The sequence below is a fragment of the Gobius niger genome (assembly GCF_951799975.1).
Source record: "Gobius niger genome assembly, chromosome: 12".
Lineage (NCBI taxonomy): Eukaryota > Metazoa > Chordata > Actinopteri > Gobiiformes > Gobiidae > Gobius > Gobius niger.
The window spans coordinates 7980564-8047067 of NC_136863.1; the positions used below are offsets into that span (position 1 = coordinate 7980564).

Below are 66504 nucleotides of genomic sequence, written 5' to 3' on the forward strand. Positions count from 1 at the left end.
CAGCACCCATTCAGTGCGCACCACTCTTTTTTTTTATTTTATTTTTTTTATTATTTGTTATTGTTCACATTAAAACACCACAGATGTATTTACCAGCAGTAACTCAGCAGCTACCGGAGTTGTTTCTCTCCACTTTTTATACTGTTTTTAAGCTCATGTCAGTCTATGGAAATGTATGCTAACAGCTGCAAAGATGGCGGATCTCCATGGTAACTGTGGAATTTCCCGAACTCTATACCACCTTGTAAAATATTTGACCTTTTGAGTAACGCCACGCTCTAGTAGTAACCTAATATGTTACAAAATGCATTTCAAGGCAAGTGTTCAGTATTCTGCAAATAAATAAAATACTCCTAAATCTAGAACCAATGATCTCAAGTCGTAGTTCTCAACGAGTATGACTCAAATACGGAATAGACCCCCCAAAAGGCTGAAATTATGATTAAAACATCCCGGTAACCTTCATTTTAAAGGGGGGGTATTATGCAAAATCGACTTTTTCAAGCTTTACAGCATGTTATTATGTCATTCCCTCATTAAAAACATGCCTGAAGTGTTGCCTTGGCACATTCACGTATTTTTGAGTAATCTGTAAAAACTCTGATGGCAGCCATTTTAGGGATAGGTTTGCCTGAGTCCTCCTAGGAACGCCCCCACCTCCTGGAGACGCCTCCGAGCTTTCGTCACCAGCCGGAAAGAGTCAGAGGTTCTTAAAGAGACAGAGGCCTATTTCAAGACATTCGCTACAGCCATTTTGAGAGAGCAATTTTATACAAGGCAGTTATTCTAATTTACTGCATTTACAGACCAACAGAAGGTTTCGTCATCATTGTAGTGTGATATAGACTGGTGCTATGTGATTGAAAAAAGCATAATACCCCCTCTTTAACAGATTCAAGAAGTGATTCTGAAGTGCTTTTTCTGTACATAATTGTTAAAAAAAAAGAACATTGTGGGCTCGCAACGCACTAAAAATGGTTCCACGCCCCATTTAATCTCTTGTTGATCAACAAACTGAACTGAAGTCAGATAATAATTTGACTGATAATCAAAAGTTTATTTTAGTGCATAATGATAAAGTTTATGTTTACATTTTGGTTCTCAAGCTGATATTCCAACCAGAGAATGTAATGGGCGAGATGTGATTTTATAGTGGAGGCAATTTGAGCACTGAAATGACACTTAAGTGAAAGAAAAAACTCATCATACTTAACCTCTTAACCAACCAAGCACATTTTTTCCAGTTCAGCTTTACTCAAATCTAAAATCTTCTTTACTGGAGAGTTCACAGCCAATAGGCCAGTGTAACGCCTCATTTGAAAGCTAACAAAATTGATCGAAACAAATCTTTTTTCTCACATTGTTGTCGTGTTGCCGTCACTTTTTTGACTTTTTTTAATCATCACCTTCTTGTCACTTTTCTGTTGTGTTTTCATCACATTTTTGTCATGGTTTTGTAGCTTTTTTGTCACTCTTTTGTTACGCTTTTGTCACTGTATTGCTGCTTTTTTGCCACTTTTTCTTGTCACTTCATGTTGAGTTTTTGTGGCTTTTTTGTCTCGTTTGTGTTGCTGTTATGGAGCTTTTTTTAAGATAGGAAAATGTGGTTTAACAGGTTAAGACTAGATAAAGGCTTGAAGGTTGTTGTAGATCTCTCTTTTTAATTTAAGTGTGGAAAAACTCGCCCCATGGAAAGATTATCTCGAAATTAGTTACTGAAATCATGGACACATTTACACAGAGAAGCACCACCTCCAGCTTTGACTGATGTGGCCTTGGGCAAGACACTTCACACTTCACCGTGGAGAGCTTTGAGCCGAATTCCCTTCGCTTCGCACAAACAGCCTTGTTTATTTCAACAACAGCCCTTGAATTGGATCAGAGCTCCCCGACTCTGCGCTGTCAGACGCTTCAAAGGCCGGATTAACAACGCGATTAACCCTAAATTAATCTCTCGCATGTTTGTTTGTCGTGCCAATGTGGGAAAAACCTTAACAGTACTTTGTTGTAACGATCAAATAATGTGATTGTGTTTACTAATCACGGCTCGCTCGTTCCTTGGGGAGCGTGAAAGAAGGCCACGGAGGCTTCCAATCATGAACAACATCTAGAGAGGAATCTGTCAGGAGATAATTGAACCCAAATTAGTCGCGCTTCAAATTGCATACATTAACCCCCGGTGCCGTGCCGGAGTCCGTGTATTGCAATCCGTATAGCACTGCATTGTTTTCTCTTTGCTTTTTCATCCCTGTAAGAGACCACGGGATCTGGTGAGCGCATGCAAATCGAGCTGTTTTATCCTGTTTACTCAAAGAAAGTAAATGAAGGAAATGGCGATGTTCCCTGGGGAGCTGGGTCCGCTGGATTGCTTGGTTTGCCCACCCCCCGGTGCACATAACGTATGCTAATGCCTCCTGTGCTAGATGAAAACAGAGCATTATTATATGTTGCTTCTGTATTGATTTGACGCCGAACTTCATAGAGATAACAACATGGACACAGCGGTAAACAAGAAGTGGCCCTCGTACTTTGATAAAACTGGAACAAAGTGCAGATTCAAAGTCCTGCGGATACAAAACTTCACACAGACTTATCTGGTCCAAACAAATCCTTACTTTTTATATATTACACTCTAAACAACTGTAAGACTAAGACAATACGTTTTAGATATCCTAGGGTGTGCCGTACTTAAGCCTCGAAGGTACTAGGGTAGAGTCCATATGTAAGGGCAAGATCACAATTGAGACATTTTAAGACTTTTCATTGGCCACTTTTGGACCAAAAAACACGACCGGGACGATGTATTGTTGCCAACCAGCAACACAATAAAGGTGATTGCAATACTATTCTTGTATCAGGGTAAAGTAATAAAGCAGTTCCTTGAAATATCTATTCACAATAGTCTGATTAGATGTAAAGGTCAGGAGATAAGAACTTCATCATTATCACTGATTCACAAAACATACGGGTATTGCATCGCGATACAAATCATTGATTGTGAAATTGTAAAACAAGTGTATTTTCTCTCAGCCTAAGTACAAAACAATTCTTTCTGTTGAAGGATATTGTTTATTAGCTTTTAACTCCCTTTGTGCCTGTGTTTGTTCAGAAATGGTTGAATTATCTGTTTTCCCTACATTGACATTCATTTGCTTCCCAGGCTCTGAAACCACCTGCACTCTAGGGCTGGGTACCGTTATTTTTTTTACTCCTTTAAAAGGACTATACACAGTTTAAAATGCTAAAACTAAGTATTTTCCTCCCCATGTTCCAACCATGTCCTAATGTGTAGAATGAGCTCAGACCTGTTCACCACAACTGCCTCTAAAATCCTGCAGTGTCACTCAAAAAGTAGAGACTTCGGGTCCGAAGTGCCATCATGCACAAGCTTAATATAGAGACTGCAGTTACATGTAAGACCTGAGGTGGCAATAGTGAGTATAAAAATGTCCAACTTGCATCTAGTCCCTTTGACAATACTTTGTTTACATTACCGACACCTGAACGATACTTTATTCAATACCTATACTAAAATATTTGTCATCTAGAACCATAAAACAAAGCAAAATTATTCCTTTATTCCATAAAATACCAATTTCTTTTAATTTGTGTAATTTATTTGAGCTGAAACAAACAAGCACCTTCTTTTAATGCTGCCCCTGGACCAACAGGCATCACAACTTGGTCTCTAAAGATTTGTGTTTTTCAATACCTGCTTTCGATACTTTTTTCATCAGTAGTGCAGTTTTTTGACACTATACTGGAATTGTTAAACGGCTGAGCTTACCTCCAGGTGCAGCAGCAGCAGCAGCAGGTTGGTTTAACGTGGCCACACTGCCTCCTTTGCTCTTGCTCCTCCTGCTGTTTACACTGTGCACAGACAGACTGGAGCCCTGTGGTCCCCTCAGGTCCCGGGACGCTGGGCTCTTAAGACCACACTGAGGACATTTAGGGCTCGTTTGGGGCTCAGGCTGTGACTTCTGTGGTTCCTCCTCTGCAGCCGGGACAGGTACAGGCATAGGTTGGGCTAAAGAGAAGAGGCAGAGCGTTAAGATGAATGAAAATAGAGTATGTTGACCAATACAAAAATACTGTTTTATTTGCATTTTGGTTATTTTTAGGTAGAATTCTAAAGTTACATGAACAGTGTTTACCACAGATTCCCACCGAGAATATGAGGGCACTTGCAGTCCAAACTGTTATTTTTATCTGTATAGCATATTGTTATATGTTTAAGACTATATAAAGCAAAAAGTATAAATATTTCATATAATTTAAACTACAGCTCCATGGGGGAGAAAGAAAATTACACCATATTCTCCTCTTTATGAGAATCACTGACTAAACAAAACATAAATTATATTATTGTTTGCTTTGTGTACATATCTATATACAATAACATTTTGTTCATCATTTATTCATTATATGAGAGGTGGGTAGCACTCCGTTACATTTACTTAACTTACATGTACTTAAGTAACTTTTTAAAGTAACTACTTTTACTAGTACTTTTTTCATATATACAGTACTTTTTACTTCTACTTAAGTAATAGCTTATTAGAATTAAGTGTCAGTACTCTTACTTGAGTAAAAAAAAAAATACAATAGATGTATTTTGTGTTTCGTTTTCTTAATTCTTCATGATAATTTCTTTTTATATATTTTGTTGTTTGTTTGGTATTTCCTTTGAAAATTTTACAATTTTCACATCGCTTCCTATAATTTATGTCACTCAGTTACTCAGTACTCACAGAAATCAAGCAAAAGGTCTACTACATTTTACTTCTACTTGAGCAAAATTATTTTTAAGTAACGCTACTCTCACTTGAGTAAATATTTTGTGTACTCTACCCACCTCTGATGTTTCTTTTATTTATTCAGATTTTTTTTCCATCTTTCTATCCCTCAACTCTGTCACGTGATCCTCGCATCTCGCGCAGCAGCTGCTAAACGGCTAATGGTAAGTAGCCTGCTACATTACACTGTGCAAAGTTAGTTTATTGGAGTTGTTGAATGTTAGTGGCACGTACTGCATATATAGATTAGATGAGGTTAGATAATCTATGCCACAAACATTTAATCAAGAAAACCCTCGATTATCTTACCTTTGAGCCCTGAAATCCACGCCAGCTAACAAGCTTGCTAGGCTAGCTAATTAAACATGGTTATACATGATCATAAATCTATTACATTGGTCAATACTACTTGGAAAAACAATACATATGCGCATTTGTAAAGTGCATTTGTAAATCTCAGTCCATTAACAATCTGGATTATTTGCCTAACAATATGATTAGCATGATAGCCTTTAGCATATGTAACATAATGGAAGGACAATATCGCTAAGGATTATGGGATTAGCAGCAATAATAAACTAATGGGGATGTTAAAAGTTAAAATACTGCAGTTATTGTACACATTAAAACACTTGGACACCACAGTAAGTTAAATGTATTTACCAGCATTAACTCAGCAGCTAACAGACTTGTTCCACTTTTAATGCTGTTTTTAGCTAATGTTTAGTAAATGGAAATGTATGCTAACAGCTACTGAAATGGCGGATCGCTATGGTAACTGTGGAATTTCCGAACTCTATTCATTTATCACTGATCACAACCATGCACACAGTGACGATATCTGACGACGTTTTGTTAAGACTAAAGCAATATTCTTTACTGTAACTGTAGTGAGCATTAAGCACCCTTCTCTATCTGCCTTTGTTATCGTGTTGAACTCACAGCTGATGAGGTCAAGGGCGATGGCATTTCCTCCACAAATGGGGACAGTCTCAGGAAGTGGTCCCCGTGGTGGCTTTAAACACACACCGCCTTCAAACACATCAAAAGAAATGTGTGTTGCACAAGTCATTTATATTATAAGTTGTTTTACAATGCAAGTTTACACATCAACAGAAATTCTTTACACTTTTCGTATCTTCCTATCTGTAGAATTGACTATAAATTCACCTCCAGGTTGATTTCAAGTGCACTTTTATCTCAATATAGACTGTTTGCATAAAGTATATAGGATATGCCTGTATTACTGCAGTGATTTTTATAGAAAGGATAACTTTATACTAATACTAAAACTGTTAAAGGGAGCTTGGGTGTCCTCCTTAAGAGACATTTTGAAGTAATTGACAATATTTTTGTAATTTATTCCATAAAATCATCTTGAGGGTGAGATAATATTTGCTTGAGGATGTGAGTTTGCCCTGTGCCTGGCGTTACTTAGCTCTAGTCTACTGTAAATACGTTTTTTGCTCTGTCATTGACTTCAAAACAATATTTCTTCAACATTGTACTGTGTAAAATAGTAAACTCAAACAATGAACTTCTCTCGTAATATGTACACAATTTGACTTGCCTTCAGTTGCGGTGACCTCTGGCTTTGTCCCGTTCAGCGCTAAATGTCGCCCCGGTACCATGTTTAATTCTCAAATTCGCCTTTACTCTCTGTGCACCAGGTCATGGAAATCCTCATCTCTTCCATTGTCCCGGGGCAGTCCACAGTAACGAGACTAGGAAACCTCCTCCACGTCCTCCGCCTGAATCGCCGGCCTGCCTGAGTCACAACACTGCTGACCGTGAGCTGGGCATTTGTGAGTTGTTTTGGTTTGATGACTAAAACACTCCCCTCCCTCTTCATCAGTGTGTCCCGCTGTGAAAATGCTGATAAGGCCCAGCGCTGGAGTGGAGCGTCCTGTTTTTCGTCCCCTAACACGCCACAGACACATGCCCCATCAGAGTGTGAGATGATGCTATATGTGCGCGGCCGCTCACTTTGAACAGAGAGCTAATTAATTTTACAGGAAGTTCAGACGACAAGACAACGTAGCTTTCATTTGGCCTGTAATTGAGAGATTGGTTTAATAGTCCCTGTTACAATCAGTCTCACTTCTGTTTCTTCATTGGCGATTTCTATCAAAATACCGACAAGAACAAGAAAACAACGATGAAAACACACACACAAAACATATCGAAAAGTGACAAGAAAAGCCACAAAAATGTGACAGAAAACAACAACAAAAAACTAACAACAATGTGACGACAAAAGCAAAAAAAAAGTGCAATTAAAATGTGATTTAAAAAAAAGTGATGAAGGTGTAACAAAAACAGTGGCAAAAATTAGATGGGAAAAAAAAGGGAAAAAAGTGACGACAAAATAGCAACAACACAAGGAAAAAGAACAATTTAGATCAGTTTTCAAATGAGGCGTTAATTCTGGCCTATTGGCTTTAAGCTCTCCAGTACAGAAGCTTTTAGATTTGGGTAAAGCCGAACTAGAGAAAATGCACTTGGTTAACACGGGTGGTATGAGGTAAGGTTAATAATTAACCACCTATGCTATATAATATTGTTTGCACTATACATTTTAATTTGGTTTAATATGGGCAATATGGACCAAAACTCATATCCCGATATATTGAGGTTGAATGTTGATATACGATATATATCGCAATATTTTTTCCGCAAAGTGAGAGCTAACATAAACACTGTATAACAAAGCTCCGTAAGGTGCACATTTATATAAAATAATATCTTAAATAGAAATAGCATATAAAATAAAATAGGTCAATCTTTTTCTGAGGGCAGCATTTATCTAGCCTGGCTAACACCAGACTAAAATCACAAGTGATATTTAGTCTGGGGACCACCAATTCATTTTCTCGTAGGAGAGGTGTGGTTTACGAGCGTCCATAGTCGTTTATTGGGCGATACGAAAAAAAAAAAAAAAAGGCTCATGCGTCTGCACGTAGCCCCAGCCAATCATATCATCGTATGAGATGACATATGACGTACCCGCTGTAAACTTTTGAGCTAAATTATTTAGAACAAGGTCTAAAGCTTGATCAAAAAATACCATTGTGTCTGCTGCTGTCATGTTGGATCCGTAAATAAACTTTTTTTTTTATTATCCGTAAATAAACTACAAGCTTCCATATATCGAATAGCGCGTCATCGTCTTGCCGTCCCTCCTCGCTCTGTGATTGGTTCCCAAATCCACCGGAGATTTGGCCATGGTCCCCAGGCTGTTGTGCAGTTCGAAATAATTCGAGCGCACACAGCAGCATGGTGTTAGCCAGGTTAGCATTTATCTATAAAGAGATACCAAAATAAAGTGCTCAGTTTAAGATAAACCTGTTTAAAAATCAGCTTGAGATTGCCTGTTTCTTTTTGTTAACTTAATAGCTTATCTGAATTTGAAATATCCCGATATACGCGACATGATCTAATTCTATATCTCATTTAAAAATATATTGATATATCTTAAATATTGACATATCGCCCAGCCTTTCCTCTGATGAAATGTTTGCAAATCCTAAGAAATTTGCTGTTTTTTTCTTTTCTTTATCTAAGAACGTTTTCTCTAAAATATAGTATTTGAGGATTAAAAAGGCATTGAAAAGCATTACATGTGACTTGCTTCTGCCTGTATAAACCCTCTCCTGCCTTCTTCCTTAGCCCGTGCTCTTCACAACCATTACATTTGCAATTTTGATGTGATTGTGATTTGATTGTGATTTATTGTGCATAATAACCTAAATGTAAAGCTTTTTTTCATGATATACCAAGAACTGTCTTTTACCAGGAGTCTCATCATCAAGGTATCACCTGCAACACACTCTTTATTTATCTGGACCTGGGACTGGCACAAGGGAGATGTTCTTGAGGAGTCTCACCAAGCGCCCGAAACAAAATGCAAACTGTGCTTAATTTTGTAATCTTCTCTTTTTATTTCCCACGTTTAGAGGCAGGAGGCGCCGCGTCGTTACCCCCCCCCCCCCCCCGCGGTGACGAGCAGCAGGACCAGGCTTCTTTAAAACACACTGTTGACTGTCAAAATATCTGCGTGGAAAAAAACAACATGTCTCCTCACCGTGAGTACACTTCACTTCAAAGACGCACATAAGTGACGCCGTTGAAGTCCTCGCGCTCCGTGCTAACTCCCAGTCAATAAACAAGACAATCAGAAGGAAGCGTCATCTAATGGTCTGACGACGAATCAAAGCACGCCACCCGAGGCAAAGCTGCAGTCGTTATCAGCCGAGACAATTACTGACATTAGTCAAAACAAGCCACGAGGAAACAGCGCCTTTGTTCTGCGTTTGAGAGAGAGGCCCACTAACCTGGCTAACACCATGCTGCTGTGTGCGCTCGAATTATTTCGAACTGCACAACAGCCTGGGGACCATGGCCGAAATCTCCGGTGGATTTGGGAACCAATCACAGAGCGAGGAGGGCCGGCAAGACGATGACGCGCTATTCGATATATGGAAGCTTGTAGTTTATTTACGGATAATAAAAAAAAAGTTTATTTACGGATCCAACGTGACAGCAGCAGACACGATGGTATTTTTTGATCAAGCTTTAGACCTTGTTCTAAATAATTTAGCTCAAAAGTTTACAGCGGGTACGTCATACGTCATCTCATACGATGATACGATTGGCCATGGCTACGTGCAGACGCATGAGACTTTTTTTTTTTTTTTCCGTATCGCCCAATAAACGAGTATGGACGATCGTAAACCACACCTCTCCTACGAGAAAATGAATTGGTGGTCCCCAGACTAAATATCACTTGTGATTTTAGTCTGGTGTTAGCCAGGCTACAACAGCCTGGGGACCATGGCCAAATCTCCGGTGGATTTGGGAACCAATCACAGAGCGAGGAGGGACGGCAAGACGATGACGCGCTATTCGATATATGGAAGCTTGTAGTTTATTTACGGATAATTAAAAAAAAAGTTTATTTACGGATCCAACGTGACAGCAGCAGACACGATGGTATTTTTTGATCAAGCTTTAGACCTTGTTCTAAATAATTTAGCTCAAAAGTTTACAGCGGGTACGTCATACGTCATCTCATACGATGATATGATTGGCTGGGGCTACGTGCAGACGCATGAGACTTTTTTTTTTTTTTTTCGTATCGCCCAATAAACGACTATGGACGCTCGTAAACCACACCTCTCCTACGAGAAAATGAATTGGTGGTCCCCAGACTAAATATCACTTGTGATTTTAGTCTGGTGTTAGCCAGGCTAGAGGCCCACAGTAACAACTCCACTTTGGGCTGTCTGTCAGAGCGCGCTGAGGATGAGGGCTTTATTTCATCATTAAAGTATAGTGTATGTACATATGGAGGCTTTATATTCACATACGCTAGATGATGATTAGGGTTTGAATATTTTTTCCCTTCATTGGTTCAATTTATACAGCATTTCCACACATTTGGTGCCCAAATCATTGGTTAATATGATTTGACCATTGACATATGGGAGAATATCTCTTTTTTTTTAATTGTCTGTAGCTATACAGGGCGATTTATTTGTTTATTTGGGACAGTGCATGTTATTGAACACAGATGGGACACGTGCCTGTAAACACATCACGCCGGATTTTACACTGCAATTTGAGCAACTGGAGCATGATTATCCAAATTTGAGTTGTTTTGACTATAGTTAAGATGTAGGCATTCGTCCTAGATTATTTCACTTGTTTCTGACTTGTTTCTGATACATTTCGTCTTTATTTCAGGTAATTTTCTACGCCAATGGGGTAAGCAAATCCCATTGGCAGTTTTACTTTCTTATTTTCTTTCATTTTCATTCAATCTTTATTAAGGACACAAGTGAGAACACATGATCCATATTACTTATCTCTGAAATGTCATCAAACCAGCAAAGTAATCTTGGTCTGATCAGGAAAACAGTCAAAATGAGTGAAAAATGCTCAAAACAAGATTCCATTTAAGCCAATGCTTGATATTTACTTTTTGTAGCGTAGCCATGGCCTAATTTGCCTCGGTTGTCCCACACTCTCACTCTCAAACATACTCTTGTTTATCCTATCCCATTGTGCGTGCTTTTAGTGGTAGGAAACCAGAGTACCTGGAGCAAACCTACGCAGACACGGGGAGAACATGCAAACACCACACAGAAAGGTCCTGGCCGCGGGGAATCAAACCCGGGACCTTCTAGCTGTGAAGTACGAGCGCTAACGGCTGGGCCACTGTGCCGCCCAATAAGGGAAGTGTTAAACAGAATCCACGTTTCAAAACTTTTTACCCTGTTACAATGTTGTTCTCTCAGGAGGACCTGAAGCTGACCTTTAGACCCACTTGCGCATCCTTGAGTAGTCTTTGGCTCTTCCCCAGACTTAATAGTCCTACGTTGCCTTAGCTTCACTGCAGCCACACAGGCTTTCCCCCCCACTTTCCCATTGTTTTTGTTTCTCTGTTGAATCAGCTGCTGGGGTCTTACAGTGAGATCGCTTGAAAATCAGGAATCGAAAGTGCTGGGTCGTTTGTTTCAGCTTTTTAAGATTAATAATGTATTTTCTCACCAACACAAGTGTAAGATAAGATATACAGATGTGTTTTGAGCTTATTACCAAATACCTGCAAAGAGTATAATATCTCCTTTTTAATAAATATCTTCTAACCACTGCAATATCAAAACAGGAGTATCTCTAGTTTCAATGTCTTGCTGAGCTTGCTATTGTTTGAGCAAAGGACAACATTTGCATAAAACACTAATTTCTGTTTAATTTATTTCAGCACTTTTTGGGCATTTTGGACTCACAAGGTAGTTAATAGTTCATTATGCAGGCCTGCCTAAAAAAATATAAAAAAATCAAGCAGTGTAATTCATATTTTCCAGTGGTCTCATCTATTAAAACAATGTCCTTCCTTTTCCATTAGCTGAAATAATAATAATAGCCGGAGTTGAGGAGTTCAGCTCATTGGTTTATTTTAGTCCCACATGGAAACAGGAATGACGCATCCAAGTTACAAACACATTTAAAATAGACCAAACTTGCAGCTGTATAGTCAGTGAGTACATTTTGGATACAGATGTTGAAAATGTTATTCAAACTATGTCAAACTATAAATCACAATTGAGTGGGTGCAATCTTTTAGGCAGTACAATATCCTTTGAAAAGTACAAATGTTACCTGTGCCCACGAGGTCTTATGAAAACTGGGAATAGTTTAATGTTTCCTTCATTTCACCCTCATATTTTCCCCATTTCTTCCTCATATTTCCCCCTTTCAGCTTCATTTTTTCCTCCTTTCACCCTTATATTTCCCCCCTTTCACCCTCATATTTTCTCCCATTTTCACCCTTATGTTTCCCCACTTTCACCCTCATATTATCCCCCTTTCACCCTCATTTTCTCCCATTTTCACCCTTATATTTCCCAATTTCTCCCTCATATTTTCTCCCCTTTTCACCCTTATGTTTCCCCACTTTCACCCTCATATTATCCCCTTTTCACCCATATATTTCACCCCTTTCACCCTCATTTTCTCCCATTTTCACCCTTATATTTCCCCATTTCTCCCTCATATTTTCTCCCCTTTTCACCCTTGTTTTTTCCCATTTCTCCCTCATATTTTCTCCCCTTTTCACCCTTGTTTTTTCCCATTTCTCCCTCATATTTTCTCCCATTTTCACCCTTATAATTCCCCTCTTTCACCCTCATATTATCCCCCTTTTCCCATCACATTTTCCCCTTTCACTCTCATATTTTATCCATTTCTCCCTCATATTTTCCCCCTTTCTCCCAATTCATACAGTTTTTCATAGAGACGCACACAGAATTTCTTTAGTTGTATTTTATTGTGACAGTTCACACAATGCAAGTAAACACTAAGCAACAACATTAGCACTTCACTGACACACCTTTAGTCGTGTAGTGTCTCTCATAACTCAAAAAAAAAAGTGCTCCGTGTCGAAAGCCGTAAGGTTTGATAAAATAACGACTTGGGACATTTTTAAAACTCTTACGATTAAAGACAACAAAGACATGACACCATTTACTTAATACAAGTCGGCAATTGTACATCACAGTGAACAGAGAAGATATGGCTTTTCTATATATTACAGAATTCTAACAAATTCCCATTTTAAGTTATTGAGATCTTTCCTCTAAGCCTTGCCTGTCTATATCCAGGCTCGCATTACTGCATTTACTATAATGAGTTACATAAAACACATTCATCACAAAAAGTATTGTGACTTAAAAATTACACCTCAACATCCTGGGACTTTAGTAATTTATTCAATGTCAAAGAAGTGGTCACTGTTTTCTGTCAGCTGCATTTCAGTCATGGCCGTGTCTCGGTTTGATGATTTGAAGGACCTGGAAATAATAAATTGAACACTATCAATTGCCATTCACAAAGAAATCACGGGGTGTGACAATATATCGATTTTGTGATATATCGCGATATTTTGCAGGATGATGTGATACTCTTTATTGCGATATCGATACTTTAGATGACATCATGCATATTAATGAGGTAGCCGTGCTCTAATAGAGGCCAATAATGATCAAGAATTCAGTCAGAACAGTAGAGGGCAGCACTACAATTTAAGCACTTGGGCCAAACACTGCCACACAAATATATTACTTTTTATGATAGTTTTTATAATTATAAAGAGGATTACTTTGAGGTTGATTTATTTCTTGGACTGTGGTTTCTTGTTCATTAAAATGTAAATGAAGTGATGTCACTGACAGATCTTATTTATTATCTTATTTATTTAACGTCTTAATCCCCACCTGAGTTGAGCACATTTTCTCCAGTTTGGCATTACCCAAATCTAAAAGCAAGTCAAAACAGCGACAAAAACGAGGATGAACCAAAAAAGTGACGATAAAGCAAGCAACTGGCCACAAAAAAGTGACAAAATGCAACAAAAAAGTGACAAAAGGCAACAAAAACACAATAAAGAACTGATGTGTGAAAAAGCGATGAATAGAGTAACCAAAAAATGACCAAAATAAAACCTACGAAAACCAGACATAAAATAGACAAAAACATGACAACAATGTGACAAAAACACTGGCAACACAGCAAAAAGGTCAGTTTTGTAGATCTTAGCTTTCAAATGAGCCGTTACTCTGGCCTAAGTTCCAGTCGAAGAGCTTTTAGATTTGGGTAAAGCCGAATTGGAGAAAATGTGCTCGGTTAGAGGGGCGTCAGTGGTGCAGATGGAGCGGGTCGTCTCATCATGCAGACTGTCGTTGTGTCCTTGGGCAAGACATTTCACCCAGTGCCTATGTGTGAGTGGTTGGTGGTGGTCGGAGGGACCGTTGGCGTAGATGTGTGCAGCCTCGCTTCTGTCAGTCTGCCCCAGGGGAAACTGTGGCTACAAATGTGGGTTACCACTATCAGCATGGAGTGAATGAACCCCCCTCGCTTGGGTGTGACTTGTTTCATATGAAAAGCACTATACAAATAAGAATCCCTTCCCTTAAGGCGGGGGGTAAGAGGTTAAGTGAAGGGCGTACTAAGCACACAAAAACAAATTAATACTATCTAATATGTAAAAAAAAACTGTTTAAAAATCATGTTCCTTTAAAATTAGTGATAGTTATTTTTGTTCAAGATCAGTATCAGTGTGTCGTAAGGTTATCGTTATCGTGAACCATATCGAATTGTGAGGTACCCAGAGGTTCCCACTCCTAACACATAATGACATAATGCTTACCAGAAAGTATAAACACAATTTAACATAAGTATTGAACTCACTGCTGGACTGGTGCATTTGGGCCTCGATGGCTGTTTCTTTTCTCCAATGTGTTTCCTAGTTTTCTACTCAGGAATCCACTCTTCAGTCTTGAAACTTCTGCCAGTGTGGTCTAATAAAAATAACAAAGACATTTCAGTCACAACACATTTGATATAAAAAAAACATGCTGTTTTAAACATGAGAAAGTCAACCTCACCTGTAAACTGGTGGTCATTGGAGTCCCAAATCCACTTTTTGTTACAGACGAACTCCTGCACAATTAATAAGATAGTAGTTAAGTATTGATAATAGTGATACAAACATGCACCAGAAATATAGCAGGTTTTTAACAAGATGTGGAAAAATACAATTACAATTTTGTTTGCTTACCCCGTGATCTTCTGGGACCTCCTCCTCTGGTACTCCGCCTCGTCCACTGTCCACACGGCGCCTTTCACATTCTCCACTCGCACAAAACACTTGTGCAGACTCAGGTTGTGCCGCACTGCGTTCTGAGGCGAAAGAGAAGTCAAAAATGAAGTAACAGCTAAATAAATCATGGTGTCTAAAGTCACTCTGTGTGACGTACCTTCCACGTGGCTGCGTTGCGTCTGAAATAAGCGAACGTTCGAGTGAACCAGTTGTAGATTTCATTGAGGGTTAGCTGCATGTCTGTGGCCTCCAGGATGGCCTTTAGACCGAAGGTGAAATCAATTAGAAGTTTAGAAAATTAGCAAGTTCGTAGTACTTGCTGTTGACAATACAGTACCTGTCTGATGAGTGTCGCGTAGGTGAAAGGAGGTCTAATGTCCGCGTTCTTGTAGAGCTCATATTCTTTTTCTAGAAGCAAACAACAAAACAAAGTTAATTTTTGACCAAATTAGCAATTTCATTCAGTTTTCACACAATACATTTTAGATTTAGTCAGTGATTCTCAACCTGTTTTGTCTTGCGGCCCTTTCAGCGGTAGTCTGTGTACCCCCTACCTCAAGCGTGTTGCAGTTTATTTAGAAAGCAATCACTTAAAGGAACAGGCCACCGTTTTTCCATACTGATTCCATTCTGGTCTTTGTGCGTGCCCGTGGAAGAGCGTGGTAGCTTCCACACCCGTTTGGAGCTATACTAATACATTGGGAGAGGCCAAATGCTAACAACATCTTTAGTCATTTTGCGTGACCAGAGCATGCAAAATGACCAGACAGGTATGTATCAACTTGTCTAAGCTCAGGTAAGAACAAATCTCAGTATGGAAAAATAGTGGCCTGTTCCTTTAACTACTTTTTATAAGTAAAAAGACAATGTTCAAAATAAACCTAACCTTCTCCCCAAACCACTGCAAAATATAACTTTTCCTCTAAAGTTCGTATAACTTTTCCCTTTCTCTGTTTTTCCCAATCTGAAATATATAGTCCCAAGTTCCTGCTAAGTCCTCTAATACCCAAGAGGTCCCCGTACCTCAGGTTAGGAAACGCTGTTGTATAAGTATATCCTGACACTAGTTCATTTTTTGTTTTACAAGATAATCATGGCATGAAAACTATTGAAAACTATGTAAAACTTAGCAGGCTGTCAATTAATTTTGGACTTTAAAGGGACAATACGAAGTTTAAAAATGTTAAAACGTATTAAAAACTAAAAAAGAATTTTCCTCCCCCTGCATGTTCCAGTCATGTCCTAATGTGTAGAATGAGCCCAGACCTGTTCACCACAACTGCCTCTAAAATCCTGCACTGTCACTCAAAAAGTTGTTACTTCAGGTCCGAAGTGCCGTCATGCACAAGCTTAATATAGAAGCTGCAGTTACGCGTAAGACCTGAGGTGGCAGTAGCGAGTATAAAATGACCAACTTTCATCTAGCCCCTTTAACAGTGCTATTTATAAGCAAAAAGACGATGTTCAAAATAAACTTTTCTCCCCAAACCACTGCGAAATATAACTTATCCTATAAAGTTCCTGTAACTTTTCCTTTTGTCTGTTCTTCCCAATGTGAAATATATAATCTCAAGTTCCCCCTGCTAGATCCACGGGTACCCAAGAGGTTCCCGTACCCCAGGTTGGGAAACGCTGTTGTTATAGTATATCCTGACACTAGAAAGTCATGGCATAAAAACTATATAAAACTTAGCAGGTTGTCAATTCATTTATGACTTTAAAGATACGTTATGCAACTTTTCATGTGGAAAAAAAGTTGTGTGTATTTGGCTTTTCAGTGACCCATCGTGGTCAGCATGGCGCCTTTACTTAGTGCTCTCTAGAAGGTTTTCACTGCTGACAGACCCTCTCACAAAAAAAACTACAAAACAATTGATCCTGGATTATTGTAGAGGCAAACGTGATCAAAAGAAAAGGCACCATGCTGACCACTCATACAGCTTCTGAGTCACTACAAGGTCAAGTACTACGCCCAAACATCAACTTTATTTTTCGCCTAAAAAGTTGCATAATGCACCTTTAAACACAAATAAGTGTAATGTTTCCAGTGAGACCTCTTTTGCATTTTTATTTCACCTGATGACAGTGAGTAAACCAGTGGGTGTTGCTGTCTCATGGCTCCGCTGCAGGGCGTCTCGGTAGCCTCTTCATCCTCCTCCTCTTCACAGCTCTCTGACGGGACAGTCCCATGAACCAGGGCCTCAGTCTGTGCCGAGTCCACACTGACAGAGGTGAAGTTATGAGTGACCAGCACCGAACTGACCTGGGAAAAAAAATATTTATATTATTAACTATAATGCCCTCTGCAAGCAATGAAATATCTCCTCCTAAGTATTCCTCTTTTCTTCCTGCTGCTCCAAAAATGCTGCAAATCTAAGTACAATTAGTCTAAGTACAAAGTAAAGCTAAACAAACTCAAGTGAAGTGTAAGACTGACAGAACACGCCAGACTCATTCAACAGACTGTAACAAAACGATCGGACTCGCCTCCTCAAATGCGATCCCTCCGAAATCACCAGAGGAGGAAGACAATTACCGCTAATTAAAGGGTGAAATTGTTTGGAGAGTGTTGTGATAATGGGGCAGTATTTGTGAGATTAGGCGCTGATTAGTTTGTGTGTTACAGAGCGTGTCTCCGTCTGGAAACGTAATGGACTCATCTGCCGCAGCTGCACTCACACCTGGACTCTGCGTGTGAGAAGTTTCTGTGACAGAGTTCTGTGCGACGCAAAAATAAAAAAAACACATGAATGAGCGACAATGGCTTATAGGGATTTAGGTTTAGGCTGTGTCCTTGAGCAAGACACTTCACCCACCTCACCTGATTGAAAGAAGTGAGAGAGTGAATGATTGGGCTTGTAAAGCACAAGTGTAAGCCATTACTATAGAGTTTAGAATAATGTGAATAATAATGGATCAGTATTGCACCTTTGCAAACGCCCAAAGTTGTTCTCCAAAGCCTAAAATATTGTTGTTGTTTTTTGTGGTCGATTGTTTTTTTTTTATTATTCATGCATTACCATAGTTGCATTTAAATTTTCTATTTTCTTTTGTATGGATCACACATTTTTTTATTTAAATTGTTTTTTTATCCTTTTTTTTGTCCCCACTTTCCTGTTTCCCAGAAACAGGAAACTCTCCCTTACAACAGCCATTCCGAAACATCACAGCCCCCTTATGAATCCGAAGATCCCTCAGAGCCCCCAATAATAATAATTTACTCAATTTAAATAAAAGTGCCATTTTGCAGCTTAAATTACACATAAAATAACAATTAGCAATGACTCTGAGCTATCCTTCAACTTTGCACCCGTTCAAGACCCTAATGTCAATGTAATATTTTTTTCTGCTTCTTTTTACAAAAATGTTCAGTGGCATTTGGGTCATTTTGATAAGCCAAACAACAAGGGAGTTGTAGATTTACCAAAAACATAAATTTCTTTTCAAAATCTATTATGTTTTATGTATTTGTTTTGACCCCACTTTGGAAACCAAAGGCTTACAAAATGAGAAAAATAAATACACATAGAAAAAGGGGGGGGGGGGAAAGTTAAATATTGATTTACTCTCCACTTTTAATTGGGTGAAGCTACTATTTGATGCCATAGCTGTCTGTTGACATGGCTGCCATGTCTCAGAAGATCAATGCTCATTTGACCACCAATACTATTTTTTCTCCTCTTCAAATCTAATTTTCATCATATCAATATGTATTTGAGTAGTTTCAGAAGAGATTTACAGATTTGTTTGTTTGTTTATTTATTTCTATCCTTTATCCTTACAGAGAGAGAGAGAGAGAGAGACCTCTTAAATTGGACCAGGACTTTCCGTTCTAAATCTTTTCACACCATTTACCATCGTTTGGCTCTTTGAATACCAACATCTACATCTATAACGGCTCATATACTCTATGTGTCCAGTTGAAATAAAACGCCTCTCAGGCCAAAGTGTCCACTCAACGGCAATGATAGTTTTTTCCCTCAAAGTAAAACTGAATTCCGCGCTGCGATGATTTCGCGGCTCATTTGCCTTTCTCGTGTCTATGTGTCAGTCGTTACCTGCGCCGAGTGAGGGTCAGTGGCGCCGTCGGAGTTTGGGGGAGGAGCTTCCAAAGACGGCAGCTGCAGGTGGGACATCATGGCCTGCAGGCGCTTCTTCTCCTTACAGAGCTGAAATCATCACAATATAATGTTAACAGTGCAAGAGTAATCATTTGACTATAGGACAATAAGCAAATGCAGGAAAATCAAATCAGATTTTTATAAACATAAACTTATTAGACGTTGTGAACACTTCCAAATGTAGAATCAAAGGCTCACTGAATAGACTTTGTTACCTGAACATGGAGTTGTTGCACCACCTGCCTCTGGACTCTGCACTGAGCTGTAGTTTTATCGTCCAGAGAGTGTTCGGTCTCCATATGTCTGAACAAACAGATAAAATAAGATAATGCCTTACTGATCTCACAACGGAGAAATTCACTTGTTACATTCGGCATTCAATAAGATCACTCAGGGTGTGCAAAATAAACAGGAAATGTGCAAACAGTTAAATAGTAAAAAAAAAAAAATAGGTGTCTTATGTACAATAAGTAAAAGTAAAAATCTTAAGGAGCGGAATTATAAAGATAAGGGAATAAGAATAAATCCAAATTAGAACAGACTATAAAAAGTAAAATATCGAGGTGCAAAGTCCAGATGGTAAGATGGTAGTTATTATTAAAATATTGAAGTCAAAGCTAGGCCTGTCATGATAACAGAATTTGAAGTTTGACATATATCGAGGCTGAAAAAAATCCTGATAAACAATATTATTGAAGACCTTTTAATGCCAAAGAAACTAAACTGGAAAGGTTAAAGGAGCAATACCTGATTTTGTTCTAGTTATGGATTTAAATTAGTTTTGTCTTCCTTTAGTATATTGTAAACTCAGACATTTGTGGGGAATACACTGTAGATCTAATAATAAAGCATTTGTATCAATTTCATGAACTTGCAGAATCACTTTCTAACATTTTTGTGTAAGTGACCCAGAAAAGTGACCCTGCATTTGTGTAAAATGCCTATAAACCTGTCCCTGTGAAGAACTGGGATGCTATAAATATGTTAGGGAGATTGGGGATGAGTTTAGTGGTTCCCTGTTTCATTGTTTGAAATTAAAAAATCAGGTATAGTTCTTTTAAAGATGACTGTAAAGCATTGTTTGAAAAGCACATCTTAAAATATCCCACAATAAACATGACCTGGGACTACAGATGAGATGAAAATTAGCCATTGTGGCTGAGTCTGGCATATTTACATGTGGACTTCGAGGACTTAAATAGAATATTAAAAGAAATACAATATAACACAACTTACTTTGGGTAAAAATATAATATTTTACATAAGAAAAATGGTGGAAAATGCAAACAAATGTACAGATGATGAATATTGAGCCAAAAAATGTATTGTTTTTTTGTCATTTATTGAACAGTAAGTCAATAAAGTAATTATCCTAATAGGCCCCGTCAAAGCTATTTAATAAAAACAATAACAGGGTAGTTGCATAAAAATACACATGCACGTTAACGCTGAAAACTGGCACGGCAATTGATGTCTGGCATAGTATTCGCTCAAACTAAATGGTTGTTGGTTTGATTCGAGCTTCAACCCCTGCAAACAGTCACTGATGGGAGAAGGTGGAGGCAAAATGAAGGGAATCTTATTCATACAGCGCCTGTTTACACGACACAAGTCACCCAAAGCGCTTATGTGTGCATGCGTTGATCCCGTGTATGACAGAGGGGGAAAAAATGGTAACAAAATATGAATGACAACATAATTCCATAGTTCTAAACATGTCCCCTTTTCACATTTCGGCCCTTAATGAGACTTGAGCCGAGACTTACTTGATGAATTGGTTGAAGCTGTCGCAGACTGACTCGCAGCCGGGCCACAGACACACTCCGCGACTGTAGAGAGCACTGCACGCAACAAAAGAAAGCTCAGTTACCAAACGGCGCTAATAAAACATGACAACGGATTTTGGGAAACTAATTACTTGTGATTTCGGGACTCGTAGTTTTAGAGTTTAAAGGGGTGAAGCAAACAAAAGACGCAGCTCCCAGTGGGATTTGAAAAGTGTTAGCTCAACAAAGAACCTCAGGGGGCTTTTGAAGTTTCCCAAAAGTAAAGGAGAGTTTTTGGTTCACATTTTGGGCTGCGAGATTTTGGAATAAACAACACGATTATCAGGTTTAATATGTGACAAATTATTGTGAAGGCATGTTTTTTTTTTTCCAGAGGGTGCAGCCCTGGTTCCATTTAAGGCTGTACCTTTTCGTGTCCGGTGGTGGCGATGGCGGGTCACTGCTCTGTTTCTCTTTGGATGTAACTGGAGGTGTTTTACTGTCCTTCACTGTGGCTCTTTCTTCTTCTATCCCATTCAGAAGCTCTTTCCAAATTTGCTGAATTTCTGCAACAATAAAACACCCTGAAAAGCTGATTCATGTTGTTCACAGTGATGATATGAAACTGTCTTTTAAATTAAATTTTCATTCATATTTAAATGTTTTGAGTAGGTTCTCTTAAAGGAACAGGCCACCATTTTTACATAGATACAGACGGTAACTCTGGAATCGCCCATATATGGTCATATTTGATAACAGAGGAAAACAATTTTGAGAAAAATCTAAACTTTCTTGAATTATTCAAAAGCTACTTAAACAAGCACTGAATTATGCATATAGTTTCTACTAAATAAAGATACAAAGACATGGAGAGGAGCAAAGTGGTTCAACTGCCCATAAATACAGAAAAAAAAAACAGAGAATGCTAACATGATGCTACATGTTAGCATGACTGCCGCTTTTTCACTTCTATAGAACAATCTGTTGTGAGAAAGTATCCATATGGACCCGATTTACACTTAAATTTATTTGTATGTGATAAATAAGTTCATATTCTACCAGAAAATGGCTAAAAAGAGTGAAAAATTGTCTTTCCCAAAGAATTCTATTCTCCTCCTCGGCGAGGCCACGCCCCCTCTATGACAAGATGCCGTCTGTATACTGTGATATGTTCTTACCTGAGCTTAGACAAGTTGATGTGTACCTGTCTGGTCTTTGTGCGTGTGCTCAGTCACGTCAGTTAGCATTTGGCCTCTCCCAGCATATTCCTATAGCTCCAAACGAGGGTGAAGTTTGAAGCTGTCATGCTCTTCCACGGGCATGCACAACGACCAGACAGGTACGCATCAACTCGTCTAAGCTCAGGTAAGAACATATCTCAGTATGAAAAAACGCTGGCCTGTTACTTTAATCATATTTATTGCCATTTAGCCGTATTATTTGTTATGTTTTGTCTGACAGAGCACTTAAAGCTTCATGCATCGTAAATGTTGTCACTTCTATCTTGAACAGGAGACAGTATTCAGACCTGGAGGGAGGACGGAGGAGGACACAGGTCTCTGGGCCGTGAGGAGCTGCTGCTGCTGGAGCTGAAGGAGCTGCTGGAAAACCCACTGTTGGGAACTGGGGCCCTGAGAGAAGAAAACGAGACACAAAGGAAGGGCAGAGAGGTAAATAAATGCATGTGATAACAGAGAGTGTAGATCTTTGGAGAATCAAACTAAAACAAAAACCTCCTCACGTCTTTGAATTTCTTCCCGTGGTGCTGCTTGAGGAGCTGGAGATGGATCTGCTGCTGTTGTTTCTTGTAAAACTCTTTCAGATGTTGCTGGTGGAAGAGAGAGTTTGTAAATGCAGGGATCATTTGTGTGTGTTTTTTTTTTCTCTCCTCTGATTTTGAGCTTTATTTAATCGGACAGAGTTAATTGGAAATAATGAAGGGAAAGATTTGAGGTCACAATGCCAAGACTGGTTTCTATTTCCGTATTTGTGCTGCTCTCTATAATTGCTCCACAAGGCAACACATTGGAAAGAAAGTTTTGGATTTGTGTTATAATTAAAATACCAGTGGTTAGCTTAGCGCCTTTACTTTCCATCCTGGTGGCCCCAATGATGCTTTAGAATCCATTAAATTTCAGTTTTTTACCAGGCAGGTTCTGGTAGGTTTTTTGATGGAATGTATATGTAACTATGGAGACGGTTCAATCAGCAATGAAAACCTACCAGAAACCTAAAAGAAAAATTGATCCTGATCCTGGTAAGTAAAGGCGCTATGCAAACCACCCAAGCAGCCACTGGCTCACTGAAAGGTCAAATACGCACTAATATCAAGGGTTTTTTACATAAAAGTTGCATAGTGCACCTTTAACCTTTAACTAGGAAGCTCTGGTGACATGACGGTGATTAAGTTACATGATCAGTAACCAAGTCAGTAAACATTATTGTGTGTAGCACTTATCACAGACAGGATGTAGGGATTTCAAGATTAACCTGGTATACGATTACCGTGGTTATAAAAGTTCTCAATAGATTAATCGAGAACCCATGGTATTTGGTCTCATGACCCGTAGCACATCCATATTTGTGTCTCATTGGTAAAGGTTGAAGAAACATCGTCCAAAACACACATAAAGTCAACAGCAGGTTCAATAACTCGATAAAACATTCACATCATTTTGCTTCCTTTAGATATGGCCAGCTATTACCTATTTATTATTTTAAAATCTTTTAGTAACGCTTTATATTAAGGTGTGCTTGTTAAGTATTAATAAGGTATTAATAAGCACGAAGAATTAATAGGCCATGAATAATATGTGTGTATAGATATTAATAAGTTGCTTATTATACTATTGTGCAGTATATTAACATACTAATTGGCCATGAATAAGCATATTATTCATGGCCTACCCTAATCCTAACCGTAACCCTAATCTTACTAATTATTAATACCTTATTCATACTTAATAAGCACACCTTGATATGATATGCAATACATCTTTAAAATTTTAGTTTCTTTTTTCTACATAAAAGTAAAAACGTAAAAGTAAAAAAGACATTTTGGGTATCACTTTATTTTACAGTACCTTGATACATTATACCTAACCAAATTTAGTACAATGTAATGTGCTCTGTAACAATGTGTAATAACTTGTACCTATGGGTGAGATACACAATGGAATAACTTGTATTGTACTTTGTAGGTACACAATGTAATAGGACACAAAACCCTTAAGGTTAAGGCTACGGTTAATGTTATGTCTTATTACATTATGTACCTACAAATTAGAAATACATATTATTCCATTGTGTATCTAACCCATAGGTACAAGTTATTACACATTGTTATAGAGCACATTACATTGTACTAACTTTAATTAGGTACAATGTATTGTAATGTACAATGTACTGTAAAATAAAGTGCTACCGTGTTTCTCAGAATAACCGTGACGCAAAAATGTACAATCGTGACATCTCTAGACTGGAGTCACAAAGGGAATAAATACGAAGAAAATACTTTGCAGTAAAATAAATTTGATTTTCATAAATACAACGGGTTATCGCCTTTCAAAAGCAAGTTTAAAAAAAAGCAAGCCTGTAGCTGTTGTTTAAAGGCCTGTGCCGGACTGTTGCACATGACATAGTCCTGTTTCTTCAGCGTTACCTGTTGTAAGAGCAGGGCCTGTTGTTTGTGCTGGAGCAGGGCCTGCAGCTGGTTCGGCGTCAGGAGCTGCTGCTGCTGCTGCTGCTGCGTTCCCATCATGGCCATCACCAGCTTCATACACGCGCACAACAATAACAATAATCATATCAGTGAACACAAATAAGACACAGGAGAACAATGCCACTGTACAGGACAAAAGCCAAGTGTCAGTGATAAACAGTAATCGGCCTCGGAAGGAAATCGTCCTCAGTCCAATTACGGGAGTGTCCAACCTTTAGTGAACATCATTACTGCGGCTCGTGTCATTGACCCCGGCGCGATCGGGAGCGGAGGGTCGACCGCGTAATTAGAGACACCATTACACGCTTGTTGTGACGCCTAATAGAAGTGTACGGCTGTTAATAAAGCCAAACACTCACTGAATAATAACTACGCACATATGACACAGGGATTATCGGCCGCCTTTGTGCTGAAGCGACATGAGCCGGTATCAAAACGGTTCAGGCGTATTTACTGCTACTAATCTAATAGTATTTGAAGTGATTTTAAACACTGCATCAAAAGATAGACTGAGAAATTAACTACACTAGTGCAGCAGTAAAGTAAGGAATTAGCAGGTTTTGTACATAATAAGGCTTCATGGAGATAGGATTTAGGTAATACTTTATAATAACTACACTTTATTTAACCTTAATATATGATGAGTTAACTCTTAATTCAAATATTTAATAATGAATAAGTGATGTATGTGAAAAACTATTCATTATTCATCTAACGTCTTACCCACCACTAACCAAGCGCATTTTCTCCAGTTCGGCTTTACTCAATTCAAAAGCTTCTCGATGTCTGTAGGCCTGTAGTGTAACGCCTCATTTGTAAGCTAAGAACGACAAAAGTGACTTTTTTTGTCTGTTCATCTGTTTTTCATCGCATTTTAGTCCCTTTTCTTGCTGCTTTTTTGTTGCGTTTTCATCACTCTTTAGTCGCGTTTTTGTCACTTTTCTTCCATTGTGTTATCGTTGCTTTTTCTGCACTTTTTTGTCGCTCTTTTGCTGCTTTTTATTTTTCAAATTGTTTTTCAAGAAGCTTTTAGATTTGGGTAAAGCCAAACTGGACAGGCTCAGGCTGTGTTAGTCACGCTTAACCCTCTGGGGCCAGGACTCCCCTGAAAAAGAGATTCTTAATCTCAGTTGGACTTTCCTGGTTAAATAAAGGCCAATATAAATAAATAAATAAATTGTACCTGACAAAATTTAGTGCAATGTAATGTGCTCTGTGGCAATGTGTAATAACTTGTACATATAAGTTAGATACACAATGGAATAATATGTATTAGTAGTTTGTAGGTCCATAATGTCAAGCCATGACTCTAACCCTAACCTTAAGCCCTAACCCTAAAAGTCTTGTGTCCTATTACATTATGTACCTACAAAGTACCAATACAAGTTATTCCATTGTTTATCTAGCCCAGGGGTGACCAACGTGCCCAGTTGCCTTTGAGATGTTTTTTAAGGTGTAAAACACTTAATTTTCTTGAATCTGATTCTTAAACATACAGTTATTTCTGTTCTTGTAACTCAGTATGAGTTTAAAATAAAGGTATTTTGATATAATATGGGGTCAATATCCTATAAGAAAACAGTGTACGCTTAAGTTTTTAGGATTTGTTTTTAACTTGTAGCCCTCGAGCAATTTAATGTTCTTGAAGTAGCCCTGAAAAAAGGTTTGTGACCCCGATCTAACCCATAGGTACAAGTTATTACACATTGTTACTGAGCACATTACATTGTACTAAATTTAGTTGGAACAATGTGTCAAGGTACTATAAAATAAATACATTTATTGTTTGCAGAAGAAATGATTGTGTCCGAGTCAATTGCAGTTTTTTGCATTTGCAACCGATTGCATTTCAGGGGCTTTATTATAAACAAATAGAAGTTAAGTTCGTTGTCAGAAAATGGGAGAACGCTTATCAAAAACCGCCTTTTGTGAATTAAATTAAATGAGTCAAGAAAGGAATTGGAAATGTTCTTCTATTTGACTAATGTGTCTTGTTTTACTTCTATAGTAAACAACGGATAAATGCCCGCTATAGGTGCTGGTTATGGCGACAAATACATAAATAAATGTGGATAGTAATATTCTTGGGATCCCCAGCTCAGTGCCCCGGGTCCCCACTTTGGGATCCCCTGCTCTAAATAAGGAGCTTTCACTGCCACAGGACCTGTTAAAATTGCGATTGGCCAATTATATGATCACGATTCAATTTGACTTGAATTAACTTAATGAAACCCCCTTTCTGTAGCATAATCACAGGTTACAATGCGCTCATCCTTGTAATGTAGAATCCTTTGACTCCTATCACTGAAAATGTAATTAGCCGCTATCCTGCCTCACTTTTACACTTTCACTCCAACCCATTTTTGCACATCTTCCTAAGAACCCGCTCCACACAGCCGCTGACTCTATTATCCCGCTTTACAAATAAGCAGGTAACCATTTATGTCGCGTGGATTCAATGCAAAATTACATTCCCCGCTCTTTTATTACGTGAGAAAGCCTGCCTCCGCCGCGCGAGCCGTCCTCATAGAAAATACTTGTTAGAGACTTTTTTTTTTTTGTTTGAAAAGTTTCATATCACCGGGCCGTTATTGTGTTTGGAGGCTGAATATCACACTGCAGGCTCCAGTGGCGTTCTGACTTTGGCACTTCATTATAGACTCTGAGAAATGCCACGAGCTTTTACCACGACTTAAAGAGGAAACTTTACACAGTGACAAGCCCGCCGTCACTTTTCCTTTCTCTATTATCGTCTATCAGCTGTAATTAAACGGATGCAGCCTAAAGAAATGTCAAAATGCGAATTAAAAAATGCTCAAGACATATTATTATATTATTATTTCAGTGATTTTTCTTTCTCACATTGACCCTTATTTTACAGGTGAATATTGACCCCTCGTTTACTTTCTATGTAGATTTCTGTTTTAAAGGTGCATTTTTAAATATGTTCAGGAGCAATAACACCTGAGAGAAGCCTGAACTTATACAGTGCCCGTCAAAAGATTAGAAACACTTATGTATTGCAGGGTTACCGCAGGGCATTGTGCTAAATGAACTGAACGATGAAACAAGGCCTTAAATGTCACTATAAAGCATTACAATTGGATTCAAATGGCAATAGGCATTTCAATTCATTGGGAGATTACAATACAATGCATTCAGCTCACTTTATTCAGCCCGTTTTGCCCAATTCTCTTTCCTCTGCAGTGTTTGGGCATTAAGAAACATTTTGGGTGAGTCTGCGTTCTCAGTGAAAGGGACACCGTTATGGAACTCTTTGCCACTGGGGCTAAAGTCCCAAATGGACCTGAGACGTTTTTCCCTGAAGCTGAAGCTGTGGCTAAAGAACAAACTCTCTTATTTCTTATCTTCTTATTATGATTTTCATCTTTCTGTTCTGTTATAACCACCTTAAAAAGCCTAAACAGGGACGGGGGCGAGATGCCTTATGTGCATAACATCGGCCACCGAGTTGGCAATGTTTTCTTGGACTGTTAAATAAACAAATAAATAAATAAATTGCTTTGACCTGCTTCTGCCTGTATAATCCCTGTATTTCTAACACTATTTACATTGTATGATTCTCATTGAAGACATTAAGCTATGAATGGATTTTGTTGGAAACACAAGGGTGAAATAACGGAAAATATGTTTTATATTTGAAATTCTTTAAAACCTCCCCCCCTTTATTCTTGGCATTTTCTCAATAAGCTTCACACGGTCGTCCCTGAAATGGTTTGTGTAGTAAAACCATTTCTAGTGACGACATCGTGAATCTCATTGAGAAAATGTCAAAAGTGCAAAGCAGAAATCAAAGCAAAAGGCGGCTATTTTTTTGGTTTAAAACATGATTCCATATGTGACCATTTACAAGCAAGAAACTACAATGTAAAGAATGTGTAAATAGAAGAACAAAACAATACATACAAGCGTTTCCAAACTTTTGACGGGTACTGTATGTCCAAAGTACAGTAATTGCAACCATAAGAAATCCTTCTACTGTGTTTTCCCCGAGGAGTTCAGTGTGTTTCAGCAGTGAGCTCTCAGCGAGGGTACTTGGAATCATTTCAGATTAAAAAGGAAGTCAATTCTGAGGAGTATTTCAATATTATTTTCTCCGGTGTCGTTTGGGAGTATTTTCACTTCATTTCTTAGACATTTCTAACATATTATCTTTTGACTAATAAGAAAATCGACAGGAGCCAAGGGGTACACAAGACAAAAGAGGCTGATGCCGCTCTTTCTTCCTTGTAATAGACTTTAACTTGCATTATCGACGAGCTTTATGTATTGAGCGTAATGGTATAGCTTTAAATTTCAGTGTTGCCTTTAACCTCTTAACCCCAGCCTTAACCAAGTTCAGCTTTACCCAAAAAAGCAAAGACCTACAAAACTAAACTCAATGGATCTTTTTGCTTCCGTTGTTGCCATGTGGTCAAGGGGTTTTTACCCCTTTTTCATCGCTTTTTTGTCAGTAATTTAGGGCTCTTTTTATTGCGTTTTCGACCCATTTACGTCCCTTTTTTTTTTCAAATGTTGCCACTTTTTTGTAGCTTTTTTTATCGCGTATTTGTCATATTTTTGTCCCTTTTCATATATTTTTTTTTGTCAATCTTTTGTTGCTTTTTTAGGGCTCTTTTTATTTCGTTTTCGATTCATTTATGTCCCTTTTTCCCCCCACTTTTTTGTAGCTTTTTTATCGTATTTTTGTCATATTTTTGCCACTTTTCATAGGTTTTTTTGTCAATTTTTTGTTGCTTTTTTGGGGCTCTTTTTATTGCATTTTCAATCCATTTATGTCACACTTTTGTAGCTTTTTTATCGCATTTTTGTCATATTTTTGTCACTTTTCAGCGCTTTTTTTGTCCATCTTATCTTGCTTTTTTTTGCGTTTACAATCCATTTATGTTACTTTTTTGTAGCTTTTTTATCACATATTTGACAGTTTTTTTCATAATCTTTTTCTTTCACCTTTTTGTTGTGTTTCGTCCTCATTTTCCATTTCGTTTTTGTCGCGATGTTGACACTTTTTTTTTATCAAGAAGCTTTAAGCCAAACTGGAGAATATGTGCTCGGTTCAGGCGGGGGTTAAGGGGTTAATGAAACAGGAAATGTTTTAAGTTGCATCATCACAATTACTGACACAATGAACAAAAAGGAAAAATGTCGACAGCCTTTTGTTCGTCATTTCTGAATATTGCCCGACTAAGCCTGGTCTGTCTCCCCCCCCCCCCCCCCCCCCGTCTTCATGGATCTCAGGAGGAGCGGAGTCTCACCTGTCTGTGGTGGAGGCTGTGCCAGCTCTGAGCGCTGACTTCGCGGCAGGACGCCCCATTAGCCGCGCTCTCGTTGGCCGCGGTGTCGGAGTGAGAGAGGAGCGAGCTGACGGAGCTTTGACGAGCGGCGGAGGGACTGAGCGGAGACTCGGGCATCGCAGGTACCGGCTCTGAACACAAACGACATGCGCGGGGGAGAGGGAAAAGTTACCGGAGTCTGGGGTATTTTTAAAGAGATAAAAACCTCAACAAATTTAAACTTAGCTTTGCTTTGCTTTGAAAAGTACAATATTAAACAAGCCGCCAATATCAATCAGTGTAAAGTGATTAGGGTTCAGGAAGAGATTTTTAGACATTTTAAATGAAAGAAAATACAACAGTAGTCCTTTTCTTTCAAATTTATTATCACATGTCGGACAATAAAATCCAACATGTCTCTTTTTCCTCAAAATCAACTCAAAATGAACTAAAAACATTAAGATTTTGATATTTTTTTTATATGGCTTTAATATTTTTCCACAATTTGTATATGGCTTTGTTCTTTAAATAGACAAAGGTATAACTACATGCACTGAAATAACTCTCCCGTATAGAGGACTTTTCATTTGTTCATCATTTATATTGTTTTGGAAAATACTAGCTAAAGAGAAACCTCTTGTCTTTTTCCTCCTACTTTGCAATGTTTTGAGAAGTTACTGTCCTCTGTGCAGTTAAACCTTGCCCTATAAATATTGTATTCACTGCAATGTCGCGTCTCAGTATGAACTCGCACATGAAACCACAGCGCTGTAGAATAAAACGCACAATAAACTTTTTAAACCTCCGTTAAAATCATCTCAAATCATCACCTTATATGGAAGCACAGCGCAGTAATCCCCCCGATACAACAGTCCACAGTAGTGATATTGTTCCTTACCTTGGCTGCGGTAGCTTCTGTTGTCTCCGGTTCTCCGTCTGGAGTGAGGCTCAGATCTGATGGACCTTTCAGTTTTTGTGTTACCTGAGGAGGAGGAGGAGCCTCTGTCACTCAACAGCAGCTGCACAGCACCGGGATGAAGAGCGCGTCTCCGTCTTTTCATCAGCTCAACAGCCGCGACATTCAGTGTTGTCTGAGCAAATTCTTCTACTGTTCGTCGTGTCCGTGGGCAAGACACTTCACCCCCTTTCAATTCAATTCAGTCGGCTTTATCGTCAGTTCTGTCACATGTAAACGCAGGGAATCGATATGTTCTGTTTTCCTTAACATTCCACTTCCTTATATGATCCACAGATCTTACACAAGCATAAGATAAATCTTCAGAAATTAACCTGTCGACTAATTTAGTAATCAAGGCAGGATTATACACTTTTTATGCATATTTTGTGTGTAATTTCTATGAAGATGTAAAGCAGTGTCACTTAAGGGGATAGAAATTGAAAGATAATAAATCAAATATTCACGTTCCTTTCACTGTGATAAATCTATCAATCAACGGTTATTTATACAGCACAACAACACCAGGAAGACCGAAGTGCTTCACAGAAAGATAAATATTATATATAGATTAATTATTACATCCTAGACATGTTCTAGGTGTCATCAGTGTTCTAGGTGTTAAAGGCCAGTTTGAAGAGATGAGTCTTTAATCTTGAATTAAAAATGGATAATTGATCATTGTTAGTAACATCTCGAGAAAAATGTTTGAGTGAGTGAACGGTTAATTGCCTTGTCTCTATAGAAATTGTTTATTTTCACTGAGTGTGAGTGAATAGATGCTAAACAGTGTGTTTAGCGTTTAGCGTGGTCATGTATTTTGGAGTCGGTACGATTGTCTTTCTGTGTGTAGTTTGCACGTGCAGTCGCGCTTCTGTCTGTCTACCCCAGGGGGAAACTGTACCACCGCCGTGTGTGGAGTGAAGCCTACACTTATTTCTAAATAGTCTGTTAGTTTTTTAGTTGTGTCTGGGACTTTATTTAGCGTCGCTGTGTCTCAGAACAACAGCAAACCACTGTCAAACCAGAATCAAAGATCTATTTACAGTCCTGTCTTAAGCTTTATTTATCAGCAGAAACAAACAAAAGGATAAGTGCTTGTGATAAATGTGCTGTAGCCGGGATGATAGACATTTAACACGAGCAAAAATAGAGCAGTTTTATTTAGTGGGACTTTGTAAGTGGCATGTCAGCGCCATCAGTACTTATTACATGATTATTTTTATTAAGGTTTCGTTTTTGTTTGCCTTCAATATGAAAGCAATAGGTTAAAGTAGAGCGGATGACATTTGAAGCCGAGCAACTAAAGGTACAAGTCTAGTATTCTTATTCAGTAACTAGTCCAGTGTACAGGACCAAATTTTTTTCAATAGAACATTGGGAAAATAACCCAGTAATATTCATTCATTAATGTCTATCTGAATTTTCTTTACCCAAATATTTTTCTATATATATTCTCTTTTTTCCCTCAAATCCATTTGGACAGACTTTGGATATGGAAAAAGCTTAAAAGTTTTTTTATTATGATTATCATTGTTGTGTTATGTTTATCTATTCATTAAAGAGAATCAGAACATTAAATGGGCTCACAACAGTTTTATTGGAAGAGGAACCTCTTCTGAAGTAAAGTTACAATTTTTTGTAGTTTACCCCCACTGAGTATGGAGTGAACGTACAATTGTCTCATGTAAAGCGCTTTGTGACTATGTCTGTGAAAGGCGCTATATAAATAAATATCTTCTTCTTCTTTTTGTTGCGATGTTACTCGGCTCCCCGAAGGCTTAGACTGACCAGGCTTTGGAATCTCTAGTTTCCAAAACTAAAGACCGCAAGTCTCTATCGATTTCTCTTCCAAAGTTGTGTCCGAAAATAGGTGATGTTGTTGATAGGGTTTTAAAATTAAAGCTCAATTCGGAGCCCAGCAGTTGGTGCCCTAGGCGGCCGCCTGGGTCGCCTATGCCCAGGGCCGGCCCTGCCAGTACAAATGCCACTGCTCCCTCAGGTGGTATTCTGGGTCAATGCATTTAAGTTAGGTCTTTTTTTCTGGCTCAGGCATGGTTTACACCCAGTTTAGACACAAAATGTCCAATTTAGATCTACTTTAGACTCTGTTTAGGTTAGCTTTGATCTAGGCCTGCTGACAATTGGAACGTCAAATATTTTAATGAGGTGGCATTAAATAGCATCAAATTGCCTTGTGTACGAAATGCACAGTTTAAGTAAAGTTTCCTTGCCATTACTGTACAAGTCACTAAATGAATTGTAAAATGGTAAATGGCCACTTTTGTACCTTCATGACACCCAAAGTGCTTTACATAAGGAACCACTCACCCATACACACTCTCATGCAGACGATCCTCCGGTCACTATCACTATCTGCGCTACTGTTGCCCCATTGTGCCAAAATCAAGGCCCCAAATGTCATTAAAAGCATCTGATTGAATTAGAACTTGCATTTAATCTACATGTCTTTGAAAATTATGACATAGCTCAACAATTTTTACTGTTTAAGTTCATTGAAAATACCACAGTTATGGTCTTGGGCATAAAAAATGCATTAAATTTGACTTGCTTCTGTCATAATTATACAGTGTGGATCATAAGAGTCTTAATTCGACACCTGTGTTGCAAATGATATTATACAAGCAATTAAACACAGCTCTATATGTGGGCCTATAGTGTCATCTTGTCAGTACTAACTAGTGAGGAGCTGCTGTGCTGTAAACTCTCCTGGACATGCTGTGTCTCTCTGTACATCTTCTATATATAAAACCAGTTAAGTGTGTTGTTTTGACAGGCTACAGTTGGAAGTGTTTTCTCCTGAGATGGCACCAACCTGCATTGTCTGGAGGAGCACAGTACGGTCAGGCGCACTGTAGTACTGCGGAGGTATGGGCCAGACTGAGTGCGTTACTCTTCGGTTTTAGATTACCAGGAAGCTTTTCTTTGTTAAAGCTGCCTGTAAGATTATGGCAAACCTAAATATTCGGGATTTGTGGACAACAGTGAATAGAGGAGCAAGTTAAACAGGTGCCAATGTCTGTAGAGGCAGTCTGTTCCTGCAGAGGGCATTGTGGCACTGGAAGAGTCTGTAAAGAATGGATCAAAGATGTTTGTGATGATCTGCATTTGGATTCACGTGTAGTAGTGTTATGGGGGAATCTAGAGACCAGTCTGACTTTTCCTTTATATGTTTATGGACAAAAATAGTTCCTCTTTTGTGGCCCTTTGTAGCCAGAAATCATGTTATGTTTTAGACACAAATCAACTGCAACTCAAACTTATCCAGTACTGTGTTTTCTCCATGCATACATGAACTATTAAGTTTGCAGCTGTTTTGTAACTTCTGGCCTCATGTGGATCATTTCTGGTCCCAAAGCAACGAAGTATAAATAACTGCCGTGGATCTCATGCCCCGTTAATGACTGTAATAGTGTCTGGGGAGGGATTAATTCAGAGACACAACAGACCAGGCCTCACTTTAAAGGGCCACGCAGTACAGTACATAGCTTACTTAAGAGCGACATCAGCTAAGTATAATGCAATGATGCTGAAGTCTTGTTACATAAGTACATCTGAACTTTTCCTCTTGAAGCTTAAAGGAACAGGCCACCGTTTTTAAATACTGAGATGTCCTTTTATTACATTTATTATGTCTTCTTGAGTAACAAATTTTATTTTTTTGGTTTCTTTTTGAAAGACACTAGGTAAAAACAAACAAAGCTGTTCAAAAACCTTACGCGTTTCGACGGACAAGGAACTACTTCCGTCTTCGTCAGAGGCGTCTCCCGACGTGCATGATGCGTTTCTTATTGGGAACACACTGAGATGTGTTCTTACCTGAGCTTACACAAGTTGATACGCACCTGTCTGGTCTTTGTGCCCGTGGACGAGCGTGGTAGCTTCCAACTTCACCCCCATTTGGAGCTATAGGAATATACTGGGAGAGGCCAAATGCTAACAACATGTTTGGTCGTTTTGCGTGACTGAGGGCACGCACAAAGACCAGACAGGTACGCATCAACTCATCTAAGCTCCGACAAGAACATATGTCAGTATGGAAAAATGGAGGCTTGTCCCTTTAAAGACTGGATAGCTGACTTTTTTCTATCTGTAGCTCCTCTCACAATCTTTCCTGCTTTTCCCTATTCAGAATAAGAATAGATTGTATTGCCATTGTCAGTGTTTGAGTGATTCTTTATTTCGAACAGGTTATGTTCGCAATTGTAAGTCTGTGATTTAAAAAAATACATAAATAAATAGAAATGAAAAGAAAATACAATTAAAGGCCATACCGCCTTTGCTCTGCCCGTACCCGTCAGACCTTGGAAGCTAAGCAGGGAAGGGCCTGGTCGGTTCTTGGATGGGAGACCGTTTGGGAACATCAGGAAGCCTAGCGAATGGAGTGAGTGAGTGAGTGATGGTGGTCGGATTGGCCGATGGCGCAGACTGGTTGCCTCACTTCCGTCGGTCTACCCCAGGGCAGCTGTGGCTACAATAGTAGGTTACCACCACCAAGCATGGAGTGAATGAATAATGCAATGTAAAGCATCTTTGAGTGTTCAGAAAAGCACTACATAAAACCAATGCATTATTATTATTATTATTTTAAAAAATACATGCTCGAAAGAGAGTATGAAGAAGTTAAACTTATTTGATCCCATTTACATGCTTCATCATAACTTAAAATTCTTCAGTGTTTAACATGATTGGCCCGTCTCTTCTTATCTATTATGTATCACAATCATTCATCCATAAACAACAGGAAGTATCAGTCCGTCCTTGCTAACAATACAAAGTACTGAAGATACAAAAGTATTGGTTCACAAACTAGGAATTTTCTTTGGTGCAAACATGCAAACATGAAACATAAAACTTGTGGTAGAGATAAACGGTAAAGTAGAAAAGCTTTAAAGCTACAATACTATAAGGGCATGCATAATTCTTTTGTGAATTAATTAATTAACTGTGCGTTCAGCTTTATGTGGACAGCCTGTTTTTCCACACTTTGCTTGATTTACATTACTCTGTGATGACAGAATGACAGATGAAAGAAACTTTCTCTGCTACAAGAAAATACGATAATAATAATAAGATAATCACAGCTTTAATGACTTATAAGAATCAAAACTTGTATTATTATTTATCTCATCTCTTGGTTAGTACTTTTTTTTTTCTTATTTTATTTAACACAGTTTGAATAGTATTAAGGAATTTTAATTTGAGCCTTTATTTAGATGAAATTGCTGTTGTTTAATCAGTGCGTTATACTATTACATACTATTACTCCCATATCGATTGGGGACTGTCCCACTTATGTCTCTCTGCAGCTGAGAAGGAGGAGGAGCGACAGGGGGCATGATCTTTTCCCGAGTCCTGATCTGAGTCGGCTGTACATAGCACAGTCCCTTCCCAACTATTTTTAGTGCTGGCCCTTGCAACAATGTCATCTGTAACTGGACTCCATCTGTTAAGTCAGTCGCAGCATGTTGAATGTCACTTGCCAGAAACAGAAGCTTCCCCGAGTCCCGGCCAAGCTCACAGCCCGAACGGAGAGCAGCTATGGAGTTTGCGGGACACCGTGGCTCCTCTGCCGTGGCCGCCGGGCTGTTGGTTGTCCCTGGTCCCAACTACCTGGACTTAGATGTGGATTTGGACGATGAAGATGAAGAAGTTGTGATTAGAATTAGGCCAAAATCTTCCCCACAGCCGAGGAGGAAGACTTCTCTCGACGAGGAGGACTCTGACATCTCTCAACCCCCTTCCTTGAGCGGGTCTCGCAGGGTGTCATTCGCGGACGCCGTCGGGCTGAGTTTGGTGCAAATTAAGGAGTTTGACAAATGGGACGTCCCGCAGCTACCGGACTTCCTTGATAGCATAAGCAAAGACCAAGAGGAGTATTTCATCTCACCTTTTAACTTCACCCTGTCATTGTCTTCTGAAGAGATTGCTGCGAAAGTCATACATAACAAAGTCGAGTTGGAAAGCATTGAGCTGCTACCAGGGACCACTATTTTGAAAGGTGTAATCCGCGTCCTCAACATTTCCTTCACTAAGGCAGTGTATGTGCGAACCTCTCTGGACAACTGGGTGAGTCACTTTGACCTGCTGTCCGAGTACATCCCCGGATCGAGCGAGGGGCAGACGGACAGTTTCTCATTCAAGCTGACTTTGGTGCCTCCGTTTGCCGAACAGGGGGCAAGGGTTGACTTTTGTTTGCGTTATGAGACCCTGTGCGGGACATTTTGGTCCAACAACAGCAATAGGAACTTTGTGTTGTTTTGCTATAAAAGGAAAAAAGAAGTTCAGGACAAGCCGCAGAAGGAAAATGTCAAGAAGAGCTGCCTGAAGCCAGTCAGGTGAGTGTGATGCATGTTCTGAGTTTGTGTTTTGAAATGCAGTTTTAATTGCCTTTGTGCTGGTTTGCAAGGTGATCTGCTGTGTAATTCGAGTCCTGGCTAAGCTGACTTTGACATTAACAGCCCTTGTGTGTCAAACCTATTGTCTCTTCAGTGTCCTAATATATCTGTGCTATGTGGTTTCTTAAAAAGTATCATAGGTTGTTATGAGTGGATTCCCGTGGTACAAAAGAGGCACATAATTGAAGTATAAAAGCGTGGAAAGGTTCATATCACAGTTTCATATTTCATATTTTTGCAATCAATATACAAGCCAATGATAATAATAACATTTTGTAAATCTTTGTAAGGATATATAACTCAAAGCCTCTGTGTGCTTCAGAGACATGTTTGTGACCTGTACAAACCAGCCAATCGCATCACCAACGCAGCAGGAGGGAAAAATTATACAGATCTGATTGCATTTGCTAAGTCTACAAAGACTTTAAAGGACTTGAAATTCAAAGCACAGGACCTGGACTTGTGGCCCACTACCTTGGGACTTGACTGGGACTTGCAAAACAAGGACGTCTGCAGTCTGCTACAATAAAATGACAGAATCTGTATGATATTCTACTTTACTTTGAATTGAACCACTTCAATGAAATTACTTTTCCATCATATCTTGATTTATTGACGTGCTTCATTAATAATGTACTTTATTGTTTGAATGTGGTGCTTCAAATGACCATTGCATTTTTAACCCAGAACTTTTGCATAACTAAAACTCGGTGTATAATTCCCACTCATAACACTCTTACTAATTCACAGTCCGAGCGTCTCCGTTGAGGAAAGCATGTCTTCTCCGGAGCGAGAGGACGATGCACCAGGTGATACTTTTATTATTGATCTGTTCAAAGTAATCCTAAGTGTTGTCCTTGTGTTGTGACTTAGTGTAATTTGAAATGCCTTGTATTTAGATGCGACGATTCGACAGAAAAGCAACAATGACAGTCAATCCAACGAGAGCACCAGCAGTCCAGCGGAGAGGTCAGAAGAAGACGGGAGCCCGTCCCAGGTGGGAAGATCTTATTGGTTACTCTGCACATCAGGTGGACAATTTAATGCAGATATTGTCTAATACTGTGCAGACGACATAAACAGTCATTTATAATAAAACATGCATTGCACTGCAAACTCTAAAACAGGATTTACTTTAAAGGTGCATTATGTAACTTTATGTGGGGAAAGGTTGACGTTATTGCATATTTGACCTTTGACTGACCCAGCGGCTGTATGAGTGTTTAGCCTAGTGCCTTTACTTTCCATCCCAGTGGCCTCTGTAACGCTCTATGATCAATTGTTTTGGGGGTTTCTGGTAGGTTTTCACTGCTGATGGAACCATCTCCATGGATACGTATAAGTTCCATCTAGAAAACCTACCAGAAACCCTAATAAACAATTAATCCTGGAGTGTCATAGAGGCCACTGTGATGGATAATAATAGCGTCATGCTAACCACCCATAAGGACACTGTGTCACTAAAAGGTCAAATACGCACTAATATTAACTTTTTTTTCCGCACAAAAAGTTTAGTTTAGTTTAGTTTATTTGTTTATTTGAGCAGTTAACGCTCTACTCAAAAGGAGTGGGCCGAAGCAAGAGCTTATAAGCGCCCACCCCCAAAAGGTCAAAAGTTGCATAATGCACCTTTAAAAAATACTACCGATAAATCTTCCCAGGAAGAAATTACTGTAGGAAACAAGCATGTTTACAATCAGAATGGTTACTATTTTGTTATGAATGTTGTGCATTTGCATGTGATTCATTTTAAAAGGAAACTTTAAAGGGACTAGATGGCAGTTGTGATTTTTTTTACTCTCCAGGTCTTACATGTAACTGCAGTCTCTATGTTAAGCTTGAGCATGATTGTGACACTGCAGGCTTTAAGCGGCAGTTGTGGTGAATAAGTCTGGGCTCATTCTACACATCAGGACTTTGCAGGAGCATGTGGGGGGTGGAAAATACATAATACTAACATTTTTAAACTCCGTCTAGTCCCTTTAAAGAAATGGATATCTATTTTTATGGATAACAGTAGATTAGACTCTAAAGGTAACCGAGAACTTGTGATGTCTCTGGTTAAGTCCTAATGTCACATGACTCCAGTCACATCACGTACCGTACAGGACTCTGCTGAATCTGCACTGCTTGTATTCGTCACACAGGATTCTCTTTAACCTGCCAATTACATCTCGTGCTCTCATATCGTTGCATTTTTTGTCCATATTTAGAAAAAATATATAAATATAATAAAAAAAATAGTCTGGCATTATAAATGATTTGCCTCAGGTGCACTGTGGAGTGTGTAAGACTGTTTTTAATGCCGGCTAGCTGACATCGTAGAAATGCGCTAGCCTTGCATTAGCCTAGCGCCATGAAACTCTTCAAACAACTGCATGAATTACAAAAAAAATATCTCCAGGTACCAGCAACACTCTGGATAACTAGGAAATGAGTCCCTATGTCAAAAATCCTGAAATATCCCTTTAATAATAAACATTTTTTAACTGAACACATTGTAACCCTTCTTTGTTGTTGTTGAACAGGTTGAGAACCGACGAAACCGCAGTCGCCGAAATCGCAGAAAAGCGGCAAAGGTGGCTCGAGTGCGGGACTACTTTGGCCAAAAAGACTTGACAACACAAGACAGTGAGACCCAGCCATCTCCCGTAACACAGACAGAGACAGCACAGGAGCAAAATATAGAGAAAAGACATACTGACTGTAAAGGAAACATTCAATTAGAGGACAATGCTGATGCCTCATTACTAAACGGCTCGAATAGCAAGCAACACGAGAAGCTCAATCCGGCTGACGCTGCTGTTTCAACTGACGAGAGCGGAGACTTGCCGAACACTGCTCCCACCACGCATCAAAATATCAACAGGTTTGTCTCCTCCAGCGGTGAGGAGAGAGGTCCGGAGGCTGCAGGTGACTGTACACGTCTTTCAGGGGAGAGGGTTGACAGCGAGAAGCTTGTTAGTGACTCCGGCGGCTTCGCGTTTGGCACTGTGGTCGCCCCGCTTTACCACCAGGTGTCGTGTAGAGTGGGAGGTCAGCCTCACAGTGAAACACGCAGCTCAGCGTTCACAAAGGATCACCGAGAAGCAGGGGGAAGAAGTCGCAGTGGAGAAATGAATGATCGCAAGGATGTTGGACTATATGCTGATGATGAGAAAGTTGAAACTATTGAACAATGTAGGGATATGATGGACATTGTGGAGATGCCGAAGGATCTAAAAGAGCTTGAAAATGTTGCAATAATAAACACTAATGATTCACCGCTTGTGGAAACAAATTCAATCTCAGATCTTAATCCCGCGAACAATTTGTTAGACGCATCTGAAATTATTTTAGACGCTGAAAGGAAACTCCAAGATGAAAAGTTGAGCTTAGATATTCAAGGTACCCATGCACAAGAGGCTGCTGCTGATGAAAATATGGATGAAACAGTATCGATAACCAGAGAACAACAAAGTCCATGTGACATAGAAAAAGAGCCTTGCCAGTGTAACAGCCTGGAGAATAACGTCGTCGTAGTAGCTTCATCTCTAAGCAATACTACAATTCAAGAGGAAAGTGTAGCTCTGCCGTCTCAAACTTCTCAAAATGAGTGCGGGCAAAAGTTGGAAAGCTCTTGTAAGGATCTGAGTTTAGAGTTTGTTGAGGAAACTTTGGCGATAGCGTTAGAAGAAGATTTCTCTGGAAAATCTCAGGAAGATAATGTATCTTTGTTGCTACAGCCTTTGCAAAATGAGGGTTTTTCAGATCAGTTCATCAACATTACGGATAATATCAAAGAGCCAAGTATAGATGGTGCCAAAAGTGATCTATTTAATGATGAAAATCCACTTCTCACATCTGAGGATTTACCATGTTTTCTAGACCCTCCTTCCAACCTGAGCAATATTATGCAAGAAAGAAGTCTAGATATTGATAAGAAAACAATGGCATCTCCAAGTCATGCCCATGAAGTGGCTGAAGATGCAAATTCTTCTTTTTTGCTTGAACAAATATTGGCAGATGAGTCAGTGAACATTACTCGTCTGATCAAGGAGAAAAGACTAGACAGTGATGCTGGTATTGTATTGCCAAACCTCATTTCGACAACATTGAAAGAAGAAAATCCACATGTGACCTCTCAACTTGCAGAAAATGATAATTCAGCAAACCATCCCAACATGAGCCAAGTGTTTGATTCCCAAACTATGACAGCATCATCAACCTCTGCCTCTGAAACACCTGAAGACAAATCGTTGCTTGAACAAAATGAGGATTTGGGGAAAAAGTCACGTCGAAGGAGCAACAAATCTGCACCAAAATCTCAAATACAAGAAATGGAAGAACGTGTTTTGTTGCTTGCACAGAACAGCAGTGTGTCGGTCTCTTCAACCAACAGTCCTAACTATGTAAAAGAACATGACGATCTTGCTGGTACTGTGGTATTACCAACAGCAGAATCTAAATTATACATAGAAAACTCACCATTGTCTCTTCAGCTATCGCACGATGTCAAGCTCACTGGCCCAGATGAGTTAAATGTAGATCATGATGAAAAGATGGAAGCTGTGTCACAAAATCATGCATTAACTGTAAGTGAAAACGTGTCTCAGTTCAAGCAACTTTCTCAACATGAAAAGTTGGATCAATCTAAAAATACCAGCGACCCTAATGACCTTGTACTGGATCACGAATTGAGCAAAACTGTGGCTTTATCTCCATGCGACAAATCTTTATCATTCACAGAAGAAAATCTTTATTTGCCCATTCAACTTTTGGAAAACCAGCCGCCAACATCCAAAGACCTTGTAGCCCATCCGTACGACATACAGGAATTTACCAAAACTATGGCTGTATTACAAATGAAAGAGAGTGAAAATTCAATTGCGCATATTGACTTGAGTGCGCAAGAAATTATGGTGAATTCTGTCGCTGTTTTGGAAAGCACCGAGGAAAGAGAAGTCGCTACAAGTTGTAAAGGGATTGTGGACGAAGAAATAAGGCCACTCAATGTAGTCTTATCTAACAAAAGTACCACAATGCAAAGCGCTGGAAAAAGTGCAAAGTCGAAGGCAAATAATGATCATTGTGGAACAGAAACTGCCAAATGCACAACTGATAATGTGATAGAAGTTATACCTGAAGATGTAGAACGATGCGAAATGTCTCAAATGAGCACAATGAGTATGAACTTGGAAGATGAGCCTAAAAAGTTGAATATAATGATAGATAAAGAGAAAGAAGACTTGAATTACCTAATTTTACATGAAGAAATTATACAGGAAGTTCAATCAAATTTGGTAGAGGATGCCACGTGGCAGGTTTCTGATACAAACAATAGCTTAGGAAGGGCTGAACAACTAGAAAAAGCAAAGGTGCTAAGCTTTAAGGCTGAAGAAGATGCAATGAATGGACTTGAAAGAGCACAGGAACCAACATTGAGAAATGAAAAGTGTTTTGATTCTCCATTTGAAACTGAAATGTTAGCTTTATGTCCCGATTATGAAGAAAATGAGGGAGATCGAGCAAGTGGAGCTATGAATGAGATAGAATTAAATGAAAGTATTGCAAGCCAAATAGTGGGTTTTGATGTTGACTGCAAGGAGGAAGAAAAAGTCCAAATGCATTGGGAAACAGATGAAGCGGAAAGGTCAGAGATGTTGCCGTGCAAAGTCGAGTGCAATCTGTCCGCTCCAATGGACAATGTTCAAGTGGGTATTGAAAGTAGGCCTGAGAAAATAACGATAGAGACCCCAGACATGCCAATTGAAACAGACAAAACAGATTTCCCACACTGTTCCAATGATGCAAAAGATTGGTCAGAAGCTGCAAGTCAAGCGCAGGGGTCGACTTTCACAGAAAATTTGAACTACGAACAAACAGGTGACAACGACAACAGCAATTCTGACACCGATTCCGGATCAGAAGACGAGATGGAGCTGTACATGCATTGTCTAAGAGCGGTTTACGGGCAACAGAGCTCGCCGAAAGCCACAAGGCCGGAGCAAAATCGAGAGAAAGAGATCAGAAGGCCGTCCGTAAGCCGAGGTAAACGCTTGTCTACGTCATTGCCTTCTATTACTGAATCTTTAGATGAGGAACAACACTGTTTGAAGCAAGAAAAGGAGCCAGAGAGAGTGGAAGTCCAGCCCGCAGCACCACTTTTGCCAGATTCAAGCCACAAAGAGGAGATTGACAAGTATTTGTGGTGGAAAGAGACATTTTCTTGCAGGAATATTCTAAAAGCAACGCTGTATGCCATATTAGCTTTGGTGTTTTTGGCAGTGGCGTATCATTATGATTTCATTGCCTGCTTTGGGCTTTATGTGATATCAGTGATCTGGCTGTTCTTCCAAGGAGAGCGGCAAACAGGCAAAAACAACAGAGTTACTTGAACAAGGAAGGGATTTATTGTGCAGCCCAGGGAAGACTTGAGTCCTCTAAGCTGAGTGCAAGACTCAGAGGGAGAAATGAGAACATATTTTTGACCAGTTGGTATTGCTGTAGCTAGACTTAGTCAAAACTGCAGATCTTTTGCAGTGTTCGCGGTCAGAGTTGGTCCAAGGAAGGAACTTTGTTAAAACTGCTTGTGACAAATGAAAAGTATGTTCTTAATCAACAGATGAATTAATTTTTACACCACTACTGAAGAAGAAGGAAGTGGTTGAAAGATTAGGTTGGTGAAGAAGTGTAGTAAATGTGTTAATAGTAGAAATAGACCTACATCTGCCATTAGCTTTATGTTACAGCTGTTTATAGCATTTCATATGTTTTTATTTTGTGTATTCCATATGGGAAGAAGAGCTATTTTTTTTGCATTTTCTTGTCAATGAATGAAACCAACCAGCAAACTGTGGACCAGTGCTGTAGCTCACCACATCTGTCATGTTTTGTTGAATTGTGATGTTGATGATTGTGTGATTTGTGAATTAAACGGAAAATAAAACAGCCTCACACAGTTGTCAACTTTATCAAACGTTGCTGTTGTGTTTGGTGACATCTGGTGGAAATCCTACGAACAGCAACATCATAACTTGCTACTTGTATGTCGTATGTAACAAATTGTTTAAAATGTCCCGTGCAATTCAGTGAAATGCATATATTCTTATTTTCAGACAGTAGGGCCAGTCCTACAAAAATGTATGCACAACAGCTATATTTTTGAAGGGTAAGGGAAGGATTCATATGTCTTTCTCATTTGCCTAGATCCATGTAGAAACTAATTTTGTACATCAACTTTGTGGAGCACTTTGGGAACCATGTTGTTTACAAAATGTTATATATATCATCGGGATTGTATTATGAATTAGTTATGCATTTATGTAAATTTTCACTATAAAGGCTGGCTATTGTAAATGCATAGGCTGTCTTAACACACACAAAAATCACTAACAATCTTAGCTTTGCGGACTGTGAAATATTGTATACCTTTTTTGACTGAGGGTAGGCTTTAGCCAAAATATAGACCCAGAGCAAATCCAGACTAAATCGAGTCAAAAAAGAAAAAAAAAGAAGAGCTAAACTATGTCTAGACTGAGTAAAACCAATGCCTAGAGAAAAAAACAACACCTAACTTGAAGGCCACACCTGATTATTTTTTGTGTGACACAAGAAGCCACTAAATAAAAATGTTAGTGTGGGCCCAAGCTCATTCCTAACTTTATTTCTTTATTTGTAGCATCAAAATGTATAAATTCAAAGTTTATAGGCTTATAGGTTCATGAAATAAGTGGATGTGGCATTTCACCGAGTGCAATGCTGACTCTGTGCATAACTTCAAATCATAACAACGCCGCCCAAGAAGTGACTTCCTGTTTCGATCCAGCGCGCCAAAATAAAAGCACACAGCTCATCAAAATCAGTGCCTTTAAAGCCATTTCACCCAATACATAGTTTAAAAACAAAGCAAAATAATATTTTTATAGTGATGAATGAACACGCATATCCTTGCTAATCCAAAATGTTACGCAGTGTTGCTTCAATTAATTTTTATATAATCATTATTACCAGTACTTTTCCCCCGCTTTTTTCCTAAATGTATTTACCGTGAGTTTTAATCATAGACTGTAAAAAAAAAAAAAAAAAAAATTGTGTGCGTTTGTCTGGTCCCGTTTCCTCTGCTCTGATTGGCTGCTGACCTGTCAATTCTCGAGCGTGTTTGTCAGCTCGAGCCAATCAACGGGCGCGTTGTTGGCACGTCCCCCCCCCCTCGTTTCGCCGGGTCCCGAGCACAGCAGCTGCGATCAGGGGGGAACTAAAAAGCCTCCTCCTGTGACGGTGGCTTTTCGGTGCGGCGGCGGCGGCGGTGGTGCTATGGAACCCAGGGGCAACGTGGAGACGGGAGAGACCGAGAGGGACCACCGGGAGCTGTTTTACGTGCCCATCCCGCGCCAAGAGCCCACCAAACAGGAGCAGGAGAAGCTGTCCGGGGTCGTGAAAAATGTGCACCGAAAACTGCGCAGGAAATATCGAGAGGGTAAGAGCAAGAGCTGCTGCTGTCGGGGGGGGGGGGGGGGGGGGCCGTGTTGGTTTTTCCTCTGCACCGATCGTGGGTTAGCGTTAGCCTCGGATCTCTGTAAAAGCTGTTGATTGATAGACGTGCTAAAAATGCGCAAAAGCTTTTTACGAAACTGGCTTGTTATTGTCTTATCGTCAGTCTTGCGCTGCGTTTTCTGCAAGTAAACAAGGCCCCTTTCCACTACCTTCCCACCCTGACAGTGAATGAGATTGTTGCCTACCTTTGCTTAGCCTGTTTGTCACGCGTTATTATCCAGGATCATCTATTGACAACTTGTTTACGCATCGAGCTACGACGTGCAGCTGGATTTGTGCCACTTTTACGCAGAAACTTTTCTCCACAGCCAAGACAAATGGTGCAAGGACAAAAGTTTAAATTTTGCAAAGCCAGAGCAACAAAGGATGATTAACTTTTATCTTTCCACATAATACAAAAAAGGTAGTGGTTAAGAGAATGCACGCTTAACCAAGTGCATTCGCCAGTTCAGCTTTACCCAAATCTGAAAGATTGCAGCCTATAGGCCAGAGTGACGCCTCATTTGAAAGCTACGACTCACAAAACGAATATCAATGGTTCTTTTTCCTTGCATTGTTACCGCGTTGTAGTTACAGTTTTAACATTTCTTTTCATTGCCTTTTTGTTGCATTTTCGTCACATTTTTGTCACTTTTATAACACATTTTTGTCACTTTTTTGTCATATTTTTGTCACTTTTTCGTCACATTTTTGTCATTTTTTCATCACATTTTTGTCACTTTTTCGTCATATTTTTGTCACTTTTTCGTCACATTTTTGTCACTTTTTCGTCATATTTTTGTCACTTTTTCATCACATTTTTGTCACTTTTTTGTCATAATTTTGTCACTTTTTCATCACATTTTTGTCACTTTTTCATCACATTTTTGTCACTTTTTCATCACATTTTTTGTCATTTTTTCATCACGTTTGTCACTTTTTCATTACATTTTTGTCACTTTTTCGTCATATTTTGTCACTTTTTTGTCATATTTTTGTCACATTTTTCATCATATTTTTTGTCACTTTTTCAACACATTTTTGTCACTTTTTCAACACATTTTTGTCACATTTTTTATTTTTCATTTTTCACTTCTTCGTCACTTTTTCGTCATATTTTTGTCACTTTTTCATCACATTTTTGTCACTTTTTTGTCATAATTTTGTCACTTTTTCATCACATTTTTGTCACTTTTTCATCACATTTTTGTCACTTTTTCATCACATTTTTGTCACTTTTTCGTCATATTTTGTCACTTTTTTGTCATATTTTTGTCACAATTTTCATCATATTTTTGTCACTTTTTCAACACATTTTTGTCACTTTTTCAACACATTTTTGTCACTTTTTTGTCACATTTTTTATTTTTCATTTTTCACTTCTTCGTCACTTTTTCGTCATATTTTGTCACTTTTTCATCACACTTTTTCATCACATTTTTTTTCTCACTTATCTGCTATTTGGTTGCTCTTTTGTCGCATTTTCATCCTCCGTTCCGTCTAATTTTGTTGCTATTTTAACTTTTTTTTTTCAAGAAGCTTTTAGATTTGACTAAAGCCAAACTGGAGAAAATGTGCTTGGTTCCGGTGTGGGTTAAGAGGTTAATATTCTTGTTATGCTGCACCTTGGGAACATTCCTCGTTCTGCTTGCTGCACACCTAAAGGTACACTATGTAACTTATGATCATGTAAACTCACTGAATTTGACACAGTAGTTTGTCAGGGATTTTTCTTTTTAAATCAATTTTGTGAACTGAAAGTGATACAAGGCCTGTCACGATAACAACATATGAAGTTCGACACATTGAGGCCGTTAAATGTTGCGATACCATATTATTGAAGACCTTTTAATGCCACAGAAACTAACTATAGCTTAAAAATGACCATAAATCTTTGATCGAGAAGTGCTAAATCTATAACATGAACACAATACGATGAATCATGAAGCCCAAAAAGTATTGTTTATCTATCATTTGTGTGTTACACTGGGGAAAAAAGTGCCTTCTCATCTTTGATAAATGACCTAAAATGTTCTTGAAGACAATTTATGCTGATTTTGAGTAGGTTTGGACTGTCTTGAAATAATAATAAAAACAAACACTTGGAATAAGACAAAAAAGTCAAGAAAAATCATTCTTTCATTGGCAATAAGAAAGTAAACCTACTCAAAATTAATACAAGTTCTGATAGTCAGATAGCCCTTGAAGATAAGACATTATTTTTTCCATATTTACCTTTATGTGCACGCACTCTGACAAATATGTTGGTAGCTGTTCATAATGGAAAAAGTTTGAGAACAGTGTACCGGTACTTTGTTGTTTTTGTTATATCCTCACTTTGCTTTTTGTATTACAGCCTCTCCGTCCATCTTCTTCAAACTCTTATCTCTTAAATTCGGCCCTCCAGCATAAAACCTTTGGCCCCCAAGAGAATTTTGAAAAAACATTTATTCATAAATTAGAGACCAAATACATGAAAAGGACTCTAAAATGTGGAAAATGCTGTCAGTATTTTCATATTTCCCAGCAAAACAACCCATTACGTCATATATTATGTACAAAACTTATATTTGCAGAAAAAACATGCTTTACTTTGGGCTACAATTGTGTGTTTCGGCCCTTGGTGTTTTGGCAATGAAGAAAATCAGCCCTCCATGACGCAAACTTGCCTACCCCTGATTTATACATACTTGTTGAAATGAATAAATGCAACAAATTCTTATGCAACCGTTGAAGGTCTAAAGTAGGACACAACACGGTAACGTAGGTCTGAACTAGGACTAAGGTTAAATATTAAATAGGTTGTGCATCTTGACAGACAACAATAGTATTTTAAGAAAGATGTGGCTCTTTGAATCCACAATGTTGCAGACCCCTTTCCTACATTGAAGTAACTGGAGGCAGATTACTTGCTGCAATGAAGTCCATTGCGATAATGATTTATTTGCATTTTTTTTTTTCACGAGTTGGAGCAACAGCCTTGCACAGTATTTGCATCCCACACTATGTAAATACACACACTCACAGAATAACAAAACGATGATCTATAGATTTCACATGACACTCAACTGCGTGAGCTTTATTGTGTGGGTATTTCGTGCTGTTGGAAAATCCCTTTTTCTTCACACTGTGATAATGAAAGTTAATGGCACTTCATGAACACGGAAAACGCTTTACAGAAATAAAGACGCATTAGCAGCAGAGCGTGGACAACAATTACATGTAACGTGTACAGAGTGGAACTAAGCTGATTTAGAAAATGTTGTTCCTTTTGCCTTCAGTGCAGTTTTCTTCCATACTAAAAAACATAAAAACCCAATGGTTGCTCTTAACCGATCAAACATATCTAATGTGTCTATTCTTTGTCTCTAACAAGGCACACCTAAAATTCAATTTTGTTTTGATCACTGTGGGTGATTTTTTTTGTATGTATTTGTATTTGTTCTATATTTGCCACTTACTCTCCTCCAAGTCAAATGTCTCACTTTGGAGACTAAATAATACATGAATCCTGAATCCTGAAAAGCAAATAATAACTTTAAAATGTGTGATAGTCACAGTTTTGGTCCTAATTCTGCTTTTTTTTTTAAAGGGGCTAGATGCAAGTTGGCCATTTTACACTAACTACTGCCACCTCAGGTCATATGTGTAACTGCACCTTCTATATTAAGCTACATACACCTTAGGGTATTGCTGGTGTATAAGACACAAGTTGAAATAAACAAAGCCCCCAACCTTTTCTTGTGATCAGTTTAATCTCTTAACCCCCACCTTAAAGGGACTATATTGTACATGTTCCAGCCATGTCCTAATATGTAGAATGAGCTCAGACCTGTTCACCACAACAGCCTCTAAAACCCTGCACTGTCACTCAAAAAGTTGTTAATTCGGGTCCGAAGTGCCGTCATGCACAAGCTTAATATAGAAGCTGCAGTTACGCATAAGACCTGAGGTGGCAGTAGTGAGCATAAAATGACTAACTTGCATTTAGCCCTTTTAAGCAAGTGTGTTTTGTCTTGTTCAGCTTTTCCCAAATCTAAAAGGTTACACACTCCAAGCCAATGTAGCACCTCATTTGAAAGCTAAGACCTACAAAACCAAAGACCTCTTTTTGTTACGTTTTCATTCAGTTTTTCCCCCACATTTTCATTGTTTTTTGTCACTTTTGACAAAAAAGGTTTGTGGCTTTTTTGTTGTGTTTTCATCACTTTTTTGGTCACTTTTCTGTTGTTCTTTTATGGCTTTTTCATCCCTTTTTTATTGCGTTTTCTTCACTTTTTTTGTCGTGTTTTTGTCCCTTTGCTATTGCCCTTTAGTGTCTTTTTCATCACATTTTTGTCACATTTATGCCAACTTTTTGCCGCTCTTTTGTTGCATTTTCATCCTTGTTTGGTCTCATTTTTGTAGCTATATGAAGCCAAACTGGAAAAAATGCACTTGTTCAGGTGGGGGTTAAGATTAGAAGATGAAATTGGTTTATTACAATAATTTCATTACATTATCCAAGACGGTTATTGAATGCCACACTTGTTTCTCATATCGTGCAGTGTGAGAAATTCATACGTTTGTATTTTTTTTTTTGTATCTGTCCTGTTTAACATTTGGTTGATTCCTCTTTTGCAGCAATTGCAATAAACAACATTAATATGAGTGAAGTTGCATTTTCACACTGCAGAGCAGGGTGAGAGTTGTTTTCAAGTTGTTTTTTTTCTTCAACTTCTTCTTTGGAAAGCGTATTCTTCCTCATGATTGCTTAATAAGTACGGCATGATCTCGTCTCGGGCTTGGCATCAACTCATTGGTCACGCTCCTGTGTATTTACCACGGCTGCTCTTTCTCGTGTTGTCCTTTCATTTCTGCAAATCTGATGCGCGTTTTTTTTTTCTTTCTCCCCCCTTGTGGTCATGGGATCGTACCGTTGTTATCAAGTTGTTTGCCTTCGGGCTGTAAACTGCACCGCTACGAGCCAGAGCTGAAAGGATCTCTATAGGCACCGCTTTTGTTATTGTAGCTTTACCTTGAAAATGAAGAGGTTGAGTTTTTATTATTAAACGCCCACTAAGGTTGTCTGTGGCTTCTGCGACTCCAACAAACAACGTGAACAAGTATGTATTTGCTGGTTGGCTTTATTATTTTATTGACTCGTATGATACAAAGGTGTTCTGGCTAATTGCCTGGAGACTTTATCCCTTTGTGGTAAAGCTAGGTTTAATTTGATTTGAATAAAACTCCAGGAAATATTTCCATCACGACTTTAAACTGGATTATGGATTGTTGACCAAACCTTTGTAACATTATAAAATAACTTTACCTCAATACATTTCAAACTAAAACACTAGTTTCAGTGTCTATTTTAGTTTACAAAGTATGTTGTAGTAGTTTAGTAGTAGTACATTTATCAGATTGGTTAGTTGCTACAGTACAGTTAAATAACTACAGTACAGTAGTTGCCTATTATTAGTTTTGGCCTCTTTATTATGTCGGGTCAGTTGATACTAGTATATGTCGAGTCACTCTTATGTAAAGGCTCTATACCTGATATGTTTTTTTGTATTATTACAACAAATTAAAGAGGAAGCCCCTAAAATAAAATGTAAGTTGTGGCCAAACTCATTCTTAGTACAGCTGCATTTTTCGCCCTTTTCTGCGAACTACATTTGTGGTTTCTGTTCTCCACATCGTTTTACTGGATGCTTTTGTACGTCTTTGCCGTGTTTTTGTGGGGTTTGATGGATTTTTGTTGCTGCAGAGAGTCCATAATGGTCCTGAAGTAAACAAACAGCTAGTTTATGAGCTAAAGACATTTGAGACCTACAAATTTCTTCTGAAAGACTGAAGAGGCACCAAGAGCCCCCCACACCTGCAGCATATTGAAGGCGTCGCAAGAGGCGCACCAGGAAACTAAAAAGGGACAAACGAGGAGGTATCTGGGAAAGACTCACAGCTAAGCCACTCATGCCTTCTATTGTTCTGCTTAATGGATGTTCACTGGAGAATGAAACAGATGAACTGCTTCGCTCTTCCCAGAAGATGTTGAAAGAGGTGGCGGTGGAGCTGACCAGTGTACAATAAAGCACTTACTTACCTAACATATTTGTAGCATCCCAATTCTTCACAGGGACGGGTTTATAGGCACATTTCACAATTTTTTTCATAGTCACTGATACGGAAAGTCTAGAAGACGAGCTTGAAACTGATACAAATGCTTTATAATTAGATGCACAATGTTCTTTGTGTCTACAAGGACAAAACAAATTCCGCTCCACTACAAGAAGATAAATCAAGTCTATTCACATAATAATATAGGATCTCAAGTTATAGATTCAATGTTATTGTATCCACTATTAAAGGGAAACTTACCCCCCTTCTAGAGCCTCAGCCTGAGAGCTTGAGATTAAAATAAAGCAGGAGAAAGAGGCGTTCCTGGAGGACTAAGGAGGGTGCAGAGGGGAGGGGTGGGGGGGCTATGGGTCTGTGATTGACAGGCCTGAGTCTCCTTACAGGTAAACAGCCCCTCCCCTGTTCCCCCCTCACTGCTGGAGGCCGGGCCGTGTGTGGGAGCGTTGCATTGGAGTGTTTGTGCTGCTGGGCAAGTGACATCAGAATTCCCCAGAAAACCTGTTTGCTCTCGTTTCCTAATTGTTGCTCTTTTTCTTGTTTTGCTCAGTGGGCGACTTTGAAAAAATCTGGCGGGAGCACTGCGAGGACGAGCGGACGTTGAGTGAATACGCCAATGCCATGAAGAACCTCGCGGACAACCACTGGACGAAGAAGTGCGAAGGAGAGGGACGCATCGACTGGTGCCGCAGGTAACGTTTCAAATGGACCTATCCTGCTTAATTCAGGCTTTATTACCTTGTCTTAGCAGAGCGTTGTTGGTTAGAAAATGCAATATTGATCTGAAACGGCTGAAACATAATATCCAGTAGTTCGCTTGAATAACCAAGAAGTGAGACTAACTCTGTCACCAGGTTGAGGTTTGATTTCAACTGCCATTTCACAAATGGTGCTAAAATGAAGGCCTTGAATGTCATTAAAGGGATATTTCAGGATTTTTTAAATATGTTCTCATTTCCTAGTTATCCAGAGTGTTGTTGATTTTTGGAGATTTTATTTTTTATTTTTCTATTCATGCAGTCCTTATATTCGAAGAGTTCAGTGGTCCTAGGCTAATGCTAGGCTAGCGCATGTCTATGGTAACTAGTAGCCTGCATTTAAAACCTCTTCAAAATCACTGGGTAGTCCTCCAAACTGATTTGTGGAAAGCTCCTAATGCCGGACGCAGGTAAACATACTGTAGATCCGGTAAGCTAGCAGATCACTCCGCCGCTGCGTAGCTTACAACCAGGAAGCTGATGCTGCTCAAATATAAGTTCTTTTAGATGCAAAATGGTTATATTTCAAAAATTATTCTGTCGACATAGACATTTATATGGGTAGTCTGGTGTTATAAGTGATTTGCCTCAGGTGCACTGTGCTTGGGTCAGACTTGGGGCAGGCTACTAGTTACCTAGACATGCACTAGCCTAGCACTAGCCTAGCACCACTAAACTCTTCAAATATAACGACTGCATGAATAAAAAAAAAACTATAACTAGGAAGGTGATGCCCTATTTCAAAAATCCTGAAATATCCCTTTTACAAAGCGTTGCTCAACCGTTTTTCTATAGAAGTTTATTGAACACAAAAAATATGGTCCAAAAAAACATGGTGCTGAACATTTTGCATCATTTTTACACCTTTTCTCCCCCCATTATGTTATTATTGTTTTTAAATATCCAACTATAGACTTTATTTTTTATAGACTAAAAATAAAGTCTATAGAAATTTTAAATGCATTAAAAAATATTGTGTTTAGGCTTTAAGATGCAATTAAAAAGCATTACATTTGGCTTGCTGCGACCTTTATAAACCCTCATCTGAAGCTTGTCCATAGGTCTTAATGTAATTGTGAAATATCTCTCTGCAGTGTTTGCCAAGAGTACTTTTTGGACGGAGGGATGAAGAAGATGATCGAGAAAGACAAGAAAAGTGCCGCTGCTGCTCTGGGTTTGACCTCCGCCGCCGTAACAGCCCAGAATCACAGCACTGTCCCCTGGTGAGAGACTCTTACCAAAAACTCAGCTGTTCCTTTTTAATGATGAGAAGACTTTTTCTTTTACTGCGACTAATACAAATGGTACAAGCATGAGGTGTGTGATTTATCTTTTGTTTCATGTTTCCCCAGTTCCTCCTCTCCCTTTGGAAAGATGCGCTTGCTGGACGTGGGGAGCTGCTTCAATCCGTTCCTGAAGTTTGACGAGTTCCTCACTGTGGGGATCGACATCGTGCCGGCCGTCGAGGTTCGTCTGATTAAACAATACTGTATACTCTTAAAGTGATAGTCTGTAAGTTTGCACAGTGAAGAGAGATAGAGTAAAATTTGAAAGTAAAGAATCAAATTCCTCCTTTAATCAGAAAGCCCTGTTTGCAAAATGAGGAGAGAAGGAACAGAATTTTCATAAGTAAACGATCAAGCTCCTCCCCCTCCCTCCTGAGTGGACCTGATAGGCTAGCTCACAGGAAAAGCTCGCCTCACTGGTCGACGCAGGAGAATGCTAGACTCTGATTAGTTGCTGAGATCCGGGAAGGGGGGACTATACAGAAAAACAATGTGTATACTGTATATATGGTTACTTACTTTACATAAAAATGCAAGACCAGGTGGTCTTAAATTTTATACATTTTGTATCACTTTATCTGATACGCTTTCACTTTATCACTTTAAGTGCAATTAAGGGCAAGTTTACTCTACAACAAGAAAGAAAGTAAGGTACAGGGCTTTTTTTAATATATATGTAATTTTGTGTATTGACAAGTCGGAACAACAAGTTACAACAAATGTCTTTGATTTTTTTATTTTTTTTTCCCCAACAAAAACCCATGAAAAATGAGAATTGAAAATCCAGAAGAGAATTAGTAAATAATATTAATAGTTTAAGAAAAATAAAAATAAATAGAAAATAATAATAAAAGAGGTACAGGGCATTTTTGCCAAGATATTTGTGTCAAGATATTTTATTCATATTTCAAGCAATTATCTTCTAGTAAAGATGAAAATATGTTCATATTTCAAATCTATTTTTCCTTAAGTTGTACTTTTTTGCCTGAAATTGCTTTGGAATAAGTGAAATAAAAATTAAACCAGTGAAAAATAACTAAAAACTGAATGAACCAAGTCAGATCTTTTTAACATTTGCTTTTTCGACGCATTCTCTCTTGCCATCCTGATACTTATTTACTTATAGAAACCTGTTGACGTGAGTTTTCCTGTTCGACTGTGCCTTTGATTAATGCACCGTCATTTCGAGCAGGTCTGACTCATGAGCGCTGAGAATGTGGTTAGTGTTTATGAAGAAACAGGAACAAAAAGTGTTGTATTTGTGCAGCTGTCAGCGAAAACTACTGAGAGGCGTTTTCAAAATGCTTCTGGGGCATCGAGTAGACTTCCTGATTCTTTTTGTACTGGAATACTGAAGCGCAATATTATGGGAAATAACATTGCACGATTTAGGAAAATTTCCCCTTTTTTGTTATTGTTGATACTGAATATGTCCAGCCCTTTCCATGTCGCTCAACAAAGGTAGTACAGTTGATAATTGATGAATCTCAAGTAATTTTCTTCAGTAACTCTGTGAATGTAAGGTTTGGATGAAATGATTCGGTGGCGCAGTTGGTAGAGCGGGTCGTCTCTCTGAAGGTCGTGGGTTCGAATCCCACGACCTTCAGAGAGACGACATGCACACTGTCGTCGTATCCTTGGGCAAGACACTTCACCCTCCTTGCCTCCAGTGTCTGCGTACACTGGTGTATGAATGAGAGTGTGAATGGGTGACTGGTTCCTTGCTGTAAAGCACTTTGGGCCTGATGAAGGTAGAAAAGCGCTACATAAGTTGAGTCCATTTACCATATAAAGATAAAGCAATCCTAAATAATTTGTTTACCTTAATAAATCCTTTCTGTAGTCCCTCTGGGGGCAATGCAAGTGTTAATGGGATGATTGGAGGGTCTTTCATCTCCCCCTGGTGTCTCTGGCCAGAAAACCACAATTGCAACTTGACTGCCACCGGACCGGAGTCACCAATACACGAAGAAGAAGCTAACAGGCTAACGGGCAAAGCTAGCTGTGGGCTAGTAGTATTTACAGCCAAGTTTGAGTGTAAAAAAATATTTCCATTGTGTAATTGGATGTACAGTATCCCTCTCTCCCTTTGTCTTTTCTGTCAGTGTAGTATTTACTCTCACGGTTAGTTAATAAGTAAAAAAAAATCGAAGCTTGCAGCGACACCTGCAGTTGCGCTTATGGCCTCTAGGGGCAAGAGTTACGTAGCACTGCTTTAAGCTTTAGTTTGGCATTTGACCGAGATTATTTCACTTGTTCTGAGATATTTCTGACTCATTTCAATACATTTTGTCTTAATCTCAGGTTTATTTATCTGCCAATGGGGTAAGAACATTGCTCTTGTCCCATTGCCAGTTTTATTTTCTTATTTCTAGCAAGATGACCTCAGAACCAGTAACAGATGTTCTCAAACTAGCAAGTAAAGTCCAAGATTAAACAAGATGAAAATTCTCTATTCAAATAATTTTAATGCTATTTGATATTTAGTTTTTGTAGTGTAGCCCTGAATTTACTCCTGGTTATACTTAAAAAGCCACTGGTTTCTTCTATAACCAGCATTATCTGTTATTGTTTCATCCAGAGCGTGTACAAGTGCGACTTCCTGAACCTCCAGCTGCAGCCCCCGTTGCAGCTGTCCCGGGACGCGGTGGAGGCCTTCCTGCGTCAGCTCCACAGCCCCATCGACTCGTTCCCGGCTCAGCTCTTCAACGTGGTGGTCTTCTCCCTGCTCCTCTCCTACTTCCCCTCCCCGTACCAGCGCTGGATCTGCTGCAAGAAGGCCCACGAGCTCCTGGAGCTGCACGGCCTCCTCCTGATCATCACCCCCGACTCGTCCCACCAAAACCGCCACGCGCTCATGATGCGCAGCTGGCGCGTGGCGGTCGAGTCCTTGGGCTTCAAGCGCTACAAATATGTGAAGTATTCCCACATGCACCTGATAGCGTTCAGGAAAGTGTCCCTCGCCACCACCAGCGATCTCGTGTCCCAAAACTACCCGGAAATGCTCTACATCCCGCAGGACTTTCACACGAACGAGGAGGAAGACGGCCCGGACGCGCCCCTCTACGTGCGCTCCGACGTGGAGGACGACCAGATCGCGTGGGGGTTCGGCGAGCTGCCCGAAACGCCGTACGATTCGGATTCCGGGGAGAGCCAGAGCAGCTCCTTGCCCGGGTTTCACGAGTTCGAAGACCCCATTCTGCTCCAAAGCTAAACCTGACGCCAGCCTTTACACGCGCGTGATTCTAAAGGCGGGCCTTCGTTGAGCGAGATGCTGCGGGTCGGGTGCAATATTCGACATTTCCACAAAAGTGAGTTGAGCACAATCAGTTTGTTTCCATAAAACACTCTACAACCAGTGTTTTAAGGCTTATGTGATTGTCAATTTTAATTTCTCTTAAGGATTTTACTATAACTCATAATTAAAACAAAACTTAAAGCCACATTGCGGAACATTTCATCCACTAATTAGAATAATGGGTGTTTTTACTGACGAGCGGGACATCACCGGCTCGTCTCCATGGAGATGTTGCTACTTATACTTTGATTACAATGTAGCCAAACATGAAATTTACCAAAAAGAAGTTTAGGTACTACTGGTATAGAAAAAATGAAAGTATTGAAAGCAGGTACGGAAAAGAAATCGCATTTCTTTAGATCCCAGTTTTGATGCTGTTGGTCCAGGGACTGTGTTAATGGAAGTGACTTGATGGTTTGGGCTCAAACAAATAAAAAAATAAAAAAATCACTATATATATATTTTTTTATTTTATTTTGCAAAAATGTTTACCCAATTTTCTCCAATTTAACAATTTTTTTCTAATTTTTTCTCCAGTTTTTTTCAATTTATTCCCTTAATTTTTTGTACTAATATATTCCTAATTTCTGCCCAGTTTTTCCCCATTTTTGCTCAATTTTTTCAATTTTTTTTTTACACAATTTCCACCCATTTTTCCCAAATGATTCCACATTTCTTGACATTGGAGACAAACCCGATATTGCAGATCTTCCTCACATTTTCTGGTTCTAGACAACAAATATTTTAGTATAGATATCGGAAAAAATATCGTTCAGGGATCTCGAAAACCAAGTATCGTTTTATAATGTTTTTTTTCTACGGTACCCAGCCCTATGATGTGTTGCTGATTATTGGGAGAGTATTTGGTTTCACTGCCTTGTTTTACGATCATTTAGTTGATCTTGTGACGTAGCATATGACCTGGAATGTTCCGCATAGTGGCTTTAAGCTTATAAAAGGATTTACATGGTTTGCTTCACCCGTATGAAATAAACATTTGCTATATTCAAAATCAACACATAAAGTAACCATATTTACTTGTAGCACTGAGTTCTGTGGGACTGTCCTGACCCGTATCATCCCGCTCCACTTAAACCCCCCCTCTCCAAACTCTCTCCCTCTCGACTGCTGCGCTGCCAAAACTGAACCTGCTGCATTCTCCTCCAGCTCCTTAAACACGATGCAGTTTGCACAAAGATGAAAGAGACGTTTACAGTTATTTTTCCTCATATCGAAGGCACACACACATTACCACACGAACACATCGAACACACCCACACGAAAGATGGATATATTTTGATAAATAGCTAGTTGTTTCTTTTTAAAGTCGGAAATAATGAATGCCCCTTAAACTTCTCCAAACCCCCGCTCCTAAATGTCTGTCCCATCTTCCAGTCGACTCTTAACAAACTCGGCCTGTCTACAACGTGTATTCAGACTCTATTTAGAATAAGCTATAGCGACAGGGTGCTCGGTATAGGCCCTTTTTTAAGTGTTTGTGAACAATTTGGCTGAGCACGCATAATGGTGGCACAAGAGGAGCGTACAGTGAGCATTATCCCCTTACCTGGAGCTCCCTGGTCAGTATTTTCCGCAATTTTGTTGCATCATCAAGGTCAGGAGTTCCCCAAGTGGGGGTCGCAATATGAGTGACATTGCTTTGCTGTATTTTTGACTGAACACAGGATATGTTGGTGGAATTAAGCCAAATATAGAGGCCATGCAATTAATCAGCCTGGCCAAGATATCGGGCCTTTATTTGGGGATTATATAATATTGGCCGATCTAGCCCTGATAAAGTCGATCTCTCTGTGACTGAAAGTGAAGTGAAGGCAGGGCTTTAAAACAAGTCCTTCTACAACTTCCTAGGCCTCAGGGGAACAGAAAGACATTGTGATGAAAATTGGTTAGCTACAAGTTTGTTAAAGTTTCACCAACTAAACCTCAGTCGATATGGACAAGCTGTATGTCATTCTGAAGCTCAGAAACTGGAGCATTCAATCGCTGATATAGTTTTAACATCCACAATTGTATTTTGGATCGGCAAGCAAAATGCCGAGGTTAGCAACAGTACTCGCTGGGACGGAAACTATGATTGAATCACCTAAAGTCAATCGGCCACTGCTGGAGCGGTCAAGTGTTTTTTTTACACAATTATAGACCAGACATTTGGAAAAATCAGCCAAAAATGTAGGTAAAAAATATTGGCTGTGCATTTTGGCATTGGCCAATAACCCCCCCCCCCCCCCCCCCCCCCAAAAAAAAAACCTCTATTTCTGACGTTGAATTTGTTGTTTTGAATGAAAACAGAATGTTTTAGTGAAATTAAGCCAAATATCAGTTTCCAAACTAACAACATTCAACTAGATTTGAAATGTTTTGCACCTTAAATTATTATAAATGCTTATTACATTTCACAGAAGGGGGTCACAAGAAGTTGGTTGAGGGATTTTGAGGGTCGTGGCCTGAGAGGTTTGGCAACCCCTGTTTTTTCTCAGATGCCGTGAGCTGAAAGTGAAAGCTTGTTTTTCTACTGGATGCAGAGGGATCTTCAGACGGATTTGAAACGGAGACCAGCCCAACCAAAAGTTATTTCATATTTAAAGAATAAAATATAAATACACAGGATGCTGAAAATGAATCTTCTCAGCCTCATTTATGGCCACTTTAAAACTAATTTAAAAGCTTAAAAAAATAGTATTTGGCATTCTAGGCTCGGCCCCCATTTGCATCCCTTTATCTCTCGACAGCTAACTTCTTGTCCTCTTTCACAACATCCAAAACACTGGACTTCTTCTAGGCCTCCTGTTTTCTGGCAACTCTGACCTCGGCCTCCCCATCTTCCCTCCAAATGAGCTCAATCTTTATCTTCAAAACATCTAACATGAGCTGTCCCTCTGATAGAAATTGAACAGAAACTACCTCTTCCTCCTGCACATCTGTCCAAAAAATCTATTGGGCATAATAATAAATGCCAAAAAAGTGCTCACAAACTGGAAAATATGCTTCTCTTGCCTCCAAATCTGCGTGCACAGCCTTTTGAGTTACAAAGAAAGGGTCTATAAAAGCCAAAATTTTTGCAGGATTGCACTGGAGCGACGAAAATGAATGATACAAATGGCTTGCTTGTCTCTCATGCAGCAAGACTTTTTTCTCTCAAACTCTAGATGTTGCGTTTAGTTTCTCGGAGACGGTTGTATCTCCTACATATTCTCGAACTTGGTGTTGTCCGGTGTAACGTGCGACAATGCCATGTTGTCTTTTGCATCTCAATCGCTTTGTGTGTGTTTGAAAGAAGAAGAAGAAGAAAAGAAAAAAACAATAACAGTGGTAATTGTAGCATTTTCAATAGGTTGGGTTCATCGCAGCGTTCCAGAGTATAACGTGGAAAAAGAGGGCAGATGCAGAACAGCAAAATCAGGCTGAAGGTTCAACATTATAAAGTAATGGTGGCTTAATTCAAACATACAAACTCAGTGGGCTGTATGCAAATAAGCGACGTGACTTCCCGACAGCCACAGGTTTTCCTCTCCCTGTGTATTGCAGCGGCTTGTGTGGATGAATATTGCAAGATTACAAAGCGGACACCGAGTTAAAGGGACTATACAGAGTCTAACCTCTTAACTCCCAACTGAACAGAGCAAGTTTTCTCCAGTTTTAGCTTCACCCAAATCTAAAAGCTTTGGGGGGGAAATTGTCAAAATAGCAACAAAAAACGAGGATGAAGGAGTCACAAAAAAGTGACGAGAGAGCAACAGAAAAGAAAACGAAAAGCATCAAAAACTTGACACAAATGTGATGGAAAAAGTGAAGAAAAATGTACAAAAATGTGGCAAAAAATGTAACTAGAAAAGAAAGAAAATGTCCAAAAAGTGAGGACAATGCAACAATGCGAGGAAAAAGATCCTTCTAGATCAGTTTTGTAGGTCTTAGCTTTCAAATGAGCTGTTGCTTTGGCCTGTAGATGGTAACCTCTTAGATGTGGGCAGGGGCGGACTGGCCATATGTCCATTCTGGAAGAGCACAGAAGGGACCACTGGCGCTTGGGCCTCCGGTCTGGCCTCTCAATTTTCTCCTTAACCTCTGATCCCCACCTTAACCAAGCTTTACCCAAATCTTAACGCTTAAAAGAAAAGCATCAAAATATCAACGAAAATGAAGATGAAAACGGAACAAAACTGCACTGTCATGCACGAGCTTAATATGGGAGGTGCAGTTACATGTATGACCTGAGGTGGCAGTAGTGAGTATAAAATGGCCACCTTGCATCGAGCCCCTTTCAATACAAATTGTTGGATAATTCTGTGTGCATAAAGTCCAGTCGGAAGTCACGTGTCGCTCCTTTGCATAGAGCCCATAGTTTTCAAATGACTTCAAGACACATTGGGTTTGCTGTGTAGAGATAGCTTTACAAAATTGTATCTCTCCCACTGAGTAATCCAGGCCTGTGCCCTCCATCTGAGACTTTGCCTCCACATCCTGGAACGTGAACCCGACCTGTACCATTCGGTAGAAGTATTACTAGGTTTTATTACTAATGTGAAGCTGTTTACTCATCGGTACAAGTGTTAGGTAGGTTTATCTCTCGTCATCATATTTCCAATATATCAATACTGACTTCTCGTAGTAGTTTTTTCACGTGTCAAATTTAAAACTTTGTGACTCCAGCTTTGCAAAACAAGCCCTACGAGGGATGTCTCACTGACATGATCGCAAAAAAAGTCAATGATCGGGCTCTATTTTAAGAAGAACATTGAAAAGGGAATCATACGGAAGCGTCCTGGTCTCCTATGCATTTTAATTTTCCGCTCGTATCACGTTATTTCAAGGTAATTTCATGTTCGTACAACAATATTTTGTAATATGAAATAATCTAGTTTTTTCGTGATACCAATTTATTGTTATTTCATGATTAAAGGTGCATTATGCAACTTTTTATGTGGGGGAAAAAAGGTTGATAAATGTGTGTATAACCTTGTAGTGACCTAACAGCGGTATGAGTGGTCAGCATGGCACCTTTGCTTTCCATCTCAGTGGTCTCAAGGGCGCTCCAGGACCACATGTTTTGTAGATTTCTGGTGAGAGGGCCCCTCAGCAGGGAAACCCCTCCAAACAATTTATCCTGGAGCGTCCTAGAGACCACTGTGATGGAAAGCAAAGGCGCCATGCTGACCACTCATACCGCTGTTAGGTCACTACAAGGTTAAATACACACATTTATCAATTTTTTCCCACATAAAAGTTTGCATAATGCACCTTAAAAAAAAAATCAGGTAATAAATGACACCATGACCAACCCAGGTAGCAGTCGTGTCATCTTGTGGCACAGCTGGCTGACTGGTATGTTCTTATCTGGCCCAGTAATGAGCCATACGCAATAAATGATAAATAAGTGTCCGTAATCAGGCAGGATAACCATTACTGGACCTTCTGCCCCACAACAGTCACACCTGGTGCGGGCCACAGCAGCGCCATCTTCTGGCCCAATAACAAACCGAGTTAGCCACAAGTTTTGGATTAGATGCAAATGATACTTGAAATAACCTGATATTTTTCCATTATGAAATAACAACAAAATGACACATACGCAACTGAGACCAGGACGCTTCCGTAGAATAAAGATTTCTCTAACTCGTGTTGTTTTGAAAGGAAAAGTGCAGGTAATGCTCTTAATCATTTGGTCGCACTTTACTTTTCAACACAACAGCATGTAAAAAACAAAATTGCTGTTACCATGCTAGTAATGTGCAATGAAATGCTGCCAATTACTCCATCTCTGAATCTTGCCCTGAAATGTAAGGCTGTGACATCCCTTGTAGTTTCATGCGATTTGGGGAAACTCTATCTGTCTGATACTGTACTGCACTCTTTGGATGGATCATTTGTAATGAGGTAAATGGGTATCTACTGTAGACTTATCTTAAAAAAAAAAGAAAGAAGAAAAACATAAAAAAACATATCACCATTTTGAACTCTCCTTTCAGGACCCAGCCTCATCCGGATCTTTTCTGCATTAAGACTTTTGCACTAGGATATGACTTTTGTAGATTTTAGCAATAGTGATTTTTACCTGATGTGGAGTAGATCCTAAAAAAAGGCAGTGATTCTCAAATTGGTCTCGCAAAGTACCACAGACTAAACTCGGACAAACATATAAGTGAGGGCTACAGAAGAGCTAAAACCAGGTTCGGTACATCTTCTTTAATTGGTTAATTGATATTCTTAACAAATGTTTATCAATTAATCGTTAACCACCAGCGTGATATAATACAGCAAATCCAGGTCAAGACTAATGTAAATAGTATTCCATTGCATTAAGACCATATACATGCTTTTCAGTCATGTGACCTTTGTTGTTATGGCGGCCATTTTGAATACTAAAACATGTAACAATATCTCTACTCAGGATGAAAAAGAAAGACAACTGATTGACTGTGGCGTAATCATTGCTCAAGAAGATAACAGTAAAAACACGGCCCCAGAGATGCATATTTATGTGAAGAAACCGGTGTTTAAGCTGCTCAAGATGTTAGCATGCTACCGGTTAGCATTTAGCTTCAACAGCTCAGCTCCGACCTCTCCAAGAGAAAACCTTGAACCACACTCCAAACATCTAGTCTTGGATACAGTGTTCATAGATGTGAGCCACACATGTGTTTATCGTGTTGAAGCCAGCGGTCAATGGTTGACAGTTGCTAACCGGTAGCATGCTAACGTCTTGAGTAGCTTAAACACTGACTCAGACTGAGACTCTGTTGACATGACAAACTGTAAAAATCACAGAGGAAGGATTTTTGTTTCCTTTTTGATGTGTTAATTTAGTGAAGCAGATCTTTAGTAAATCCTGCTGTAGCTCGACAGACAGCGTTGCTACATCGGTGCCACATTTTCTGCTTATATCAGATAAACGTGCGTCTCTGAGGCCGTGTTTTAACTGTTTACTTCTTGAGCAATGATTACGAGTACATAAAAATGCCACTGTCAGTCAGTTGTCTTTCATTTCATCCTGAGTAGAGATATTGTTACATGTTGTAGTACTGCATAATTCTACTACTATTCAAAATGGCCGCCGGAACTATGTGTGATGTCATTGGAGACGCATGTATATGGCCTCATAGTGTCTGCCGTCTGTAATAGGTGAATACTGCGCTAAAATGTAGCTTATAAATATAATTATATAACTAGACTTGGCCAAGTTAGGAGCAAACTGCTCTACACCAGGGCGAAACCATGGGGTCTGCAGAACATACAAAGCATACTCCTGAAAAAGACGTACCAGCAGCTGTACTCGCACCACAGTTTGAGAAGCACTGCCTTTGAGTGTATGGTTTAAGACACTACCATGTTGTCGTGTGAGGTTCGGAATCGGACCGGGCTGATCGTGTGGATGGATTGTGTGAATGGCGGAAGATGGCACTTTAACTCATCGATCCCAGATTATTTTCTTACTCTGAAATGGCCCCCACACGACCGTACGAAGGTGCCTTGATAGTTCGTATTAATGTTGCTAACAGGCTTTTCATATCCCAATTCATTAATAAGCTTCGGACAAACTTATTCAGGGTATTTCCAGGGTTTTTCCAAGTAGAAATCACAAAAGCAACTTATTTTCTGCAATGCCTCATTAATATTTGGCACTTAAAAAAACAAAAAAAAAAGAACCTTGGAGATTCCCTGCCTCTAGTTTGTCTTTTATTGTTAAAGCAAGAAATTCAAAGGTGTTGCCATTGTACCATATCACTCAGTGTCTGTATTTTTCCGATTACGCCGAGGTTTTCATGAGCATTTCAGAAATGTTTTGAGTGTTTTTTTGATAACTGGGGGGCATTGTCTTCCACTGTTTCTTTGGTCCGTTGCATGAAATGATTTGTCATTTTCACCAACGCGCAGAACAATGTGAGCTTTTAGTATGGTTGTATTTCTCTATTTTATAAATGAATGTAAACCTAATGCTGTGTCTGGGTGTTTTTTCTTTAACTGTTTGAGAACTGTCTTGAGTACATTTATTGTCAATATGGTGTTAAGTCTAAGCACTTTATATGCTAGTTTTCTCTCCATGTTTCTTCCTATTTTAGCGTAGCCTACTCTGTATTGCAAGACGTGAAAGTCTATTTTTCCTTAATTATAGTCCATGCATAGTAAAATGATAGAAATGACTTGTATACCAAATGTAGAAACCGCAATATGACTGACTGACTCTGGCTGTCCAAATGTAATACAAAAGTTTGTAGCCCATTGGGAAAGGGATCCAAATTGCAAAAAAACAAAAACACACACACAAAAAACATACCCAGGTAGCCAAATAGCACATCTGGCCCTATATTTTTACTGCCTTCGGACAATTTAGAGTAAATGTAAGACTACAATATTGACAAAGATAAAAGATAATGTGGTTTGTTTTGCTTCTAGAAGTTTAGTTAAGTAATTGCTAAATTGATGTCTTAATGTCATTTGGTTGTCTCGTTGCTCTGATTACCGCCTTTGCTCTGCCCAATCTCGTCAGACCTGGGAAGCTAAGCAGGGAAGGGCCTGGTCGGTACTTGGATGGGAGACCATTTGGGAAACACCAGGAAGCCTGGGTGAATGTGCTGAGTGAGTGATGGTGGTCGGAGGGGCCGATGGCACAGACTGGTTGCCTTGCATCCGTTTGTCAACTCCAGGGCAGCTGTGGCTACAACAGTAGCTTACCACCATCGAGTATGAACGAATAACGACGACAGTGTGGCACTTTGAGAAATCAGAATCGTTGTTTATTGCCATTGCTTGTAAACAGGTTCACAAACTAGGATTTTTTCTTGGTGAGACGTGCAACATTAAACATAAAAAAACATAACACAGAGTTTAGATCAAATTAAGCTATAAACTTCAAACTATAAGGCTTTAGGGGCAGAATATTAAAATAAGAAATACATTTTGGTAATACAAGCTTGTAAAGCGCATGACAAGTGTAAGGAATTATTATTATGATTAAAGAAAAAGTTGAGCGACAATGCTCTTCAGTTTCTTTATAACAGAGTATCTCAAAAATGTCCATCCAGATTTGCTCCAGCTTAATCAAAACAGTTTAACCATTAAACTTTACAAAAGGATTCTTCTTCTGTATATACAGAATATACAGAATAAAGTAATATAATATTCTGTATATTACTTTGTCTGTTCTGTATTCTGTATACAGAATACAGAACAAAGTAATATTACACTTCTGTATAGCACACTTCAGTAATAGCATTTTCTGCGTTGAGCTGGTCATTAGGAGCACGTTTTGCACTGATTGCAAAAGTATAGTCAAAAATGTTA

The 66504-nt window shown here is 39.2% G+C and overlaps 4 protein-coding genes across 4 annotated transcripts in view; 2 read left to right on the forward strand and 2 right to left on the reverse strand.

Moving 5' to 3' along the window:
- The window catches only part of LOC306971994 (uncharacterized protein), a gene marked incomplete at its 5' end in the record, with an annotated part of 7041 nt that extends 614 nt beyond the window's left edge, over positions 1–6427 (reverse strand). The window contains 3 exons of the mRNA XM_079568438.1: positions 3788–4027; positions 5739–5828; positions 6367–6427. Of these exons, the coding sequence (XP_079424564.1) occupies positions 3788–4027; positions 5739–5828; positions 6367–6427 (391 nt within the window). The remainder of the gene's footprint in view (positions 1–3787; positions 4028–5738; positions 5829–6366) is intronic.
- Positions 6428–12907: 6480 nt separating this feature from the next.
- On the reverse strand, positions 12908–30804 carry LOC306970986 (forkhead box protein P1-like). The gene is made up of 16 exons (XM_079567108.1): positions 30759–30804; positions 29843–30012; positions 24507–24617; positions 22587–22673; positions 22374–22476; positions 21273–21411; positions 20846–20920; positions 19295–19382; positions 19017–19127; positions 17035–17221; positions 15296–15366; positions 15116–15217; positions 14917–15038; positions 14744–14798; positions 14547–14656; positions 12908–13150 (listed from the first exon to the last, which is right to left on the reverse strand). Exons 2-16 carry the CDS (start codon positions 29996–29998, stop codon positions 13066–13068), a joined length of 1602 nt encoding a protein of 533 aa, XP_079423234.1. The 5' UTR covers positions 29999–30012; positions 30759–30804; the 3' UTR covers positions 12908–13065.
- A 5337-nt stretch (positions 30805–36141) lies between these two features.
- LOC306971995 (uncharacterized protein) lies at positions 36142–43330 on the forward strand (the record flags this gene model as incomplete). The annotated part of the gene is made up of 6 exons (XM_079568439.1): positions 36142–37174; positions 37985–38043; positions 38134–38231; positions 39763–40414; positions 43100–43254; positions 43310–43330. The coding sequence occupies exons 1-6, from the start codon at positions 36309–36311 to the stop codon at positions 43328–43330; spliced, it is 1851 nt and encodes a 616-aa protein (XP_079424565.1). The 5' UTR covers positions 36142–36308.
- A 2094-nt stretch (positions 43331–45424) lies between these two features.
- Positions 45425–57313, forward strand: samtor (S-adenosylmethionine sensor upstream of mTORC1). The gene is made up of 5 exons (XM_079567131.1): positions 45425–45692; positions 52416–52557; positions 53718–53846; positions 53976–54090; positions 56491–57313. The coding sequence occupies exons 1-5, from the start codon at positions 45530–45532 to the stop codon at positions 57121–57123; spliced, it is 1182 nt and encodes a 393-aa protein (XP_079423257.1). The 5' UTR covers positions 45425–45529; the 3' UTR covers positions 57124–57313.
- The last annotated feature ends 9191 nt before the right edge of the window (positions 57314–66504 follow it).

Coding starts and splice junctions, on each gene's coding strand:
- LOC306970986 (XM_079567108.1), bottom strand. CDS start 29,998: ATGCCCGAGTCTCCGCTCAGTCCCTCCGCCGCTCGTCAAAGCTCCGTC. Junction 15,367..17,034: donor GGTTTACTCACTGTCATCAG/GTGAAATAAAAA, acceptor GTTTGCTTCTAG/AAAAAGAATATGAGCTCTAC. Junction 15,039..15,115: donor GCAACGCAGCCACGTGGAAG/GTACGTCACACA, acceptor CTTTCGCCTCAG/AACGCAGTGCGGCACAACCT.
- samtor (XM_079567131.1), top strand. CDS start 45,530: ATGGAACCCAGGGGCAACGTGGAGACGGGAGAGACCGAGAGGGACCAC. Junction 53,847..53,975: donor AATCACAGCACTGTCCCCTG/GTGAGAGACTCT, acceptor ATGTTTCCCCAG/TTCCTCCTCTCCCTTTGGAA. Junction 54,091..56,490: donor ACATCGTGCCGGCCGTCGAG/GTTCGTCTGATT, acceptor TGTTTCATCCAG/AGCGTGTACAAGTGCGACTT.